The sequence below is a fragment of the Martes martes genome (genome assembly GCF_963455335.1).
Source record: "Martes martes genome assembly, chromosome: 6".
NCBI lineage: Eukaryota > Metazoa > Chordata > Mammalia > Carnivora > Mustelidae > Martes > Martes martes.
In genome coordinates, this window is record NC_137893.1 from 62,105,447 (window position 1) to 62,177,535 (window position 72,089).

Below are 72,089 nucleotides of genomic sequence, written 5' to 3' on the forward strand. Positions count from 1 at the left end.
TTTCAATTTAGTATTTGACAAATTACATAAGATATTCAACACTTGATTATATAATAGGCTTTGTGTTTGATGATTTTACACAATTGTAGTCTAAAGTAAGTAGTCTGAGCATGTTTAAAGCAGGCTAGGCTGAGCTACCATGTTCCATAGGTTAGCTGTATTCAATACATTTTCAACTCATGGATTTATCCGGACATAATCCTTCTGTGAGTCAAGGAAGATTCATATTAGGACTCATGAGATCTGAGTTCTAATCCTGGTTCTGCCTCCTCACAGATTGAACAAACCACTTAATATCTAGAAATCACTGTGAGATTCCCATCACACACACACACACACACACACACACATAGCCATAATGCTGGACTTTTTACACTTTATAAAAGAAAATAGAATAGCCTTAAAATTATTAAAGTAAGCAAGTTGAAAGTAAAGAACACATTTATTCATCATTTAAAACTGCGTGATACTATAATTTCATATTATTTTGGACAAACACACAATTCTTTGCCCCTTTGGTATTTTATATGTATATATAGATATAGATATAGATATAGATATAGATATATAAGATTGATTCAAAGAAAAAAGGCAAAAATAATTAGGAAAAAGAACCATAATACAAATCTGGAACAAAACAAAACAAAAACCAATATAAATGTGATACAAACTCAGAACAAAAACCATGTCATATCACCACTACCACTTGTATATAACTACAGAAGAATGTAAAATAGTAATTAAATAAACCAAGGACTGCCATTGTGGATGGATATATGATGATAGTTATACAAATCCAAATGATTCTGAACTGACATGAGAAACCATGGGCTCTTCAACATTTTTCTGCTTATAGAATTTCATTTATGGGGTGCCTGGGTGGTTCAGGTGGTTAAGCATCTGCTTTCCACTCAGGTCATGATCTCAGGGTCCTGTGATTGGATCCCATGTTGAGCTCCTGACTCACCAGGGAGTCTGCTTCTGTCTCTCCCTCTACCTCTCCCCTTATTCATGCTCTCTTTCTCTCTGTATCTCTCTGTCTCAAATGAATAAAATCTTTTTAAAAAATTCGGTTTAGTGATTGGAAAAACAATTATTTGGGTTGATAAAGATTTCATCGTTTGAAAATTGACTTCTCTTCCTATTGAATAAATTACATGTAAACTACTGAAATAAAAAAAAAAATTCTGAGTCTAGATGTTTAGAATTTTGATTCTGTCACAGCGTGAAATGAGCCCCAGATAGTTCAGGGTTTACCAATGAAAATGGTAATGATACAGAATTTGAACTGCTATAACCCCATCTTTACCCAAAAAGGTCTGCTAGAAGGGAACAAAAATATAGAAGTAGTCTCTGTGTTGAAGGAAAGAAAGAAAAAAATAGGCAGGAAGGGAAGGAAGGCAGGAGAGAGGGAGGGAGGAAAAGGAGAAAGGAGGAAGAGAGGAAGGAAGTAAAGTAAGGAGGAAGGAAGGGGGTAAGGAAGCAAGGACAGAAATAATAGGGCAGAGAGAGAGAATGAGGGAAAAGAAAGAAAGAGGGAGGTAAAAAGTAGGGATAAAAAAGAAAAGAAACAATATATAAAGGAAAATCTGAAAAAAATGTTGAGAGATAGACAAATCTGGGGAATATTTAAGTGACTGCCCCAAATTTCTCTCAAGGTCTTCATCAACTTCCTCACTTTTCTTCCCTACCTGGATTCTGACTGTAATAAACTCACTGTAATAAACTTACTAGCAAAATGGTAATGCATGGATGTGGAATGGTCATGGATAAAAAGAAATGACAACCCTAAGTTTAATCACAATGAAATGTTTTCCTATGAACGTCCATCAAACAAACCTACCTAATATATTCAGGAATACACTAATACACTTAAGACAAGACCACTACTACACATAAATATTTCCTTCCAATGGCTCCCCATTTTCTGCAAGATCTATGTAGGCTCTTTAAAAACCAAGGACAGCTTAATTCTGAAACCTCTTTCTCTGCTACACCTCCACTCTCACAATATTCTGTAGAAATACCAAAAAACAAAACAAAACAAAAAACCTCACACTTCCCGGGGGATGGTCATCAGAGAATAAAGGAGATGTGGTCATTTTAACCAAGGGATTCAGTGTTGACTCAGAGGTGTCGGAGAGTATAATCTGTCCTCTGTGAAGCCTTTCTTGACCTCCTGGGGGAGGCGGATACTCCCTTCCTAGAAAAACTCTGAGCTGTAGCTCTCTTCTCTTAAAGCACTTGCCTCACTCTATTGGGTTTCTCTTTTATGTTTATGCCTTCTCTACCAAACCAGAAGTTCTGAGAGAGGTGGGATATTTAATCGTTTCCGAAATCAGAAACCCTCACATGTGCCTAATACATAATAACAGCAATCATAGTTACTATGTGCATCAGGCATTCAGAAGAATTCTGCTATCAAGAAACATACTGCGCTATAATAAAAAATTCTCTCATTGCTTAAAATACTCTCACAAACATTATCATATTTTATCATTAGGTCCATGAAGACATTTTTTATCCTCAATTTCCAGTTGACAAACGTGTTTAATGTCCAGTTAACCAACCAGAGGAGCTTAGATAAGCTAGTTGTAGAATTTTAGAAAAGTTACTTCTCTAGGTCTCAGTTTCTCTACTTGTAAAATGAAAATATTTGATGTGAGTCTCTTTAAAGTCCCCTTTACCTCTCTATAGTTGCCTACTTAATTTTAGAATATAAGAATCATCTGGACAGGACAGGCGCTCAATCGTAATTCCAAAAATACTGGTAGGATGAACTCTAAGGTAGTACTTATACATGAACCTGAGGGTGCTCTAAATACTTCTGAATAGACGATTTAAAGAATTAACAAAGAACAGACGCTTCCTGTAGCAAACAGCCAAATGGAAAAAATACACACAGCCAAAATTGCATTGTATTAATAAAACAGTAGAAGGATCAGACAAACTCACAGAATGGAGCACTATTATAATTTCTTGCAGTTGCTGCTCTTTCTGTAATCCTACAGATGTTAGAAAAGAAAGGGAGGTTTTTAGGTTTGAGGGAGGATAGAGGAACCATGAAGGAGGACCAAGGAGTTGTACAGAGTAAAAACGATTTGAGGATGAATAAACTTGAAGTATCACTATCTGGAAATCTTTTCACTCAACAGAGAATGGCCATGTTTTGTTTTGTTTTGCTTTTTTCCCAGATAATCATGGACTATCCAAAAAAAAAATCCACCGAGCAATAGGTCACAAAATAGTTTCAATAACCCCCCCAAATCAATATCATATTGACCTTTTAATCCGATTGCAATGCAATAAAATAAAAAATTAGTAAGTGACAACTTTCACAATTCCATGTTACTGGAAACTATAGAATATTACCCAAAAATGCAATGTAAATGTAATATGAAGAGAAAGACACATGAAAAATTATGAACATTTACACTTAAATAACTGAAAATTACAGGTCAAATTAAGGAAGTCATACCGAGAGACAAATTTTCATTTTAAATACATTTATCAGGAACCAAGAAAGATTTAAATAAATGAGGTACATGATTACTCAAAGCAGAGTAAAAGAGTGACCAAGTAAACCACGGAAACAAGAAGGAAATAATAAAAGATAACAGCAGGGAATTCCAGTTAAAGATGGGGGATTGGATGTGTGCCTTTTATCCACCCCCTCCATAAACCTCATAAAACAATGGTGAAGGGATCTTTTGAGGCATAAATTCTATAAAGACAAAGAGAACAGAGGATGAAAGAATAGCAATAAAGCTTCAGATGATGAGAAACAGAAGAATGCATATTAAATGGCTTAGCAAACTAAAAAAGAGAATCCTAAGCTGGTAGCAGAGAAATCTGAGAAACTTTCATTCATCTCACAAAACTTCCCTTACACTCAGGTATTTTCAGCACCTGCATCTCTAAAAAGTGAGGGTGAAGGTAGAAGCAAACAAAACAAAAGATGACTGATTAACACCGTTTATGAAACAGATGTCTATAGGACCGCCTCCACTCTGTGTAAGAATCCCTACTCCACCCAACAGAAGAACTGGAAGCAGATTTTTCTAGAGATAGTAAAACAAAGATTCCCTGACTTTGGGAGCAACACATCTAATGGAAAAATGAAACAGCATGCTTCAAATAGTGGAATTAACAGAAAGTTGATACAATGAATTTGAGATCTCCATTCCTCTCTCTCTTAGTTACTTAGTGAAGGACACTAATAGCCCAGACTTACAATATTGAGGCTGGAAATTAGAAGATTTTTCTCTGGGAACACTGATAAACCAAAGAGGAGAAGCATTAAGATACTGATATTGCATGTTCCCTGACAAGATAGCCAGTAGGCTACACTAAAGTCCACAGTTGACAAGTTCCAGTCATCTTTACAAAACAGCACTCTTAAATATGACCAGGCATGAGGGATGAGAGAGATGAGGAACAAGTTGAAGGAAAAGGGACTTTGCAAGGAGAAGAAAACTGAACAAAGAAGCAAAGCTACTGTTACTTTGAATAGAGAAGATATTGTATCCGTGAATCAAGAACAAGATTTTTATCACAAAGGAACAAAGAGAAAACATAATAGAAGAGCTCTTGGCTATTAAAATTATAATAGTCAACAGAAAAATGCAACCGAAGATCTGATATGTAGTGTTGGTAAAATCTAAGGGACAGTTGAGTAGACTAAGAGATAGAGGGGAAAAAAATTAAAATATTAGAGCATAAGTCGCTAAATATTAGCTAAAATCTATTAAAAATACTATAAAGACCCATGAACATCGAAAACACTATCAGGGAATATCAGGGAAAGTCATTGTATCTCATGACAACTGTGCAGCAGTCAATACCAGTGGAAGAGAATACAGAGCCGAGGAAGAGTCCCTGGTTTATATAGGCTTGGTATTTGATACAGGTTGGCACCATTCATTTAGAATAGATACATACCTATACATAAAACATTGTACGTTTTCAATTATATATATATATACACACACACACATATATATATATAAATAACAAATATGGTTTGGAAAGACAAATTTGGTTGAATCACAGGAAATTGCTGATATTTGACAGTTTTTGACCTACATAAATATCAATTTCATAAAGTTCAATCTAATACACTGAATGATTAATGATCGCCTGTAAAAGAAAAGATATAGAGAAATGGACTAAAGAATATAACAAAAAAAAGAATGGCCTTTACTGGATATGTTAGAAGCTATGAAGTGGAAATAAGAATAACTGAGTTCTGCACACCAAGAGGTAATGATGGTGGTAGGTTTGCAAACTAACTTACAAAATACTAACAGAAGGAAAAATTATCAAGATTGAGTTCAAAGTTTTCATGTGAAAAAAAATAACAAGAGTCTAAAAGAGAGAAGATGATAAGAAATGATAAAGCTGTTTGGGCAGAGGAAGAAATATTTAAAAGGCAGATAGTCATATCTAAGAGAAAGAATAAAATTAGCTAAATATGCTTTCAGGGAACAACAACAAAAAAGCATAAAACTCAGAGGACAAAAGGAAAGTTAAACACAAGAATTTTTAATAACACTTCAGGATACTCCCTAGCCAAAACTAAAAGGCAGACTGTCACACTTTCCTCAATGAGCTAGTGGTACTAGTGAAAGCAAGGCAGATGTCCAACACTTTTTTCCACCTCCTACCACAATGGCCATCATACTCAGCATTGTGTCCAACACATGCTAAGCTCACAAAATGTGCTTGATGAAATCTAGTGGGAGGGGGGATTGCAAATGATTTCATTTTTCCCCTTGAGAGGGATTTTCCTTTGGATTGCACAATTCCTAAACTCCAGATTTAGAAAAAGACACAGGCTTCCCATATTTGTCTGAATAAGAGTGATTTTTTTCTTGCCCTCTTCAACAGACACTTACAACAGTGAGAATTAAGCCTGTAAATTACATGTATTAGACTTGATCACGACATGATACATCTTCTACTTATAATTTAGATGATCTTATATAATGTGCCAGACAGTAATGTTATCATTATTTACAGAACCTTGAATGCGGCAGTAATCATCAATCTAAATGTCCGTACATTATTTTTAACAGAGAAGCACAGTGATCTATTCCAGGTTAATGCAGAGTGAGTAGGATGAGGGATTAAACCAGGAGACAGAGACTTCTCTGTAGCTACAATAATGATCTTCTGAGTACTCTCCTACTCCCCACACCTCCCTGGACCACTCTTTCCTTACTTTGGTGATCCACTAAGTCGACTTCTTCAAATATCCATTTACAGTTAATCCTTTACAATTTTCATGAATAAAGTAAAAGGTGTGGTAAATTACCAAGGGCATTAATTATACAGGCAACATCAAATGTTTGCACATTATACTCAATAATCTCTCAAAGGAAGATGAAATTGTTGTACTTGCACTTACCCATACTGAAATTCAAGTTTTTTTATAGTTTTAATGGGCTTTAACATTTAATTTGCTTAAATTATTACTTTGTTGATATAAATAGGATGTTTATTTACTCTAGGCTAGCAATAACTGAAGGAGGAAGCCTCTAAAGACAAAATACTCAATTACGTTCCATACTGGGAATCTATGAATCATAACATAATAATTGAGGCAAGTGTCTTCCATCAGTCTCAGAGTTTGCTGTCCATTTGCAACATGAGACCAAAATGAAAAAGCTAGGTAGCTCTTCAGTTCCTCCTTCATCATTTTCGTGTATAAAACTGAGTTATTTTGATTGAACTCCCAGAGTATCCAACTTTCCCCAATTTTGTGTTCAAAACCACTCTCCAGCCATGGTAGAAAATGCAGGTACTCATAGATGGCTGTTAATTGAATCAAATGAGTCTAACACTTTCAACTACTTACATCATTTTTACTCACTTTAACCACAGTTGCTGACCCTTCCTTAACTATAAGATAAATAATAATGCCTCCGACATAGTGTGAATTCTCTGAATATCTCCTATGAACATATTAATCAAAATACAAATGAATTTGTGTTTTCTGTTAGGCACAAATTTTCCTGTGACATTTCTTTTTACATAGGCACAGATGAACCCTTCTGTGTACAAATAATTAAGTTCTAGCTCTATGTCTGTACAAATTGCAAAAGGTGTTCTAAATTCCAGAGCCAGAGGAAAAAAAGTGGGTGATGGGAATCCAATACCTTGAAAGAAATTAAATATATATTTTTTAAAAAGTCTTCTAATTAAGGTCTCATCAAACAAAATTTAAGATGTAATTAATAGAATTTATATTTAATTTGTGGAGTTCATATTATATAAATACATTTTCAGAAAAATAATTTATATTCAAGGTCTCCTAATTACTAGTTATATCTTTGGCAGCTTACTTAATCTCTTTGAACCTTAGTTTCCTGGCCGATAAAACAGAGATAACAACAGTTAACTTTACAGGGTTGTGGTGAAGTTCAAAGGCAAGAATGAACGTAGAAGTAACTTGTTCATTTTTAAAGTCCTGTACAAATGAAATGGGTGTTTGCACCACCTGCTATGGACCCAACACTAATCTTGAAGTTTGGAGAGACTATAAGAGGAGTATAAGGTAAAGTCTCTTCCCACAGCTATCCTTATACCCACTTGGAATCAGGAAATAATTAGAAAATGAGACGAAACTATATAAAACTAAGTTGTGTGGTCCAGACTATGTGTGCAGTAACAATTCTAAGAAAGGAGAAGTTAAAATTGGCTGGAAATGATGAATATTTTCTTTCTAAATGGAACAGGCTAAGCTTTGCCTGAACAAAGAAGCAAAGATATCTGACAGCTGCTTACCACTCTCTGTTGCTTAAAATATCAGAGGAGTATGAGGTTTAGGCAGCTCTGAGGGCTGAGTCATCTTCCTCCTTACTTGGTATTTATTCAGGACGCAGCTCTAACCCTGATGACAACAGCATTCCTGACCTCTGAGCTGCTCAAAATGCTGAGATGTTTCCGAAGGTGAAATGGACGTCTCATCCAGATTCCCGAGTGGTCACCCTTCCCAGTGATGCATCTGCTGCCTCCTTGTTTGGTCGCAGGGTTTGTTCTAAGTGAGGGAGGTCTTGACAGCTGAAGAAGAGGAACAAAGGCCAAGTGAGAAATATCCAAGATTTTCTTCTCATGACAATGCTCAAGGCTCACAGCTGAGGTAATTATAGAAAGAACTGGAGTGCAAGCCTCTACCGTCTACCTCTGGAGCTTGTATATCATCTGGTTTGATCAGTTTGATTCAGTTGTCAAGTTCTGTGAGGGTCTATTTTGAACCAAGCTCTGTAAGTGCTGGATCTGTGAAATTTAGCAAGGGAGATAAAAGAAAAAAAATATTTATTGTAACAGATAATCCCGCATATATTTTAGGTCCTCATCTGACCCAGCACTACGTGCAAAAGGGGCTTTTGTCATTACTTTTTTGCAGGTGGGGAGGCTAAGGCCTACATAGCGTCTCTAACTCACCCAAGATCCCACAATTTCTAAACTACAGAGAGAAAGTTTAAACCCAGAAAATCCTGGCTCTAGCCTGTGCTCTTTATACTTAAATTGTCAGAGGGAGAAATATGAATAAATAAGGAGAAGTATGGTGGGCGGGGGGGGGGGGGAAGAAGGCAGGTTCAGGGAGCAGAATATTTCCACACTTCTAGTTGATGGGATATTTTCACAAGAGAGGAGCTGTGGAGGAGTAGGCTAAAAAGAGGTTGAGGCCATTGACAGAGAACTCTGTTAAGGGTCATCGCTTTGCACCCAATTATGTCAACCATGGGGAGTTACCAGTGGCTGACTAAATGTGTTGTTAGGAGTAGTTCCGGGTACAAGCGATAGGTGTGTGGGACAAGGACCTATGCATAGAAAATTTTGAACAATAATAATAAAACCTAGCCATTCTGATTTTAATTATCACCTCATGCCTATAATTCTAAATAAGGAAGTGATCAAATACCCTTCTTCTTCAAAAAAAAAATATATGGTGTACATTTTCATTTTAAACATTTGCTGCCATTAATGTTGTGTTTTAAGAATACACCGGAAGGTTTGAATGATCACATTTCAATCATTACCCTTTCCTAAACATTGTGTTCTACAAGTAATTTCAGCAAACTCCTACTCTACGGTGGGCCCCCACCACACCCATGCTCAGCTGCATGAATCCAAAAGTAAATTGGGAATTTTTGAGTTTGCATTGGGCAGACATAGCTGGGATTGTTGAGTCAAAAAAATCAGAACATGAGTTACTTCACCAATGTCATTCTATGGGATCACTTGGAGTTTTCTATTTTTTACTTAAATTCAAAAGACAAGTGTAATATTTTCTTCTGAAAAATGCAAATCTTAGTTCACACATAAAATATCCCATGAATTTGAGTAATCTTTAAAATTAAAATCATTCGGGGCACCTGGGTGGCTCAGTGGGTTAAAGCCTCTGCCTTCGGCTCAGGTCATGATCCCAGCGTCCTGGGATCGAGCCCCGCATGAGGCTTTCTGCTCGGCAGGGAGCCTGCTTCCCTTCCTCTCTTGCTGCCTACTTGTGATCTCTGTTTGTCAAATAAATAAATAAAATCTTAAAAAAAACCTCATTCATTTTGTGTGTTGTTTTAAAACAGAAGATGAAAAAATGATACTGATTATTATTTACCACATGAAAATTATTTCACCACACGGCGGGGCTGGGGGAAGGGTGTTATAAAAATGACCCAGTCAAGGTGTCAAATATGTTGGGAATGCCACTGGGAGTCACTGAATGTTTTTGATGGGAGGAGTCACAAAAGAATGGCCAGGATGAATCATAAAAGACACCATCATTACACCTATATGTGCTTGTTGTAACTAGACAAGGGAAAAAGCAAGGTATGCTATGGAAACAATACAAATGTTAGTTATGGAGAATATTCTGGGGTTTTGATAGGCTGCTGCATTTTCAGGATAGAGCATCAATTCTACCTCTAGCTGGTCTGTCCTTGAAAGCAGACAGTTCTTATTTTTTTAACTGCCAGCAGAGAACACTGCATTTCAAAGAGTCAGTAGAAAATAAGACAATTTGGAGGCTTTTGTCACCCAATATCTTGGGAAATGTCAGCTGAGAAAATCATTCCTTAGAGTTGTTTTGTTAAGGATGCACGGTTGTCGGAACTTGAACTGTTGTTCTCAGTATTCCAGGCACATCCTTATGGGAAGACTATACTTCCCCGTCCTATAGAGACCGGCCTGGCTCCCTGGCTGACTTGCTTCAGCTAGTAAAAAGTCAGTAGATGTAACAAGTGTTTGGGGCAGTTGTAAGAGTCAGTGTGTGGTTTGCCATGGTTTTTTCCACCGGTCTCCATGATCAGGAAAGCATGGAGTCCCTAATCACCTGGGTTCCCTAATGACTGCAATGGGCAGTACTCCTTTGTCAAACTATGATGAATAGACCGCAGAGAAAAAGTAAACCCTGGAATTTTCAGCCGCTAAGATTTCCTGGTTATTTGTCATCACAACACTTACTAGCCCAACGGAATTGACAGAGCAGTCCCTCATTTGGGCAGATACTCTGCAAGTCTCTACCCAAATTTAGCCTGACCGGGAGAAATCACAGTCGCGGAACTCGCTGTGTAGACATCAGTAGAATTGCTTTTACCGAAGAGATGTTGATGTGAGGATCATCCATATTGAAAGACACTACACACATGCCTCAAAGAACTCATCCCAGTTCACACGTAAAGATGTTGTCATGGTTTAGGGGCATTCTGCTGATGAAACTTGCTGAACGTCCTCAAAAGAAGTTCTAAGCTTCCTGGCAATCAAGCTGAAAAAGATGAACGTGATCAAGTCTACGATACTCAGTATTTAAAAGACAGAAATAGTTGATTTTGCTCACGACAACTTTAACAATCCTTAACACAAAGCCGAGGCGGAGGGGAAGTAATGTTGAGCCAGGTCTATTCATCGCTATCCCTTCAAAGCTTCTCTTATCACACACGCCTCCCCCTTCTCCCTTAAACATGAAAAAAAAAAAAAAAAAAAAAACAAAACAACAACAACAAAAACCCAGCAATTAAAATGTCTGGCCCAGGGAGACAGAGAGCTCAGCCCCAGTCCCTACCTAAAATTGGGCCTCAGGACCCCTAAGGCTTCATTCTGGTGTAGGTGCAGATCTGCCACTTGCTGACAGACCCTTTCCCAGCACCAAGTATGTTGGGGTCACTGGGAAAAAGGGAACTTATGAATAAATCTGAAAGGGGGTCTGAAAATTTAGATGAATGCCAAAGGAGTCCTTTGTGAATAAAATTAAGCAGTCATCGCTATAGAGGACAAACATTGTAGCTGGCTCTGCTTCACGGCTACCTCCCAAGGCTTCCTCCGGGAGGCAGACGCATGGGTCTGTGTTAAATGGCTTAATTTTCTTAATCAACTATTTCATTGTGAGTTTTTAATTTCACTCCCATGCTTATTTTTTTTTTCATTTTGCCATAATACAGCTCTAAGTACCGTGGCAAACATTTGACAGTTCGCTCAGCGGGTGCTGGGCTCTGCAGAGCTTAGAGAGCTCTACCTTTTATTAATTGGGTTTCAGAATGTGTTCCTGTGTGAACAGAAGCTAAGATGGGACTATTGTACCTGTCAACATGAAGCTGGGCGAAATAAAATATTTGGAATGTGTTTTAAAATAACTCATTGTGAGCTTGATTGGTTGAGAATTTAAAAGCAGAGATATTCCTTAATGTTGAAATAAATAATCATGCAATCAAAACGGCAATAAAATTAAAGAAACGATAGGGTTTGTTCAAGGTGCTTCAGTATTTGGTAACAATGAGAACATTTTCTTTATGCCCAATAGGTTATGCATTGAAAAGGTAGTTCTGGAAAATCATTTTAATAAAAACTCTAGGGGCATGGGGAGGTAGTACCTACTTTGAAAACCAATAACGAAGGCTCTCTAAATACTTCTGATGTTTCCAATTTAATTTTTGGTTCATTTGGAAGGTTTTTTTCCCCCCTACTCATCAAGCAAAACTCTCAATCCAAAATTTCAAGTTTTAGTCTAAAAGAAGCTCTTGCCAAGCATTGATGTTCTGAGGATTGTGTCTCTCTTTTTGTGAAGGAGAAGTATCTTTGGGACTCTTTTCTCCTTTTTCATGTAACCACTTCATAATTCAATGAACCTTAATGACATATATACTAAGACTTCCACTCAAGGCAGAAGATAAAAGAGAGGGGAAGAGAGACAGTAAAAGCTAACCCAAAAAAAAGCTCAGTCCCTCTCTTGTCATTAGCACTGTTATTTCCATCATTAATTTTGCTCAACTCTGACATAATGAATGTTCTCTGTATCTTCCCAAGGGCCCATCTTTAGGAAGTTCCCCTAAAAAGGGTTGTATCCTGAAGTTTAAGCATGGGAAAAATAAAGATGAAGCCACAACAATCATAAGACAAAAACCTAGAGAAGAGATAGATAGATAGATAGTCATGCTTGTTTCTGATTTAAAAAAATGTATATCATCATTGTAAAAATCTTCAAAAGTTGTGGCAATGGGCAAATTAAAAAATGAAAAACCCCTGAAATTTTGCTCCCAGAGATGGCCACTATTTGGTCTATTCCCTACTAGGACTCTTTCCATGCATTTACACACACACACACACACACACACACACACACACACTTTTTATTGAAAAACAAAAATAGAGACATGTCAAACAGTGTGTTTCAACTTGCTTTGTACACTTGTCAATATATCAAGGACAATGTTTTTGTTTGATGTATAGAACTGCCACATTCTTTTGATGTCTGTAGAGTATTTCACTAAAATCCAATACATAAATGGAAAGTAATTTTTTAGCCAATTCTTATTGACAAATATTTTAATGTTTCTGATATGTTAATATTACAGTCACTTGGTTGGATATTCCCTGGAAGATAGATTTCTAAAAACAGAGCTAAAGAGTTAAAAGTTAAAATATTGCTACATATTTCCAAGTTTCCTCCAAAAATGTTATAGCAACTTACATTCCTATCAACAATGTATGAGAAAATATGCCACTCCACCTATTTTTAAGCTCTGCTAATCTGAAAGATAAAATGTATCTCATTATTGTGTAAATTTTCATTTTTAGCTGGACTGAGGTTATTTACACATATTTACTTGGATTCTTTACAATATTGTGTCATCTTACCAAGGAATATGGGCCAGCTTTATTAAGTCTTCTTTATTCTTTCAGTAAAGCTATATTATTTTCCTGATAGATCTCTTGCAAATTTCTTATTAAATTTCTATGTATTATATTTATTTTATTGTTAATGAATGGGATTTTTTTCATGATATTTTCAAGTGATTTTACTAACATAATAAAGCCTATCTATAGCTGAATTCATGTTTACTTTCTAGCCACTTTCCTAAACTCCATTAGTTTTAGTAAAGTTTCATTTGTTTTCAGTTGTTGTTTTTTGATGTTGTTCTATGGTAAATTGTCATACTGCCACTGGTCATACGTTTTGCCTTTTATTTTCCAATAAGGATGCAATAATAACAATGGCTATTCTCATCTTATTTCAGAATTCACTGAGAAAGCCTTCAGTTTCTCATTAGACCACTTTAGAATTTGGACCACTTTAAGAATCTAATAAAAGTTATAGACCTTCTTTCTCCTTCCTTCAAATGCATGTGCTGCAAAAAAAAACAAGAAAAGTTTTCTTTTATTTTTAGTTGATTCATACACCCCTTGAGGCTGATGAATACACTCACACAAAAACACACCACAGGACAGACTCAACTGACATAACTAAAGTTGCTTCAACAGGGACCAGCCAAAGGGAAAATTTCCAAGTAGGCGAAGGGTGTCGATTTAATGCAACAAACATTTGTTGAGCTCTCATTAGGGGTTCTAGTTACCCAACAGAAGGGTTAGCTTTCCAATGCAATTAAAAACAGACACTCTGCAAGACACTGGCCATAAATCCTCCTTGAATTACTCTCTGTCTATCCAGAAAGAGAGAGAGATAAGTAAACAAAACAACACAAAAAAGGTGGTATTAAAGAAGTGTGCATTCTGGATGAGAGCATACCTGGATATCGTTTTCATCAACCATAGGAAGTGTTACAGAGAATGTGCCTTTTGGAGTGAGATTTTAAAGATGGTATTGAAGGGGCAAAGACTTTCCAAAAAGAGAAACAACTAGAGCAAAGGTAATTTGGCCTCAGATATTTGTAGAATGATGGGTAGTCCCCTATGCTTGGAACATAGAAAAAGTGCAAAGATTTTCATTGCACGGTTTGAAATGACTTTGTTTTTATGGTAGCCTCAGCCAAAATAACATAGTGTTACAAATCTTGCAAAATAAAGATTCCTCAGAAACCTCACACAAATTGCCTAACTCTTGAACTATTTTTGTTTCAGAGCAGAAACCTCATAGATACGCTCAGTCTTACCAATGGTTTACCAATTTAGTCCTTTTGTTCCTTTCTTACTTAATTGATCCAGAATATTGTGGCCTGCTGAGAATGCCTGAGGGCTTTCTTTGTCTGGTACCAATTTCAGAGACTTCGGACTGAACGCGTAGTGGAAGTTGTTAGCAGTTGTTAGAAATTTAGTGTGAAAAAGCTGGCTTTGGGGAATTTAACCTAGAAATACCAATTATCTATTTTGTATCCATACGTCAAAAAAAATATGTCTCTTAGAAATATTCACTTATATTCTATACATCTTTATTAAATTCCTTGGACATATTTGTCCACAAATGGCATGCTTTTCCCCCATTGTTTCTGTTAATCCATTGTCTTTTCTATCTTGGTCCCCTCTATATTACAATATTCCCATAGTCTTTTCCTCGCATCACTATTTCTAGGTAATCTCCAGTGCTGGTTACCAGACCAGAGTTTGCAAACTAAGAATCTGCTCTTCTGATTTTGCCCCAAGATGGCATTTTTGTTTGTCTTCCAGTCTCAACTGAATAAAAATACGCTAGAGCAAGTTTGTTGCTCGCAGGCCAGTGAGAGGGTGAGGGGGGACGTAGGTATGGTGGACATCAGTCTATTTTAAAAGCTTCTCAGAAGATTCTCATGAACAGCCAGGTTGAAGAACCACTAGAACCAAGAGCATCACTCATTAACCCCTCAATAGGGCCCTCACTACTCATCTTCCCCTACCTCTGTCACTCATCCCCAAACAGAACTTAACTAACTACACCTAGCTACTCTGGAAAACAATCAATAGTTGTGTTCTACTATGGAAATGACCCCTTAGACCTTAAATTTTCTCATAATTATGATTGTCCACTAATGTTCCACAGTTGAGATGCCAAATCTACATAGGTAAGGGAAAAACATCATTAATAAAAATATAGTTTCCTATTTTTTTTTCCTTCCTTACCTCTATCTCCCCAGTGTAAAACCACTGCATTCTCTTTATGCACTATCCATGGGTCGTTTGTCTTGTTCTTTTCATTTGTGAAGTCATGCAACTGGGAATATATTTATAGAATATGATTACAATGGCACCAATTCTCACAGCATCTTTGGTGTTCAGAGCATATTAAGGACAGAAAAAAGTAACAATAATGCTTAGAGACTCCTTAAAGAATTAATCGGTCTTTAAGAAAATGCTTTAATGTAAAATATTGTCTGAAGGATTCTATGGTAGACACAAACTGCACCTATTTGGGTGTTCTTTCTTCTATTATTTCCTTGGCTTTATCTGCACCCTTTAAATCAATGTTGCTTTGGTAAACTCTTCACTATTATTTGTCAAATTATTGTTATACTCAGCTACCTTCTGTCTTGTTATTATTATAGTCATATCCTCAAAGTGTACTTGTAATGCATTCTACACAGATGATCCTAAAACAAGCTGTTATTAAGCATATCATTATACCACAAACACCAGAAAATTTATTTGCAGAAAATGTCAAATAGCTCGAGAAGCCTCTGGAGAATTCTAAAAGACGTAATACAAAGCCATCATAAACTTGCTCTTTTCTTTTCAGAGCTTGTTACTCTTGGTTCTAGTTACATCCTGACCCCTCTTTCACCAAGCATCACGCAGGAGGTTCCCACTGGACTTGCAGTGCACATGTGACTGGAGAGTCAAACCTGGTTATGTTCACTCCATCAAACTCTATCCTACCCCCAGTCTATTACTAAATTCACTGAATGAATTCCAATTGAATGATATTGGTCTAAGGGCAGTAAGTTTCCCCCAAACCAAAATGTCATATTTATGCTTTAAAGCAATTTAAAATAATTAAAAATAATGGCAGGTCAAAAACAATTTTCCTAATCTTAATTGATGTCATGCCCACAAATAGCAATAATTTATTTCTATGCAAAAGCTCTTCAACCCTGCACTAAGAGCTAAAAGACCTGAATTTTATTTTTGGCACTAGTACTGATTTCCTGCTATAAGTCTTTCAGTTTCCACATTTATGAGACCAGCAAGCTAGAGAAAAATAAACTGTTGTGTCCTTGGGGCATAAGGAGCTCAGAAATTAATGAGTTAATAATTTACACACAGCACGTGTACTTTAGGGGGGAATAACCTTCATAACACACAACAAGTATAAAGTTGAAATAACTAAGGATGATAGACGTAGCTAACTCCATTTATTTTGTAATGTGTATGGTATTGTGATCCTAAAAATTCTGCCCTAACATGTGGTAGCATTTAGCCAATACTCCTAATAATATTTATAAGTAGATTGAGAATTAGCCTACAAATACAATTCAGGAAGTTTATTCTGGTGATTTGTTTTTCATGTTCTGTAAAATGAATTGCATTAAAGTTCAGAAAAAGTGCCTTAAAGAACACTTCTTTAATATTTAAAGTGCAGCTGATCTTGTTGAACATTATAATAAGATACACATAATTGGCTTCTCTCCCGGGAGTCAAACTCAGTAACTTTCTGCCCGATTAGCCAAACTGTTGCATAATACACAGAAAGATGGCAGAATGCAGAGCAAATAGTTTCTGTATTTACTGTTGTTCATTTTTAGCCACAGGAAAGAGGTAAAGAAACTACTGTATGTGATGACAAAGCAGGAATCAGCAGCTATCTCCGAAGCTGGCTAAATTCACTCTTCTCACAGTTCTTTGCAACATGAATGCAATTCCCACTGAGTGTATTTAATTTGATCCTGCGATCTCTTGACGTGTTAGGGAATGTTTTTAGGGGGAAAAAAAAAAAAGGAAAGAAAGAAAGGAAGGAAGGAAGAAAAAAGAGAAATAATTGTTGTCAGTCAAACTGAAGGCAATCGACTCCCAAGGTTGACATCAGCTCCCTGAACACATCATCGAAAACACACCTCCAAACCACCATTTTCTCCTTCAAGACCCACCCTCCATATTCCAACCATCCCACCCCCAACACACACACACACATATGCGTGTACAAACACACATGCACACCCCACAGAGGCAGATGGGACCATACAACTATGTCAACAGCCTTAATACAATTTAACAACTTAGAAAAAATGTAGAAAATGTTAAAGAGGAATCAATTTGACCAAATAATTTTTTTAAAGGAATATAAATTCACATATATTTCTCTTGGGCAATTTCCTTTCTTTCTTTCTTTTTTTTTTTTTTTTTTTTAGATTTTATTTATTTATTTGACAGACAGAACACAAGTAGGCAGAGAGGGAGGCAGAGAGAGAGGGGGAAACGAGCAACGGGCTCCCTGCTGAGCAGAGAGCTCAATGCGGGCTTAGATCCCAGGACCCTGGGATCATTACCTGAGCGGAAGGCAGAGGCTTTAACCCATTGAGCCACCCAGACATCCCCCTCTTGGGCAATTTTCTAAGTAATGACTTTGCAAAGTTTCTATTTGAAAAGAAAACAATGTACTTCATACATTGTTTTTCAACTTTAGTCACCACTTGAACATGCTCTTAATTTCAAATGCAATTAAAGTTCAAGTTTACTTGTGACCTACTTAAAGAAGCTTCCTGGATCAGAAATAAAAGAAAACAAATGCTTGTTAAGAAGTCTGTAATATGCCTTAGACATCAGAGTATCCTGAGATTTTTGGATGAAGTTCTCTCTTATAATGAGAAAAGCTAATATATTGAGTGTAAGTCAAAACACACATTAAACGTTTCATTTGTTCCACAAGAGGGGAAAATTTTAAATCAAGTGGGTAAACATTTTTTAATAACTCAGCAAGAGATTTCATGGAATCCTCCCATATTTATAAATATTTTGAGATTTTTGCATCCTTCTATATGGCAATAAGTTGTCCATCTCTAATTTTCATTTAATTTATTGTTTTCTCTGCCAATGAATTTTGGCTTAAAGCTCCCTTTTAGAATGTGTAAACAGAAACAACTCGACGATTGTTATTGGACCCACTCTAACTAAAAATAGCTAAGTTAATATTAAAACAAAACGTATACGCCACAATATTTATGTGTCAACCTTTTTAGGATTCACTTTCTGACACATTTTCCTCACACTGCAGCCACCTGAGAATATTTGCTAGAATGCACACTTTGCATGCCTATAAGAGACCTTAGTATTAGAAGTATATTCATTCTACACTCACCAGAATACCAAACACTTGGAACATTAGTGGTAGACTTATGCAGATATCGAAGAATTTCCCCACATGAAGAGTCTAATGTCATCTGAAAACAAATAATTTTTTGTTTTAATTTTGTCCCTCAATTACATAAGCAAATAAGCCCTCTGGGGAACTAAACTAATTTTCCTGACATCCAGGTGGTAAAGCCCATTCACTTCATAAGGCATTATTCTCCTGTTCTCAATTTTAAGAATGTTAGCTATGTATTTTCTAGACCATGGTAGATTAGTAGCTGTAAATGGAAAAGGGATAGAACTGAGTAACAGAGCAAGCACTCCAACAATGACAAGGGTAAATAGCTAACAGAAAAACTACTATAAGCCGACAAATAAAATACAGTAATTTGGGACAATAAAGAGATTTATTGAAAGGCAAAATTTTCCAAACTTTTAATGGGCCATAAGTGCATTGGTACATTTATATTTATAGTTATACCTGAGTCCTAAGACATTGTATTTAATATGCTCTTTAGTATGTTCAAGAAAGCAGAAAGTTTTCAAATATAATTATAAATGTTTCCAACAAAAATAATAAAATATTTTTAAAGCTTCAAAGTTAAAAAGTGTAACTTTTAGATATTGAGGAAATTTATTTTTGCAGAACACCTCCTTTTCAGGCAACCACAGAACTACGTAAGATAGCTGGCATGGGTATAATTTTATAGTTCAAATGATTACTTTGTTGAAGTAAAAAGTTATCAGAAGTTCATGTAAAAGACTAAAAGTTTTATCTAGAAGTGAATAATCCCGCTGTCACATTGAGAATGTTTTGCTGGTCACGAGACAAAGTCAATGAGTAAGGCAGAGTTTTGTTGACTATCCTGGTTTTATTGTTTTTTTAACCAATTAGCAATGTTTACAGAGAGAGGACAATAGCTAAGTGAGTCAAAAAGATATGAGGGTTAAGTCAGAACAGGGTGCCTTGCTGCTGACTTCATTTCCAGGTTTGGCTAGACCCTGCATTTTTCTAGTCTCAGGAGTTTCTTTATTTTCAGAACCTATTGGTTCTTTTCACGCGATTCACTGATACGTAAATACATGCATGCCAAAATGGAAGTATAAACCATTCTTGGTCTTATGTTTTTGCAAGGGGCAGGGAAGGGAAAATTTGAGCAGGATGGTAGTTTTTAGGTTAGGCACTTTAGAAAGCATGCAAAACTGGTTAAATGTGAGTTTTATTGAGCATAGTGATCAGAAAATAATTTAGTTAGCTGATGAACCCAGTCCATGGTAAACATTCACCAGCTAACTTTTTGATTTGGCCATGTTCTCTCGGATGAGACATCTTGTTTGCTAGTCACCATTATTCCATGCTGTTATGGTGGACGTGCTTTATCCCATCATACTCTACAGCACAGTGGCAAACTGATATCACAAAATTTCAGCAACACGATAACACTTAAAGTCTACTGCTCAGATGGGGCCTGAAGAGTCAGTGCAGGTTGGATCTCACTGGCCAAGATGATGGCTTACATCTGATCCAGATGTCTGAAGTCATTTATAACCAATTCTCTAGTCTCGCCAATTAGTCTTAACATTGAAGCAATTGACTTACCTGCTGACAGCCTGAATCAACAGATAATTTATGACCTGAACTTCTATAATTATTTTAATAGCCTTTTCATACCCTTTCCATTCTATTTATCATAATAAGAGCATTTAAAATGAGAACTCCTCACTAAAGGGAAGAGATGTGAAGGTCTTAAAGAAACATTTTATGAAAGAAATCAGAGACCTGCCTTTTTAAGAGGGTCCATATTGGAAAAATTCCCCTCTTCCTCCTTTCAATCCATCTGTGGAGAAATATACTGGACTCTTGTCCACCATTTTAAGTCATGACTATCTCTTAAATTCTAACTTGTTTATTGCTTGTGCTAAGACCATCAAACATCTCAAAGATCAACCTGCTCTGCATTATCTTGCTATTATTAACAATGGTAGCTGAAAGAGAAGGCATTCCTTGAAAGTCTGCTCCTCACTAATCAGGCCAAGGGCTCTTAACTTCAAGAGGGCAGTTTTTTGCCAAGATAGCACCCGCCTGTCTTCATTCTGTGTTCATTCACTTTCTGCTGCTTACCGCACCCTGCAGAAGGGTACTCCCATCATCGCTAACATTGATGACAGACAAATGTCATGGCCGCCAGAGTTGGGCTAACGAACAACACAGAACAAGGCAAGTTTTGTGAAGAAACATGAACAAATAGTTTTAGTCTACTTAGCTAAGGAGAGAAACTATGGCTCAATATTGAACTGCTATACTTTACAACATACCATAGAGAATACCAAAGAAAATATTGCCTGGGGAGATGCATGCTCAAACCTTCCCATCTGCAGCTGCTATCAATTATTCTGCCCTGATGTGACCAGAAATCTCAGTTTTCAATAGAGAAATATGAGTTGTAAAAGAATCCTTATTGGCCACCCTTACATTCCCCTCCCCACCCCCACCTCCTGATTCTGTTTTGCTTTTCAAACATTTGAAATGTCCACATACTTTGTATCCTCGCCCACTGGGAAGTTAGAAAAGCAAACTTAGCTAGTTTCAGGGCAGAGGAGAGATTTTGTGGCTTTCAGAGAATCTCCATTGGATTACAAAGGCTCATAAAAGGGTACCTTCACCCTAAATGTTATATAAACAGAGTTCTGTCTGTGTGTGTGATTTACACTCTTATTGAAGATCTTGACTCTTCTATCGCTTCATGCTAGAAGATAAGTGAAGGACAAAAAGACTGTTTAGAACAGTTAACCTGATCACCTTTTAAAAGATGTGTGCAAATCACTGGGGCTGGAATCCTGTTTGTCAACCAAATTGTCAGGAAATAATTTATTACCGACAAGAACAAAGCATGCAGCTGGATATCCCAAACAACGGCATGCTAAATGAGCCAGAGACTTGTTATAAATATCTTCCCCAGGACTGCATTTCCTATAGTCTAAAATTATTCTAGAAGCAGTGTGGTATTCATGGAAAAAATAGTTGTACTGGGCATCAGGATGTCAGAGTTTCTTTTGCCTATTCTAGTAACTAGCTGTGCTGTTCAAGGTAGGCCTCTTCCAGGTTTTTGTGAAAAAAAAAATAAAAATAAAATAAAGTAAAAAGGAGAAAGAAAGAGAGAGAGAGAAAGAAAGAAAGAGAAAAGAGAGAAAGAAAGAGGGAGTTTATACTGCATGACCTCTGAATTTCTTCTGAGTTCTAAAATTCTACACTGACATCACTGATATCCTATACAGGGAACCCAAATGTTATACAAATTAGTCTAGGCTTATTCAAAAGATGAGAAAAGTGCATTTAGAAAAAGAGAAACAAAGGACTGTTGTAAAACAGGCCTTTGATTTCTGTGTGAACTATATCATCAAGAAATTGTTCTTCAGGCACAATTAGTAGAGTTAACTTTGAGAGGTGAAAAAAGCTAATAACAAATCAAAAAAGACAAAGTAATTGGAAATGAGACTTCACTTTAAAAAATAAAATTTTAAAAAGAAATGGTAATAAATGAAATCCCTCTTCTTTAGAACTTCCAGTCTTTTTATTTTTGTTTTATTCCACCCTGTGTCAAAAGTTCCTATGTGTCTGTCTTCTCTGTTAGACTATAAGTTTCTAGATGTAGGGGGCCATATTTTATTCATGCTTATATCTGTCATGTTGATTTGCCCAGAAAGACACTCCACAAATGTTTGTTGAATTCTATTTTCAATATATTTGATAAAAATGGTAAATACTGAGGTGGAATAATTAATCAAACTCAGCTGGTAAATCTAAATCTTAGATGAATCTCCAAACTTCCTTCTTTTACAAATGACTTGGGAGGCAATGATGTCACATAGACTCTGTGAGATATCTAACAAACTAGAGAAGACTCTTCCTATCTTGAAAGAAAGAAAAATATCAAATTGTAAGCAGGTAATTATTTTCTTATCTATCAGTATTTCTCTATGGCTCATTCATTTATTTATCCATTCTTCCCATATTTAATGGGTAACAAATAATCTGGTCGTACAACGATGATTAAGATACGGTCCTTGCTTTTAATACAGTGTTTCTAGTTTATGGAGAGAGGTCAGTTACAATACAGTGGGGTAATTGTGGTGATAGTGATAAGTATACAACACACTGAGAGCACATAAAAGGGATGCCTGAACGAATGTTTAGGATCCTTTAAAGCTTCTCAGAAGAGAAGATGCATGGCTTAGCTGAATAACAAAGGGTAATTCTGAGTCAGTCAGGCAAAGATCAAGACCTGTAGACAAAGAGGGTGGTATTTTATAATCGGTTAGGAAATTTTAGGTAGTACTTATTGTATGTCAGGCATTTTTTCCAATCACTTTAAAAATAGTAATTCCTTTAATACAACAACTATGTGCAGGAACTATTATCATAGCCATTACAAATGAGGAAACCAGGACACAGAGAGGATAAGTAACTTTACAAGGTCAACCAGCTAGTAGGTGACAGAGCTGAGATTTGAACCCAGGCACTGTGGGGTCAGAAGTTATGCTTTTAATCCTCTTGATTATATGTTGTTGCTATATGGTTGGGAGGCAGAGAGCCTGGCTCCTTCCCACTCACTTCTTCCCTCTTTGTTCTCTGCCTCAGCATTCTACCCTCTTTGTTCTCTGCCTCGGCATTCTATACATCTGATTTTGTAATGACTTGCACGTTCACTTGTGCGCTTCTGTCTTCCTCATCATACTGCAGCACTGCAGGGGTTCTCATTGAGGGGTTCAAAGCAGGAGATCATATATGTACTCTAAAAAGAGCACTCTGATTGAAGCAGAGGGAAAAGATGTCATTTTGGTTAGAATATCTATAATATACCTGGATATTAAAATAGAGTTTCAGCCCAGGCACATTTCAAAACAGGGAAATAGACCAAGAAGTAAAAATACTCCAAAGTAAGAGGCTAACATCTACTTTAGTTGACTCTTAGATGTCTCAACCACATTAAAGTGTACAAGGATCTAGTTGGAGATTAGAAGAGAATTTTTGGAGAGGAGAAGATTTATTTGAAGACGCCTTGGCTATGAGTCACAACCACCCATCTCTGGTCCAGGAGAGCAGGAGACAACCCTAACTTCAAACTTAGAGACCTTTGAAGTAATAACTCAAGGAAGAATTTTCTGGAAAGAACAGTGGAGAGACTGATCCCTAACTCATACTGAAGAAAAGCAACTTCACTGGGACTACTCCAAGAACTCAATGTTTGTCCTCTGCAGTTTAGGTGCTGTCTGATTCCCACCCAAAACCCTAAGGACAAAGATGGGCTGGTCCTCCACAGGGGCGTGAAGGAGTCTGCTGTACTGAGATGGGACAGCAGGCCTACTATCCTGGCCAGGAATATATGAGTGTGAACCAAAGACTGGAGGGAGCATGCAGGAGAAGCCTGAACAGAGCTGAGCCAGCAAAGGGCTATCATAGGTCCCTGCAGAAGGAGTGTCCAGCTGTTCACTCATATGTTGGCAGAAGCTGGAGCTTATGCTGGATGCATCATGACTAAAGGATGAGTATGTAATCAGGCTAAGCCTTCTCAAGAGGAAGTATAAGTGAGAGACCCTTATTGATTTGGGTGTGAGTTGGAGAAGAGGCTCTTCTATGAATGTACAAAAGTGTTTATGATAGAATGAGCTCCTTTCACCCACCTCCCAAGTTCAGAGAGAGGGTAATACCCAAACATCAAGAGAAGATCAGGTGACGAAGGACTTTTTCTCTCCCCTTTCCCTCATCCCCAGTATAGGAAGGATTCAGAATCTGAAGTTAGCCAAAGGGGGAAGAGAAGTTGAAATCACCACACGATAAAAGAATGAAGAAGCCAATCTTACTCTACTTACCTAATAGCAAATTTTACATGGGACATCTTGATGATTCCAATGTGATAGTGTTTGATGACTTAAAGTAAAAATAAGTCTCTTTATTATCTAAATGTGACCACAGGATTTTATGGAGACTGCCAATCACTGTAAAGGGAAGAGCTTCCTGCATTCAATCAATTTAAAGAGATAATGAGGTGTAAAAATGAAGGTGCTTGGCGATTATACGACCACCACAACTAGTATTCAACAGAAAAGATAGATCTACCCACAGTATGCTTCCCTAACCCAACAGGAGCCAGATCTGGGATTTACAGAGTTTCCGGAACACCAGTCACCACCCAACTGTCTGGGAAATCCCAGGTCCCACTCTAGGTCACCCACAAAGCACATTTAAGTCCATTGTTTTCTTGTGGCAAATTACCCCATTTTGCAACCTGTAGTCTCATAGACTACATGTTCTTTCTCAGTCCCAGCCTCAGGGCCTGACAAAGCAGGTTTCTCCTGATGTTCGCACTGAAGGCTGAGGGTGCTCACACTGCTATCTGGCCCAAGCACAAGAAATATCTGCTGGGTTCCTTGCCATGACGGTATCTTCAGCCTCATCTTCTGCTATGCTTCCTACTTTGCTCCTACAATACAAGCACTGATACTACTCATAGTTCTGTCAACAGAAGGAGAACTTCAGTTCCTCTACATGTCATGTTCCTTCACCCCTGGGGGACGTTACAATGCTGTTCCCACATCTAGAACCCTCTCTGATCATTTCCTGCCCTTTATACGGGAAGCCAATCATGTGATTAAGAACATGACTCTGGAATAAAACACACCGACTCTTAAGCTGACTTTCTACTGAGTAACTTTTTGACCTCAGATGACGTACTTAGTTGTTCTAACCTCAACTTCCTCATCTGTAAAATGAGGGTAATGATATTATTTACCTCATAAAGTTGTGATGAAGATTACATGACATAATGAACAAAAAGTATTCAGCCTATGGTCTGGAACATAGAGTACTAAAAAATAAACATTTGCTGAAAAAATTGAATAAGTGGTTTCTGACACATCCAGTTTCCCCATATTGGAAAGTCACTCCCTCCACCATCTGCCTGGCAAACTCCTACTGACCCTGCAAAACCTAGGGTGATTGATGAGGGTTATTACAGAGAATGAGTAACTAGATGTCTAGATCACCAGTATACACTCTTAGGTGAGAAAAGCAAATTGCTTGCTTTTGTGAAAGAAAGTTATGTTAGCTTTTGTGTAGAAAGAAGGGGAAATAGCACATAACAAGGGATTTGTGTGAATTTCTGCTAAGTAGAAGCACTGAAAAAATCACCCAGAAACTACAAGTAGTGATATTTGAATTGAGCCTCTACAAACAAGGTCCTCTTTGGCCGTGCACATAAGTAATGCAGATTTTCATGCACTGATAGCAATCATTATTTAAAATTCTAATTCTGTGTAAACCAAACCACTAGCTGACTCAGTTAAATTCATTCTAGAAATCTATATTCCAAGCAAGAGGGGAGGAGAAAGAGAAGGGAAAAAGACGTTGACTTGCGCCAGCCGCAAGTTCAGCACTTTATGTACATTAACTCATGTAATCTTTACAGCCCTACCACTACCAAGTGGTTACCTTACAAAGGAGGACACTGGAGGTCAAGGACCAGACAACTTAAGATAGAAATGGAGCTGGAATTCAAATTGAATTCAAAATCCAACTCTGAGTCCCAAGCCCTATACCCCTTCAGCCACATAGTGTAGACTTTATATATTGCCCAATTTGGTGAATGACACAGAATTGATAAGCATGACTTACCCCTAATTCTTCATTGAACTTGTTAATAAAGATATCCAACAGTGCCAACCAAGTTCAGACTCTTGTTGCACAACCATAGGGACCCCCCCCACACAGAGCACAGATGATTTTATGACACTTTGCATGCAGCTCTTCAAACAGTTACGAATTCACATGAACACGCTCTCCCCTGACTTGAGTTCCACTTCTTTCTACATGTATAACCTAATATTCCATTAAATTTCACACTGAGGGCTGAAGACTATAAAAATGCAATGAGTTTATTTTGGCACGAATTATTTTAATAAGTCAGTGCTGATTTCTAATTATTAACGTTTTCTACTCCCAATACTTCTAAGTCATGAAAACAAGCTGATAAGCTTAGTATAACTTTCTAGAAAGTCTTCAGAAAATTATATTAAGATCACCATCTTCTCTTTATGTTCTGGAGTTGCCAGGAAGCAGGGAGGTATTTCCTATAGTTTTCCATATTAGACACATTTTGTGAGGCAATATTAAAAATTTCTGTGTTCCAAAAATGTACTTTTCTGAGTTTAGATACTTAACATGATTTTTAAAATTTATCTCCTTACCATCACTTTACCAGTTTAAGACTTCAGTTCAGTCATAATGGTGATGTGTATTCATGAGTTTCCAATGTGAAGATCCTTGATGGAGAAGATGTCAATAGACCCAATTAGCTAGTTCTGCTTTCTCTGTGACATTCATTAAAATTGCACTATTTGTGCTATGATTGGGTCTCCATTACTATTCTTTTTTTCAATATTGCATTTGAAGTCATTTTTGTGCTAATTAGAAGTTTTTTTACAAGCCTCAGCTCATTCTCAACTTAGACTTGTTAACAGTTTTGAGCTACTCCTGCAGTTGGTGGGGTGGTCAGTGATACAATGTCACTCCTCCCACCTTATTTACACACACTTTTGAACTCTGGCATCAAGAATGGGTGAAATCACACAAATGAAAATATTTCTGTAAGCCAATGTTATTGCAGTCTTAAATTTAAATGACATCGTCTGATTGGTAGAAAAATTTAGGGTTTGAAAATATTATCAAAACATCATGACATTAGCACATCCTTCACTGCTTTCCTTCCTCTTGTTTTTCATTCCCTGTAATTCATGAATGATGACATTGAGAATTAATCTTCCAAACAGAGCCTATCAACACAAACATCGCAGTGGGAAGAGGGTATCTCTGTTTCCATAACCTAGACACTCACTCATCAGACACGTGCAGACTAGGGCATTTTTGTAATTGCCAATTGGAAAGTTGGTATTCCTTTTTCAGGGATAGACTCATTTATTTTGGAAATCAGGTTTTGGGAGAGTCAGACAATAGGATAGAAAGAAATCATTTGCTGGGCTGGAGAGATTATTCACTCCCCTGGGACAATTTTTATTTGTCTGTCCTGTGTCTTCCTGTGTCAAATGGGACTCAGTTAATCTTTCCTCACTTATGCAGTATATGGGAATTTTAATGTAAATGGAGATCAGTGGAAAGTCAGTAGATTTAAAAACAGAAAGCCATCACTTTGCTCACTTAATTTGGGGTGGGGGGTCACTTTGTTTTCAGAAAAAAAAAAGTTCCAAGTGGCATGTTTCCTAGACCAGACCTAAACAAAAATTTCTTTTTTAGTATTATTAAGAGACAGTTCTCTTTGTTATACTTTACCCAAGTGACCACAAGACTCTTCTTTGACTTCTCGTACGACCAAGCAAGCATTTGCAAAAGGATTAAGAGCCTTCAAGACATTACAAGAAGCATAGGGAGCCCTTGATGACACAAACATTGACTTTGACACCTAGTTTTCTGGACTGTGCTATAAACCTTATTCCATATACATGCACAGATGGAGAGGGAAGTAGAGTCTACTCTCATTTCTATCCCTTCCTCCCTATGAAGCCACTCTCTCTATCCTTTAGTCCCAGATGTGAACAGAAGGCTTTCAAGGAGTAAAAACTCCTTAACAGAGAAAATATCTATTATTAAGACAGAATCTGTTTATTTCATAAAAGAAAAAATTGACAGTAATTAATGTCCCATGGAGGAAACTATTCTTTGGGCAGTGCAACATTAAGGCTTTTGTAGGAATGAGTCATGAATCAAACTCCTCATTTTTATTTTATATATATGTATATCTTTACATGTGTTGTCTTTTCCTAAGAAGCTTGCTAAACATCAACAATGTGAAGGAATGAAAAAGAAATCTCTTTAAGGGCAGCAAGTACCTTGTAGCAAGATTGTAAAACCAATGCCCAACAATGGAAAGCTCCTGGCTGGCATTAAGTCTATGAAACTAATTCCTTTCTAGATTCATTTTGTTTCTACTGAATGAAATGAAAGGGCATTAAGAAGGCCATCTAAAACTAAGACATTCAGAAAATAAAATCATCTTCTGTCACTTAAACTAAAAAATAAGCAAAATAGGTCAGAACAGAGAGACGAATCCCCCACTGGCTCACAGCCTTGTAAATCTGGCTCTAACCCTCTCATAAATGATATTTGAAGAATTATCATGAATTATATAATTTTGAAGAATTTGAATTTGAAGAATTCTCATAAATTATATAATTTTGAAGAATTCTGTAAGACTTACTTTCCCATCTATAAAATTAAGAGGTTAGTTTAAAATATCTGTAAGCTCCCTCCCAATTCAAACGTACCCTGTATCCTACTAAACAACTCCCATAAATGCCTCTACTAGCATTGTCCCACACCAGCTTTTATGGGAATTCTATCCTTTTGAAGGGGAATAGAGGTGGGAAGCCAGGAATTTCAGGATGCCATGCATTTCAGACTGCTGTACTTCCTATCCATTGGCTCAGTAATTTCTGCTGTTTCTATTAGATACCTCCCCCCTTTTGTTGGCATTTGGTTCTTTTCATAAATTGATTAAAGACCTGAAAGTGGTAATATGACTTATCCAAAGTCACACAAAGTACCTAGAAATGAAGTCTAGATTTTTCCTTCATTTTTCTTTCTCAGGTTTCTCTTCGTGTTAAATGTGGTTTTATTTTATGGTACCATGTTTATTACCATCATAAGACTTTTTTGGGGTTCCTGCTGGGTGCACAGCAAGTTACCAGACCCCATGGGATTTATGTGGCTCACAAAAGGCAGGACTCCTACACATGCACTTTCAATCTAAAATAATCCCATCTGTTTGACCTTTAGAGTGTAGTACATAAACATCTCTTTGTCCTTCAGTAAGCAAATAATACCGCTATAGCTCAGTTTGAATGGTATTTGCAGATGAAGAAACAGAGATTCAAAAGAAGTGAATTAATTGGTTCAAGACCATATGGCTAGAAATTGGTAGAACTAGAGTGAGAATTCAGGGTCTTCTTTCTTCTTGTTCCATTTACTTTAATCTAAACCATTTTACTTCTGAGCTGTGTGCTATACAAAGTAAAATTCAAAATTCTGCACAACTCAAAATTCTTATTCTCACACATTAAAAATGACCATCCCGGCTCTCAGAGATCATAGCAGAGACATTTTAGATCAAGCACAGTGAGTGTTACAACCTGTCTTGGATGAAACAGTGGATTTCAATCATTAACTGAGCATCTTCTGAAGCTGAGCAAAAAACTAGAATCCCTGAGAGTCACAAGTAAGAAAAGGTTAGTCATGAACCTTGCCCTCCATTTGAAAAGGTAAGGCAAATGAACTCTTAACAAGATACCTTGTCATGTAAGGTAGTAAAGGAATGGAAAGTGGCAATCTTCCAGGTTAACTTATTCACATATTTAGTTCCTTCTATATTTAAGTTATTGGGTGTACTAAAGGCTGCTGAACATCTTTTAACTGGGTTAAATAATCCCTAAGAGAAAACTAAAGAAATAACCAAACCAGTTCTTGACAAAAGAGCATTATATAGGGGTTCCATGAGCCTGTGTATGCACCTGTGTACATTTGTTCAATCTTCTCACTCTTGCTGCTTGTAGATATCTTACTTACCCTGTAAGGAGTATTAACATAGTGGCAGAACTGCCCAGAGACCCATAAACATTATAGATGAGAAGGACCTTATTGGAGACTTAGCCTACACTTCTGCACTTCCTTCATATAGAATTATTTCCTTCACATCCCTCACATGGGTGTTGAGCCTCTGTGTGCATGTTTCCTTTGGAAAGAAGTTATTCTTTCTTGAGCTACGTCATTCCCCTTGAGATTAACTCTAATTATTAAAACATTTTCTTTATGTGGCAGGAGTCTTAAATTGAGCACTGAGCTATAGCAACCCTAGACTTCAGATGTGCTTTTCAAGCCAGTAAAAGTAGTGGGGTCAGACTAACCAATAGAAGAGTGATTCAAGAAACATAAATTTGACCTAAAGGCAATAGTGGGTGTCAGACATAAGGCCATTTTGAATAGAACATATTGTCAGTCTTCCATGCTTCCCTCTATCCCAGTAGGTTCTGAAAGATTCAATAGACAGACTGAGTCCTTTGAAGCAGTGAGTGCACTGAAGAAAAGGAAAAAATAAAAATAAAACAGATCTCTGTGTAAGACATTAAGATCACAGGGTAACATTGACTGAATTCAGCTTGCACTACAGGTAAAATACAAGTTGAAATTCTGCGCAGCATACAAGAGCTGAAATTCCTTCTTGAGAGAGAACAAGACCAGACCACAGCTGGGGTGGAAAAGAAGTGACATAAAATCATCAAGTTCCTCTATGTGCCTGACCAACCTTTGGCCTCAACAGTAGATATTGCCATCATGAATCAGAGCTAGACAGGATTTGGAAATAGGTCTGACTTTTCACTACATCATGCTGTGTCCTAAAGTAGCATTCAAAGCATAACTTACACAAATATTAAATCAAAATCTGCCTCCTTAATGTTCCACCCACCCTCCTGAGTTCTGTCTTTTGCAACAAATACTGTTTGTGGGCTCTTCCTTCTGCCATGTGGCAGCTACTCAGGGGTTGAAAAATTCTTATCAGGGACCGCTCTGAAACTTTATCTTGGCCTTAGGTAGCCCACACTCCAATTTCCTCATCAACTTTGTCTTCCTCCATTGGGAAGTCTAGTTTGTCAATGCTAGGGGCATTGACTCTAGATGTTCTCAGATTTCTACTATAAATAATTTTCTCATTATACCATGGTGCTCCCCTGAGCTCTCAGGACTTCTGCATGCTGCAATAGTCCCCCATTTTCCCAAATTTGACATGAGGTACCATCTAAGCATCACCCTCAAGAGCCACTGAGGTGGTGGACAAAGAATGCCCAGCACAGTGGATTCCTGGAGCCCAGCTTACTGCCATCCTAATGCACATGCTATGATAAAAGCTTAAACTTTATGTATAATTGATGATTACTTTATGGTAATTCAATGTCCTGCTTGTTTGTATGAAATTCATTTTTTGCAATTTTCTACTATACTGGAAACAAGTTCTTTTTGTTGATATCTCTCTGTAACTTCTTGACCATAGACACATTTTCCTAGGCAGCATTGAAATGTTTGTATTCTTCTTAGTTTACAGTTAGCACCAAAAATTTTGATAGATGGTGTTTGTTTTAAATATCCTTTATGCATAATGAAAAATGTCTACATCTATATTACTCAGAGATATTTACAGACTGATAGAGTCAACTCACACCATGCCCTAATCATCTTAGTAGGAAGTTCATGGTACAGAATCCACATAGCTGAACTCTACTACCAGCTGTTCAGGGCTCTGAAAGGCTGTGGCCTATGTTTATAGACTAAAGAATGTGTAAAAAGGAAAACATTTTTCATAAATAGAAAAATTAACATAATTTGAATTTTTTACATTATTTACATTGAGGAACAATAGAAAGGTTGGAAAGTTCTACCCTTAGCATGCCTACCAGTATGTTGAAAGAGAAAGGAAGGTAAATTATATCTATAAACATAATATAGAAAACTTGCCAAGTCACCCACTTGGTGAAGAGAACAGTGCATAAGAGGATCTCCTTTCTTCACTGCTGCAGTAATACATAACCCCTCTCATGGAGAAGACAACAGTGAGAAGCCCATTTCTGCCCACCCAGGAGAACATGTAATTTCGAGATATTCATGCTTACTAAGGTGAATAAAGTTCTTTCCTACCAGTCCTAAGCCTTCTGAAGAGCTGGCCTTGTCAACTTACATGGCAGATACTCAACAACTAATAAAGACTAACAACCACACAACTTTATCAAAAAGAAACATATATTTTAAAGAAGACATTACATTTTCTGACACTTGTTCAGCTACAAATGAACTGCTAAATTAGTCATGACAAAAAACTATAAAAGGTTTCCTGATAATTTCTTAAATCTATGTATGCAGAAGATACCATTATTAATAGTCTGTTGTTTTACTGATTAAAAAAAATCATAAAACAAAACCACATAGTTTAATCATGAAAAAGTATATCTGAGCCATTTGGTATCTTACTTTCCCAGTATCTTTTGATTTCCAATGAAAGAAACAACCCTTAAAGCATTAATTGCATGCTACCCTTTATTTAACAAGCGCATTGAGCCATCTGACATCAATTGCTGTCTTTTTTAGTTTTTAAATATGCACTGTTAATTAGCTTTTTACATTACAATTATTCATAAAATCTTTGAGGGCAAATACCATTTCTCATCCTGCTTTCCGTCTTTCCAGAGCACCTAGATAGTGCCTTCGGTAGTTACTCATTCACTTATTCATTCAACAGTCTACGTGTTCACTGTGTGCCAGCAGCTAGCGATACAAATCCTGCCCTCAGAAAGCTCTCAATTCTGAAACATACAGAAGATGCCCAAGCTCAGATCACCTGGAGCAGAGAAGGGGGAAGACTGAAGAAAGCTGAAGACATGGATATAAGGGAGATGATGCTTGACTCTTCTCTAGGATGAATGAATGGGAATTTGCCTGTGGAAAGCAGATAGGCAATTAATGTAAAAGGGGTTTAACACATAGTAGGCACTCAATAATTGTCTTCTTCTTCTGGAAAAAGTGGTATTGACTTGAAATTAGTGACCTCTCAACCCTAGGATTCTATGGGTCTCTGACTTTCTTAAACCATGAGAAGCCTATTTATTAAGTCAATGCTTCAGGCTTTCTTTTCACTCAGGACAACAGACAAGAAAACAGGACAGCTTTTTCAGAAAAGTTTAAAAAAAAAAAAAAACCCTCCTCAGGCTTGATGTCCATATGTCCATTCTAAAAGTAATATACACTAATTTTGGTATTTGGAAAATGAAGAAAAATGAAAAGAAAGAATCACACATCACACATCCCACCACTGAGAGTCAACCATTGTTAACAAAATGGTGGATTTCTTTCCAGTATTTTTTGATTTTGTGAAATTTGAGGCTTATTATTTTGTTTGACATAGTTACGATCGTATTAATTAACAGTGCATATTTAAAAACTAAAACCCACAGTACTAGATGTTACATGGCACAATGTGCTGAATTGTTAAATAAACGCTAGCACGTTATAAATGCATTAGGAGTTGCTTCTTTCACAGGAAACCAAACGTAAGCTTTTCTCTTAACATTACAACGAAGCATTATAACTATCAGTTTTATTGGTCCCACATCTCATGGAGATGCACATAATTCAATCAATGATTCTGTTGTTAGACAGTAGGTTATTTCCATAATTTCAGTGTTCTAAGTAATTTTGTGATGTGCATATTTGTATAAAATTATCTTTTTCCGATATTTTGATTCTTTTTTTAGGATCAAGTCTTAGAATTAGAACAGTGGATCAAAGGCTATGGAGTTTTTTAAGGTTCTTGATACATAGTACCAAATCACCTTTAAAAAAGATTGTACCGGGGGCACCTGGGTGGCTCAGTGGGTTAAGCCTCTGCCTTCGGCCCAGGTCATAATCCCAGGGTCTTGGGATCAAGCCCCGCATCGGGCTCTCTGCTCAGCGGGGAGCCTGCTTCCCCCTCTCTCTCTGCCTGCTTCTCTGCCTATTTGTGATCTCTGTCAAATTAATTAATTAATTAATTAATTAAAAGATTGTACCAATTTTTGCTCCTGCCAGCCACGAGATAGTTTTTTGACTGCTATCAGTGCTGAATGTGATCATTTAAATCTTTAATTTAATAGTTTCAAGAAAGAGTTGTTCACTTGTTGATTACTAGTGAAGCTGACTGTTTTCCCCTTTGTCATTTGGCTTTATTTATTGGGGCGGGGGGATCTAAGGCTGAACTGACATTAAGTTCAAATCAATAGCTCAGGTCCTCTACATGCAGAACAGTAGGAAGAGTTCTGGTAATTGCTATACCACCACCCCATGTGAAAACTAAAATAATCTCTTTGACCACAATTTTATAAGAAGATACTTCTTGGAGCTCACTCCATGTTTCAAAAGCACTCCGGGCCAGGTACCATTTGCACCAGAGCCTGTCCTAATTTCCTAGACTTCCACTTGCACAAAAGTCATCTCTTGGTGCTTATTTTTAAAGAACTGTATTTCCTGCTAGACTCCATGCTTCACAACGCCCAGTACTTGGCAGTCTTGTTCACTGCTGTGTCCCCAGTGCACCATGTACAGCCTGGGAGACAGCACCGGCTTCCTCTATTTGTCAGACTTGATGTCATGTGGGAGAAGTCAGTCTGGAATAAGACAGAGAAGAATCCTGAGAGAGGCTAACATCCTGAATTTCACCTCCCCCCCGACATACCCTACAATAACTTCTATTAATCGTTCACTATTTGGGAGCACTTTTGTCCTTCCTTGAAGAGGTATTTTGGCACATTGAATGCTCCCTCTATTTATCTGTAAATTTAACTTGACCTTCTTAATCATTAGGCACAAAGCAATCATCTCTGTGCTGCTGCTGCTCAGGACATGAGATAATTAGCAAAGAGAAATTCCTCCTGTCAGTGTGTGCTATGAATAGAAAACTTTTATTTGACTTCCTGAGTTCTAGCCAATTGCGATCCATCTGAGTTTGTATCCTAACTTCATGAAAATTCATATACAATTCATGATCTTAACCTCAGATTTATGTAGGATATACTCTTTGGCAAAAATGCATTGGTTATAGCAAAAGAATCTATTTCCAGTTTCAATAAATACTGTCTCACTCTGTGATTTTCTGGTGGGCTGTGCATGAAATTACTTCTTGAGAAGATCTATTCTATCAAACTATTCATATGTCTCAATGATTCAACTAACATTTGCTAAGCTTTTGTGCATGCCTTTCACTGTGCTAGTTGCTCTCACAGACTATTCCATTCAATTTTTAAAAATAAACCATATTAAGTAAATACAATTTTTCCCATTTATTTCAGATGTGGTTAAATGAACTCCCCAACCTCATCCAACCAGATAGTATCCAAGAAAGAATGTAAACTTAGATCTCCCAATCCTCAGTCCAGAATTTTTTTTCTGAAATTAGGCATGATTTGTCCCCATGAACCTTTGTATGGTGATACCTCTCCACTGTTTGCAATAAAATGCCATGTATGCTGTGGAATATTAATAGTAGCATTCACACATTGAAGTTACTGAATTTCTTGCCCATCTCCTTGTGGGCGATAAGTTCATTAGGGCAGAAATCATGTTCTATTTGATGTTGTAGCCCCTGAACCCAGCAAACTACCTAGAATTAGTGTGTTTCATATTTTTAACTAATGCATACATAAGTCAACAGACCACTAGATAAATGATGGAGATGGTAATATTTGGGTTATGTGTTGCTATGTTTTACACATAGAAAAATTTAAGAACAACTAATAGTCCCCTTCTGTTCATCTATATAATATTTATTTTACATTGAGTGTCTATTATCTGAAGCAAGTTATCCTACTTGGCCTTTGCTAATTCTAACCTCCAACAAGTTGTAGAAAATTGCTTACAAGTACCCCACTGTTGTTTTTACTTTTTCTTTCTTTTTTTTTTTTTTTATAACTGCTTCATGTGAACTATCACCAAAATCAACTGATTCATCTATATATAGAACAGAGTATAGGCAACAGAATTATTCAACATTCCTCCCTCTTTCTTTTCCTCTACCTCCATTCTTAAATTGGAAAGGAATTCTGGAACTTCACTGACACTTCAAATACTCAACTAGATTTCCCTGGATAATATCCCATCCAAGTAACTTTCCAGCACCTACTAAAATGCCTTCAGGAACATGGAACTCACTTCCTCCTAATGGAGCTTGCTCCATATTTAGTTTTCTCAGACAAGAAACTGGGAAGCAATGAAACATGTTAATTGGTAGATATGTGACATTGGTATAAACTTTCACAATATGAATCATGAGCCTTAAAGTGTGTATACTTTTTAAATCAGGTAATCCTAAAAATCTATCCAAAAGAAATTACCAAAGATATACACCATGATGCTTATTCCAGGTTGTCCTTTGCAATGTTACTTATAATAACAAGAAAGAAAGAAAACCGAAAAACCACTTGATTCCTCAACTATACAAAATGGTTATAACAATGATGGTGCATATTTATAAGAGTACTATGCAGTTCTTTAAAAATTATGCATAATATCCCATGGTAGACTGGTAAGTGAAAAGTTAAGTTACAGATCAGTATAATAATATCTGCAAGACACAAAATATTTTTTAATTCATATTCACATATACAGAAAAAAGTCTGGAAACTTACAGAAAATGTTAATAGTTATTTTTGAGCAGTGGGATTATGAGTAGTATATTTTATTTATACTTTACTCTTTTCTTACACACTTCCTAAAAAAATTGTTACTTCTGTAGTCAGAGAAAAAATAAATTTAGAGTAGGTCCTTCTTTGAATTGAACTAAAATTTCTTTTTTTAAAAAATAACTTCAGCATATTTTATTTGAGGATATAGAAAAGAAAAAAAATCCTTCCTACTCATGGAAGTACTTTAAACATTTGAAACAACTGCAATGTTCCTCTCCCTACCCTTCACCTTCCTTTACCAGTTGAACATCTATGGTGTCTTCAAGTCCTCCTACCATATCTTCTTTGCACAGTAGCTAGAGTGGTCTGGTGAAATAAATCAGTCATTTTCCTGCTGGTAACCTTCCAACACCTTCCTATCAGGCTTAGAACAAAAGCAGTGCTCCTCTCAAGCCCCACAAGTTTCTCTCTCCAATCTCACTTCTTACCACTGTTAATTTCCTGTTCTGCTTTAGTCTCAAAGTTTTCTTATTCCAATGTTCCCACCTATCTTAGCCCATTTGGACTGCTATAACAAAATAGCACAGAATGGGTGACTTATAAATAACAGAAACTTATTTCTCACAGTTCTGGAGGCTGGGAAATCCAAGATCAGGTCACCAACAGATTCGGGGTCTGGTGAGAGTCTATTTTCTGGTTCAGAGACAGCTTTTTTTTCACTGTTGTCTTCACATAATGGAAGGATGGGGGAGCTTTCTGGGGTCTCTTTTATAAGGGCTTTAATCTCATTCATAAGGGCTCCCCCTCATGACCTAATCACCTCCCAAAGGCCACCTCCAAATGCCACCACATTGAGGATTAGGTTTCAACACAGGAGTTTTGGGAGACACACTCCATCTGAGGACCTTTTGATATGCTGTTTTCTTTCCTGGAATACTCTGTCTTCAGGTAACCCACAGCATCTGCCCTCACTGCATTCAGGTATCTATTCAGTGTCACCTCATCAGAATGGCCTTCCCTGACCACTCTATATAGCACCCCCATTATTCTCAGTCCCTTTACTCAACTTATTTCTCTTCCTAGTGGATATTACTATGTAATAGCTTCCTGTTGATTTGTCTGACTGTTTACGGTCTGTCCCCCAACCAGCATGTAAGTTCCATAAAGACCTGTTTGTTTGTTTATTTCCCACTGCTATAATCCCCATTGCCTAGAAAAGTCTTAGGAATTCAATACATATGATTAAATTAATGATGGGAGCACTTTCAGGTTTCCTCACCCAACTCCTGGAATTCCAAGCCCCCAATGCTGAAGTCTGGGTGATGCCTGGGTAAGCCCACCATGTTCCAGGTATGGTCTCCCCTGTGGTTCTCCCATGCGACATCTAAAGTCCAGTGGCATCCCTAGCAGCCACATCACACTTCTCACTCACACCAAGCACCTATGGAGCACACTGCTGCAAAGCAGGTATGAACCATAGATCCCAATATTTATTTGCTCTAGCAACAAATAAAGAGAACTGAAAATACATATTTTATTTTCGTGGGACATTTACACACAGAGATCTTTCCTTTTAGAAAATTGTGTGGAAGACATTCTCTCTGAAGTCAAAAACATTTAAAAAGGAAAGACAAGAAAGAGAGAGTAGCATTGAATACCTGAAGCTTGTAGAAGCTTTAAGCCCCGGCCCCACTGACAGATTAAACAATGAACAACTTGTTTGTGCACCGTCTTGGCAAAAACACACTGTTGGGGAAGGGATGACTCAGAGAACAAGGAACAGGACATGCAACAGTTATTCAGGCAGATCCACCCCAGGCAGGCCCACGAGCACCCAAGTTGCTAGTATTTCGTCAATAATATGGAACAAGCAGGTATATGGGGATGAGGACACTATCTAAAAGAAAATAAGCACTAATTAGATGACAAGCTTAAGTAAGTTTTCTTTTCCTTTAGTGGTGCTCCTGGGTCCCTGAGTGGGCTGTCACAGTAGGGGAAAACCCCAGGGATGGTTTCTGTGACTCTTTCATATGATCTTAAAATGTCTCCATTGAATAAAAATGAATCAGTAACCAAAGTAATGTGAACAGAAAAATGTATTCATTTGGCAATAACTTATGAGATGATGTCATTTAAAAAAATGAAGCTGTTAGCCACTATTACTAATGGGATTCTTTGTGAAATTTTGTTTTGATCAAAATGGGGCTGCCTTGCTCCCAAAGTCTGTAACTGCATTCAAGGTTACAGGGCTACGAAAGACTTTGTGAAAGACCAACCAGGGTTGGGAAGGAAAATAGGATTGAGGCATAGATTAAAAGGATACTTTCATTCTTATTCCATTAACTTTAAAAAAATTTTTGAACAATTTTTTAATAAAATACATGTAAAAAAAATCTACCATCTTAACTATTTTTAAGTATAGAGTTGAGTAATGTTAAACACAGTCACAGTATTGCACAACCAATCTCCAGAATTCTTTTCTTCTTGGAAAACTGAAACACGATACCCATCAAACAACAACTATTCCATTACCTTTGTATGGCTAGAATTTTTAAAAAATTAGAATATGTTTTTATCATAAGAAGTAGAAAAGGGAAATCTTGTATTCCCAAGGAGAAAGAAGATTAACATTTAATTCATATTTGCATAGTAAATTGAATCCTGAGATAAAAAGTCAGTCAAAAGTCTCGAAAGACAACAAATTAACATTTTTTTTAAAGTTGGTTTCATAAATATATTTACCAAGGAAAAGTTATCTGGCTCACGAACAAATATTTGAACTACAGGTTTAGAGGCAGAATAAATACTAAGCAGTTGTTCCAGTCTTCAGAATGCAATGCCAAATCCATCCCCCTGTTACTCACTAGCAATTTCCATTGACTGCAAGTACTCACAGACAGATATTTGAATAAAAGCCTATTACTAGTAGTAACATGAGCTCTCCAGCCAAAGGCAGCAGAAGCATAGTCAAAATCTCCTCTTGGCCATGCACATACTGCCTTTGAAAGGACATCTGAGTATCAGAGGACACTTTTGACTTATCCTTCCAAGGAACTTGGCTTGGGAGCCTAAGGACCAGCAATGGGCCTGGATTCAAATACCTATCTATGGGTTTTCCCTTAATATCCAATTTGCCTGGAATTTCCCCAAACACTGAACAGTCATTTTCCTACTGTTCATCTCTGCCAAACTCTCTATTCATAGTGACATTACTTTCTTAAGGTGGGGGAGGGAGTAGAATGTCTAAATATATCCCTAGAATTCAGCCATTTTATTATCTGCTCATGTATCATTTTTGTACTTAAAGCCATGGTCAGATCCATGCTATTGAGGAAAATTTATTTTTCACTGCCCCCTTTCCTACCACCTGAAAAGAGCAGTTGGATAATAAAACTGCGTTTCCTCTGTGACAGATTGGAAGAAGGGGAAATAGTGGGGAGGGGCAATTATAATTTATTAACAGCTGCCTAAGTTCTATACCTAAGACATAATCATATACAGCATTCCAATCTAATTAATAAGTACTCTTTGCCAAATTCAAAAGATAAAGAAAATGTTTAAACTTCATGCAAACCTCACACTCAATCTCAGGAACTCTTAGTTTTATTTACAATTAGCAAAGATAAAAAAAATAGCTCCTCATACTCACATAGGGTTTTAGAGGTTTTGCAGGGTTTTCATGAACATTGTCTCATTTTGATCTTCAGAACAATTCAGGGTGGTACATATTGTTATTTCCATTTTACAAATAAAACAATTAAGATGCAAACTATTCAAGTAAATTGCCCCTGACTTATACAGTAAACATGTGTAAAGCCAGGACTTAAACCAAGGTCTTCCGGAAGCAATTCTATCTTTTATCCCAATATGAGTCTTTCTTGCAGGTCCGTGCAGTAAATGTTCATTTTTGGCACATTCCAACACTGTTTTTGATCAGTAGGAAAAAAATATATAGACTTTTTTCCCTTGGGCTAAATCACCCCATTCATATGCAAACATTAGATTTATAAAATAATTGGTGTAGATCCCATTAATACTTCCTTTTTCCCTTTCTTTAGTATAGGTTGTCCAGACAGCTAATGTATGCAGATGTTATGATTTTATCATCTCTGTACATTTGAAATTATTTTGAAATGTCAAAGAGTTTTGATATTTTAGGTTTTACACTTCATGTATTTCTCCCTGTGTATTATGGTTTCTGCCAAGCACCAAATTTAGCAGCTTTTCAGAGCTTTTTCTAGCCTGCCCCAAACAAGAAGCACTAGAAATTACTGAAGACAAGTTGGCCTTGTAAGATTTCCAAACTAGTTTCTAAACCAAAGAAATTGAGTGAGATAAATTTAGAACTCTTGGGAGCTTTGAAAGTCTATTTGGATAAATTTCAGTCACTGCCAATGAACAAGCATGTCCTAGAAACAGAAAAGGTGATCAAAGTCTCACTTCCCAGTAACATTCATCCCTCACGAAATGCACAGGGAAAACTTTGCTTTATTAGAAAATAACACATTGTTTATTCAGAAACCAAACACATTTAGATGGTTGAAAGAGGGATTTGGAGTTGATTTTACCATCATTATTACAACTTTTGTTACTTAGAGTTTTTTTTGTTTGTTTGTTTTTCAACAATTTATATTTTCCTGGGGTTTTACCTACACCTACAATCACATCAACTTTTTAAATTATTTTTATTCTAGCCAGTGACTGTTTTACAAATTGCAGGTTGAATAAAGAATGTACTGCACTTGAGTCATTTATGATAGTGAATTCATTATAAGGTGATCAATAATGCACTGTATATGTGGCCCATTAATCAAGATAGGGAGTATTTTCATTAAAGTAAACTGTTTATAGAATACCAGAAATGCCATGGATTTTTCTGGAAAGCAAAATGTCAATATGCTGAGAGTTCATTCCTTTTGACCCAATAATGAGTTCTAGGAATCTGTTGTAATACATCAGCCCTAAATACAAGAAATAACATAGACTCCAAAGATGTTCATTACTGGCATTATTTATAACAGTGACAAGTTGCAAACAGCCAAATTATCCAATAATAGAGAAATATTTAAAATACAGTATATTCATAACAATGAAATATCATAATGTAGCAATTAAATACCATTATGAATGTTTTAAAAGCCATAAGGATGTGCTTTGGAGCCAGACAGATTGGAGTTTGAATCCTGATTCTAATACTTTATTTAGTTCTATGAAAAAGCTCAGCTTTCTAACTTGTCATGACATTTATAAAGGCATAGTCATTTAGAAATAATATACATAAAAAGTAGTACAAAGTTTGACACATTGCAAACACTCAGCAATGTGTATTTACTATAGAATATTAAGGGAAAAGAAGGAATTCAAAACCATTTACATATTATAATCTATTTATATAAAAATGCACGCGGATATAGGAAAAAGACTAGAAAGCAATATTAAAATATCAAAAAATAGAGATTAACTCTAGAAAGGACACCTATAAATTATACATATTTATAACACTTGTGTTACACACATATATACCTACACACATATATACATACCTACTTTCTATATTTTTTCAGATTTTCCCTGAAAAGTATTCATTTCTTTCATAGCAAGAATAAAGAGAAGCTATAACAATTTAAAGAAATATGTTCATTCAACATTTTGGGTCTTAAAATTAGCATAAAGTATATATTTTTTTAAATTTCCAACTTCAGATAATTTCCCATCCCACTCAAACAAATTTATCTTAGAATATTTTCTGAACATGCTCATTTAGTCTCCTGTGCCTTCTGTCCATACCCTCCATGACAATCCCTGCTCATCCTTAAAGGCCAGCTGAAATGTTACCTCCTCTGCGAAGCAATTTTTAACTTTCTGAAGCAGTATTAGGTCCTTCTACCTCTGTGTTCCAGAGTATTCCACTTGGTATACAGCTAATGCAGGGTATCATCATCATTATCGTCACACATTAAACATTTATTAAGGTTTTACTTTCTAATATGTATTCCATATTATTAAATTCTCACAGAAGCCCTGTGAGTGAGATACTGTCTTTGTTGAAATGATTCTCAAAGAGAGATGCAATATTTTGATTCCAAATCCCATACTTTTAACCATAGTGCTATAGGCTCTTAATTCTTCTTATACCCTTAAGCTTGATATTTTGGCAACTAGAAGAGATTAGTGGCATCTCCAAAACTGGACATGGACTATTTCAGGTAAATATTGCTCATTTATGTTAATAGGATTTGCCTTGTATATCCTCTATCATCTCTGTCCCTTAAAACCTTTATACCTACTTTTTTTTTTCTTTTCCTTAGTTACTTCTCTGTGATCTCCTTCCTTGGAGAAATGTTCCTTTGAGGAAGTAAACATGAAACTGAGATTTAGCAGGGTGAAGAGTAGGAACCACTGAGAACTGAGTTTTAAACATATAAATGTGAGCTTATTGCTTATCATTGAGAAGGCCAATGGATATATAAATCTTTAATTCAGCAAAAATTATCTGGTCCAGAGACAGAAATTGATGAATGGTCAACATGTAAAAACATTTACAGCATTAGACTAGATGAGACCTCCACAGAAGCTAGTGTAGGTAAGAGAAAGGGGATATCCAAGATCATAAGCCTGTAGCAGTTTGACATGTAAATATCAGGGAGATGAGGTGGAACCAGCAAGAGAAATTCAGGAGAGACCCATGAAGACAAGTGAATGCAGAAGACTGAATTCTACTGGTAATTAAGTGAAACAAACTTTTCAAAAATGAGTGAGTGAGTAGGGAGAAGAGGAAGGGTATCAAACACCACTGATAGTTCAAATGAGATGGGGACTAAATATTGACCACTTTATTTCACAACATGACTGAAACAGAGTTCAAGAGTGAATGAAAGGAGATGAATTAGTGTTTTGAATGTAGAAAACACTTTTGAGTAATTCGGCTATGAAAGGGAGAAGAGAAATGAAGTAGTGGCCTGGGGGACAAACAGGAAGGGAAGAAAAGTTTTTTTTTTCTAAGGATGGAAGAAATAATAGCATGTTTTTATGCTGAGCAGAATAATCCAATAGATTGCCTAATAGTGACAATGTGAGACAGAGAAGGGAGAGATGCTGGAGCAACGTCTTTGGCTAAGCCAAGAGGTGATGGGATTGATCATGTACAGAAGTAAAAGGAAGTGACCTTTGGAGCACAGATGGATCATCCATAGCAACAGAAGAAAAGGAAGAGGAAATAGACACAAATATACTAAGTGGGTGGAATGGAATGGCAGAGCTGGTGGAAGTTTTCTTCTGATTGCTACTATTGTCTTCCTAAAATCACCAAAGGAGAGTGAAAGTTTGAGGATAAAAGAAAATGCATAAAACAGTCATCCAGGAGAGAGACAATGGATGTACAGGGAGAATGTAGCCTGACTGCCTGACAAAACTAAGGGGCCATCTGAAGTCAGTAGACTTAAATTTAAAATGAGAAGATTGGGTGTTTTTTTCAAGCCTGTATTGGAGCCAGGGCAGAGCTGACAAGAGAATTGGATGGCAACATGTTTGGTTTTGCCAGAAGAGTTATTAGGAAGAAAGAGGGAGGCAAAGGGAGTTGATGAAAGGTAAGAAGTGAGAATACAAGGGAATAATGGACAGTTGGAAAAGGTGGATTAGAGTTCCTACAGTACTGTTGAAGTAAAACGATTAGAGAAAATGAGAAGGAAGATAGGCAGTAGTAGCCAGAGAAGAGAATGCTTGAAATGGTAGTTAGGAAAGGGTTAAAGGTATTAGTATGACAAAGTCTCCTGGGTGACCATGGTAGTCAATTATTTAAATTCAGAGTAAATAAGAAACTGAAAGGCCAGGAATGGAAGGATCATCTGAGTAGTACAGGAGCTGTAAGGATTTATGACGAGAGCAGTGCTACAGAGAATATAGGAATGAGTTAAAACCTCTCACATCAAGGAGCACCAGAGAAAATGTGAAAGTAAACAGGGCTTCTGTGGATGAGGCAGCAAGGAAAGGCAGTATGGTCAGAGAGAGTATGGTCAAACAACTTGAGATTCAAAGCTGTGATTTTAGGGAGGAGAAGGAGAAATAATGGCTTGCAAGTTGAGGTGAGGAGCAAAGAGAACACCTATCCTACCTCTGCAACCTATTGAAGCAAGGGTGTGGGAAAGAAAAGCGCTACCTCCTGAGAAAGTTTCAAGGGAATCACTATTCTCAAGAATCGTGGTCCTTTCAAGCTGGACTTTGAAGTACTAGTTCAGTTGTGTTTCTCAAGTTGAACTGGAGACTGATAATCAACTGAGCTAAAAAGGCAGCCTCTCCTCAATTTTGAAAAAGGAGAAAGAAACCGCAACAGAACGGTAGTTGAAAAGCACTCTAAAAGTGTGAGTGAATGTCCTGGTGTGCTGCTAAGCCACAGTATATCACAGATGGAAAACATAATAAAAAGCCAAAGGATGTTAACAATTATCCATTAAATAAGTCAGAGACTGTAAGCAAAGTCTTTTCAGGAAAGAACTCAAGAAGTGAAATGGGGAACAAAAATGAATACCTCCATTATTAATAAAATAATGACAGTGGAAGCCGGATTAATGGTTAAGGGTCTGACTGCCAGAATCCTTGCCTTCCAAAAAGCCAAGATAATGCTCTGAATATAGCCAATAGTTTGGCTTTATTATTTCTTTTATTTTTCCCAATTCTCATCACTTGTTTCCATGCCAAACAGAAGGAGTTACGGGATACTAGAGAGCAGGGTAATACAATAGGACTGTCAGGGATGACGGAAATGTTTTGTACCCACATTGTCAACACGGTAGCCACTAGTCGCATGGGGATATAGAGTCCTTGAAATGTGGTTAATATGACAGCAGAATTGAATTTTAAATTTTATTTAATTTTAATTAAATTTAAATACCCAGGTAACTTTCAGTTTCTTGTCCTAAGAAGCTTGAAAAATCACCACTTTATCTTAACAAAAAGTAAAAAGTTGAACAAATAAAAATTAACAAGTCATCTTAGATCCATAAGAGAAGTGACATTGCCCCGCAAACTGCTTCCCGCTAAATTGGAAAGACTGACAGAAGGACACACAGAATCACAACTTACATAGCAGAAACCAAGGAGCTACAACCTCTGTGGAAACCAGTACTCAAGTAGGAAGATGTAAACTATAATTGAAAAATTGCTGGACACTCAATGTGAACAAGTCTGAAAGATTAAAAACTCTAGGGGGACCTGGTCACTGGGAGTGAGGGGGAACCCAGGCGTTGGAGGGAAGGGAGGCAGACTTGTGAGTTTTTACCCCCAGGGGCTCTATTAGGTTCTCACAGTGATAATCAGAGGAACATCCCCTCCTGCTTCCAGCAGGGGGAGGAGAAAAGAAATCATTTTGAATTCTGCCAGAGTATTCTGTTCTTGACAAGGTCTGCCCTCAGGAAAAACTATTTAACCAGAGCCTAACCTGCCTGGGCTCTATCAGAGCCTAATGATCTGGAGTAAAGCAAATACCCAACTGCAGCTGACTCCAGTCTTCCCTATGGAGGAAGGGAAATATCCCAATTCCAACCCACCCTAGAGATCCTGCTGAGAAACAATGACAGTTCACGGTTCATGGTGGAGAGGCACAGATTCACTAAAAGACCAAGACCTAATCCTAATACTATAGAATACCTCCCTTCCCCCCACACCTTACCACCATATTACTAAAAAAATTATTTAGAACCGTTCTTTTTACCCAGTACACCATGTCCAACCATCAAGAAAAAGCTACAATGCATAATAAAAAGCAAAAAGCACAATTTGAAGAGATATAGAAACATCAAAACCAGAACTCAGAAATGGTAGAGATGTTGGAATTATCACACCAGGAATTCAAAACAATTGTGATTAATATTTTAAGGGCTCTAATAGATATAGTAAATAACATGCAAGAACAGATGGGCAATGTAAGCATAGAGATGGAAATTCTAAGAACAAAGCCAAAAAAAAAATTGCTAGAGACTAAAAATACTGTAACAGAAATGAAGAATACCTTTGATGGGCTTATTAGTAAACTGGATGTGGCTAAGGAAAAAACCTCATAGTTTGAGGATATCTCAATAGAAAAAAAAAAAAAGGAAAAGAAAAGAAAGGAAAAAGTACAACAGAATAGACTGTTTAAGGACCATGGTACAACTATTAAAGGGATTACATAGGCATATCAAAAGGAGAATATCACAATACCTTTTGGTAGATATTTTCTACAAAATACCTTTTAGGAATACCAAAAGGAGAAAAAAGAGAGAAAGAAACAGAAGATCTATTCAAAACAATAGTGACTGAGCATTTCCTCAAATTAATAATGTCAGACACCAATTGCAGATCTAGGAAATATATTCAATTGTGTATGCTTATGTATAAGTGTATATATGTTTATATTGCATTACAGCAACGATACAAGAAACAGGAGGGAAGAATTAGGCTTATATTGTCATTAGAAGGTACTTGCCTTACCCATGAAGTGGTTTAGTGTTATTTGCAAGTGGACTTGATTAGTTATAAATTTTGCAAAATTTAGAGGAATCACTAAAAACAAACAAAAAAAAAAAGAAGGAAAAACCGATATGCTAAGAAAGAGAAAATGAAATCACATAAAATGCTCAGTTAGAATCACAAACAGTAGCAAAATGTTGGAAGAAGAAAATAAGAACAAAAAAATAACAGCAACAGATAGAATACAGTAACAAATACAGGAGATTTTAATCCAAATATATCAATAATCACTTTGAACATCAATGGTCTTTATGCACCAATTAAAAGACAGAAATGGTTAGAGTGGATCACTAAAGACCCAACTATTGGTTGTCTACAAGAAATCCATTGTCGATATAAAGACACATACAGATTTAAGGGATTAAATGGATGGAGGGTTCTCACACTAATCAAAAATAAATAGGAGTAGCTGTATTACTTTCAGATGAAGCAGATTTCATAACAAAGAAAGTTTTCAGGGTTAAAGGGGGCACTACAAAATGATTAAGGGATCAATTTTCCAAGAAGATATAACAATCCTTAACATGGGTGCACCTAACAGAAGAGTGACACAATATCTGAGGCAAAAACTGGTAGAAATGCAAGGAGAAATAGATAAATCCACTATTATGGTTGAAGACTTCAACATACTGTATCAGAAATGGACAGATCCATAAGGCAAAAACGCAGTAAGGACATAGTCGAACTCAACAGCAAAACACACATTCTTCTGAGGTACCTCTGAATATACACCAGAAGAGACCACATTCTAGACCATAAAACATGCCTTAACAAACTTAAAAGAATAGAAATCATAACACGTCTGCTCTGAGACTACAAATTAAACTAGAAATTAAACTAGAAATCAATAATAGAAAGATAGCTAGAGAACCCCAAAATACTTGGAAGATAAATAACATACTTCTAAATAACACATGGATTAAAGAAGAAATCCCAAGAGAAATTTTTAAATATTTTTAATTAAATAAAAACAAAAACAAAATTTGGAGGCTTCAGTGAAAGCAGTGCATAGAAGAAAATTTATAACATTGAACACATATATTAGAAATGAAGAAAGATCAGGGGCGCCTGGGTGGCTCAGTGGGTTAAAGCCTCTGCCTTCGGCTCAGGTCATGATCCCAGGGTCCTGGGATCGAGCCCCGCATCGGGCTCTCTGCTCAGCGGGGAGCCTGCTTCCTCCTCCCTCTCTCTCTTCCTGCCTCTCTACCTACTTGTGATCTCTGTCTGTCAAATAAATAAATAAAATATTAAAAAAAAAAAAGAAAGAAATGAAGAAAGATCTAAAATCAATCATGGAAGCTTCCACCTTAGGAAACTAGAGAAACAAAGAACAAATTAAGTCCAAAGTAAGGAAAATAAAAGAAATAATAAAAATTAGAGCAGAAATCAATGAAGTTGAAAAGAGGAAATCAATAAAAAAAATCAATGAAACCAAAAACTGCTTCTTTGAAAAGATTAATAAAATTGATAAGCCTCTAGGCAGGCTAAGGAAAAAAGAGAGTATACAAATTACTAATATCAGCAATGGAAGAGGGGATAACACCACAGATCCCATGGACATTAAAAACAAAACAAACAAATAATATAAATAACTCTATGATTACAAATTTTATAACCTAGATGAAAAGGTCTGATTCCTTAAAAGGTACAATCTGCCAAAATTCACACAAGAAAAAAACAGACAATCTGAATAAGATTATATCCATTCAAGTAATTGAACCATTAATTGATCATCTTTCAAAACAGAAAACACCAGGCTCAGATGAGTTCACTGGTGAATGCTACTAAACATTTAAGAAAGAAATTATATCAATTGTCTAAAAAACTCTTTTAGAAGATAGAAGCTGAAGGGATACTTTGCAACTCATTCTATAAGTCCGGCATTACCCTAAAACCAAATCAGACAAAGACATTATAAGAAAAGGAAAAGACAGATCAATATATCTGATTAAAAAAAAAAAAAAGATGCAAAAATCCTCAACAATATATTAGCAAATCGAATCAAATAACATAAGAAAAGAATTACATGCCACGACCAGGTGGAATTTATCCCAGGTATATAAGACTAGCCCAACATTTGAAAATCTATGTATGTAATTTATCATATCAACAATTAAGGAATAAAAATCATGTGGTCATATAAATAGATGCAGAAAAACATTAGACAAAATCCAACACCAGTCATGATAAAAATTCTTGGCAAACTAGGAATTAAGGGGAACTTCCTCAACTTGATAAAGAATATCTACCAAAAATCTACAACTAACATCACACTTGAAGAGAAATTTAAACCTTCAGGAAGAACAAGGCAAGTATGCCTCTTCTCACTACCGATTTTCAATATTGTACTAGAAGTCTTAGCTAATGCAATATGAAGAAAAGAAGAAATAAAAGATATATAGATAGGGAAGGAAGAAATAAAACTGCCTTTTTTCACAGGTGACATGATCATGTATGAAGAAAATCCAAAAGAACTGACAAAACCTGGGGTGCCTTGGTGATCTGGGCATCTGACTCTTGGTTTCAGTTCAGGTCATGATCTCTTGGGTCATGGAATCTAGCCCTGAGTGGGGAACCCTCACTCAGTGAGGAGTCTAAAGATTCTCTCCCTCTGCCCTCTCCCTCTGTGCGTGTGTACATATGCACACACTCTCTCTTTCTTTCTCTCCAGTAAATAAATCTTAAAAAAAAAAAAAATTGACAAAACAAAAAACAGAAAACAATTCCTTTAATAAACAGTTATAGCGAGGTTGGAAGATACAAGATTAGTATACAAAAAGCAATAGCTTCCCTGTATGCCAGCAATATACAAATGGAATTTGACATTTAAAACACAATATCATTTATATTAGCATCCTGAAAATGAATTATTTAAGTATAAACCTAGGAAAATATGTATAAGATCTTTATGAGGAAAACTACAGAACTCTGATGAAAGAAATTAAAGAATTAAATAAATTGAAAAATATTCCATATTCATAGATAAGAAGACTAAATATTGTCAAGAATTCAGTACCTCCCCACTTGATCTATAGAGTCACTCAATTTCTGTAAAAATTCTCTATTTAGTGGTATTGACAAACTGATTCCAAAGGAAAAGCAAAAGATCCAGAATACACAGCACAATATTGAAGAAGAACAAAGTTGGAAGACTAGCACTACCCAACTTCAAGACTTACTCTAAAGCTATAGTAATCAAAACCGTGTGGTATCTGTGAAGGAATAGACAAATAGATCAATGGAACAGAATAGAGAGTGCAGAAATAGACCCACATAAGTATAGTAACTGATTTTTGACAAAAGAGCAAAAGCAATCGAATAGACAAAAGATAGTCCAACTGGACATTTGCATGAAAAGGATTGACAAGTATTTCATTAAAATTAGAAATTTCTGCTCTATGAAAGAAAGACACTTTCAAGAGAATAAAAAGACAAACCACAGAATAGAGGAAAAGCATTTGCAAAAGACACATCTGATGAAGGACTGTTATCAAAAATATACAAAGAATACTTAAAATTCAACAATAAGAAAACGAACAACCCAATTAAATATGGGCCTATGACCTGAATGGACCACACACCAAAAAAGATATACAGATGACAAGTAAGTATGTGAAAAAAATGTTCTATCATGTGTCATCAGGGAAATGCAAATAAAAACAATAAGATCCCATTACACACCTATTAGAATGGCCAAAATCCAGAACATGAGCACAAAATGCCAAGGAACTGGAACTCTCCTTCATTAGAAGTAGGAGTGCAAAGTGATGCAGCCACTTGGGAAGACAATTTTGCAGTTTCTTACAAAAGTAAATACACTTTTATCATACAACCCAATAATTGTGCTTCCTGGTGCAAAACTGCCAAAATTTGGAAGTAACAAGTCCTTCAGTAGGTGAATGGATAAATGAAAAGTGATTCATCCAGACAATGGGATATTATTCAGCACTAAAAAAGAAATGTCATATCAAGCCATGAAAAGACATGGAGAAAACCTAAAAGCATATTACTAAGTGGAAGAAGCCAATCTGAAAAGGCTACATACAATTTGATTCCAATGATATAACACTCTGGAAAAGGCAAACTATGAAAACAGTAAAAAGAACAGGGCTTGCCAAGGGTTAGCGGTGAAGGAGAGTTGAATCGTCATGTGCAGAGGATTTTTAGAACAGTGAAAGAGTTTTGTATGATAGCATAATTGCTTTGTACATGACATGATACATTTGTCCAAACCTATAGCTGGCACAACACCAAGAATAAATTGTAATGTAAACTACAGACTTTGGGTGATAAAGATGTACACTCAATGTAGGTCCATCAGTTGTGACAAACACACCACTCTGATGAGTCATTGGATATTGGGAGGCTGAGCATGTAGGGAGCAGGGGAATGTGAGAACTCTCTGGACCATCCTTTCAATTTTGCTGTGAACCTAAAACTGCTCTAAATATGAACTGTGTTAAAAACAATAGCCACAGATTGTCTACTCTAGTGGACAGTACGTTTTTAGAGCTTTTTAGCAAAGCAGGATAGAAAGCAGTTTGGGGGTAGGTCAGAAAAGTCTAGACAGATAAGTAGGACTACCCTTGCAACTTCCCCCTTCTTGAGGTTTATGTGTTGGTCAATTTAGCTGTAGAGCTTCCGGGTTCCAGAGCACTCAGCTCTCAGGAAACTGTTTTTATCCTCATTCATTATCCTACAAGATAGCTACCAAGTATATCTTTATTAAATAGATATACTTAAAACCTCAACCTATGTTAACAAAGCTACAGTATGATCTTATTTTAAACTAGGTGACTCTGAAAGTAAAAGAAGCTCAAAATGAATGGAGAGACTAAACAGTTAAGCAATTTCGTAGGAAGATTACTTATTTTACAAACTGATAGATTATTCATATGAGTTATTAGGAAAATACTCTAATTTGACTGGTAGTGGTGGAAAGTCATTTTTTAATGATGGAAATGGATAAAACGGTACAGATTTTTTAATGAGAGTTTATTTGATTTTCCTTTTGCATAAATGGATTTTATGTACTGAAAAAGTAGCTAATTTTGATAGATATGACTGGAATTGGTTTTGCAACCGATGGCTATTGGAGCCAGCTTTCTCATTCTAATTTCTTTTCTGAAACTTTCAATTGAAGATGACATCAATATTTATGTGAACTGGGAAAAAGAACCAAGGCACAAGGTACATAAAACCAATTAATGTAAATGGGAGAGGAAAACCCTAAAACCAAATCTAATGATCCATCAAACAACAGTCAGTCTTCTTCTTAACATGGTGAATGCTGCCAATTTAAAGTAACAACTTAAATTACATAAGATACCAGAGGATAGCAAATATGTTACTCTCAAGAAATAAAGTATAAAACCTTATTAAAATAAAAAAGCCAAAGAATAAGAGTGTACTCTTAGAACAAAACTGGCATCATTCTCCAATTAACTGAATACCTTAGAGAGGATTGTGTGCCTGTGTGCTATATTTAAATTAGCTTTACTTGTAAAATCGCTACATGCCACAATTCAAAATGCAGCTGAGAAATCACCCTGTTTGACGTACAGATGATAACCTAATTCCAACTATTTTTATCTACTTTGTAATTCAAGTGATGCATGCTGTATATTATTTCCCTAAGAGTCAAAATTATATTTAGAATTAAAATTGGTTTTATGTAGTTCAAGTTATTGCACCCGAAAGCAATGAGTCATGCACCAGAAGTACACAGATTCAGGAGGCAAATATGGAACCATTAACTGCTCAGCGAGAGCTTGCTCAGCCCCTTAGCTCTAAGAATAAGCTTTAAAAATACTGTATAGTTAATGTGGGTTGTAACAAGGTCACCTCTGTTCCTTTGCAAAGGTGCCATGGGCTTCTATGTCTTCTACCATAAAGCCACGGGACAGAATTAGGCTTGAAGAAAGTTTCAAACAGCTTTGTGTTATGTCCTATACTGCACCTCGTATGTGAAGATGATGGTCCTGACCTCCCTTCCAGGCACAGTTTTAAGTCATTTCTCCTTGCAGTAGAGGTGGGTATTCATGGTCCTTGCACACATTTTTTCCTCTATTACCTCATAACCACAATGTAAAGGCCACTGTATTTAATTTTTTAATTTTTTAATTTAAGTTCAATTTAGTTAACATTGAGTGTATTATTTGTTTAAGGGGTAGAATTTAGTGATTCATCAGTTGCATATAATACCCAGTGCTCAATACATCCAGGGTGCAGAGCCCATTTTAAAAGATAATGAGGGAGAGAGGGTGGAGGAGAGAGAGAGAGAGTGAGAGAGAGAGAATAAAAAATGAGAAAGAGGTTGGTTGGCACGCACAGATTCTTAATCCATGACCCAGGCCTCATTGTCCCATAGTTCTAACCAACTGAACTGGACTTCTAGCCATCAGACAGCTGGCAGTGATATGTGTACCTTTCCCAAGAGTCACTTTCCACTGTCAACTGTGACACTGTGGAATGGAAGGCCCGGGAGAATTCACGTTCATTGGGCACCTACTCTGTGCTACATGTTGTGTTCATTTCCTTTTATGTCTTTCATTTAATCTTCACAAAAGTCTTATGAGAGAAGGCCACTTCACAAATGTGAAAATAGAACCCTGAGCAACTAAATGTCTTTTCCAAGAAGATATTTAATTAGGAAACTGTTAGGAAAGGGGGCCAGGATTGGAAGACTATGAAAGACTATGACCACGAAGCCACTGTTTTGTTAGCTAGAGCTCATAGCATACCTCCTAATCACTCCCACTTGTTTTGTTCTCCACGGTGCTTTCAAAGAAGGAGGGAAAAATTATTACCAAGAGTGAGATCTCTGGTGCTCCTTTTTAGACAGAAGTTCTTATGAAAACTGTATCAGAAGTTTTGAAAACTAAAGAGTTTCATAAAATCACATATTATTTGGGGAATTTAAAAAAAAAGCTAATTTCTTACCCTGCTTTCAAAATACCTTTACTTTCCACAACCCTCGATAAGATGCCCCAATATTTGATCATTAAAACCAGATCACGTAAGGATATGCATAATTATTTCCAATTGATGAGAACTAAGAAAAAAGTAGGAAAGCACACTCAAGCTAAGTCATACTCCAAATCAAGAAAAAAAGAGTCAAATAATAGAGATTTATCTCTGAAAAGCAGTACTCAAAGTGCTCAATATGGAAAACACTACTTCCAACTGTGAAAGAGCTCCTTGCCAGAATAATTTTCCTATCCAAAACAGACCAATTCTATTAAAAAAAAAAAAAAAAGGTAACATTACAAACAAAAGTGTTTGAAGCTAGCAGAGATTCACCAAAACATCAGGACTTGAGAGGCCAATATTCTGGAGACAAAGCAAAGCACAGAGGTGAACATGATCTTCTCTGCCACATTTCTTCTTAAAATATTTGCCTATTAGTGAGTGGTATGGGGCTAAGAAACTGAGCAGAAAATGGAAGCCTAGAGGTTTAAGCAAATCCACAAATCTGTAGAGACTAAAATGAATTACAAGGCTGCCAAAATGGTCAAAAATAAGGGACCAAGATTTTGGAGAAAAGGGAATCACATGGAAGAAAATTCAATATTTTGGCATTTTCACCACATTTTTCTCTCTTTAGCATTTAAAAAAATACTAAACTATATAAGGTGAGAGCCACAGAAATCTATAGCTAAAAAGCTGAAAAACTATTTGAAGATTTCTATAATAGTATCATGCTGGAGAGATAAAAATTAAAGAATACTACATATTGAAGACAAGAGACTATAAAAAATTCCCCAAACTTTCAGCTGGGACCTGTGAAAGTATAGATTCAGGAGAAAAGGCAAACCATAAGTACATCAGTACAAGAGGACACAAACAGGAGCTGGTATCATCTTAACCTGTGATTGAATTGAAATGATCTTCCATGCCTCTAACTACTGGGCAGAAGTACACCCAAATCTCTCTGGAAGAAAATAAAATAATGCAGTCACAGAATATCTGACCTTCAATCCAAATTTACCAGGCATACCAGAAGACAGGTCCAAACAGCCAAAATCTAAAATAGAAACACAGACAGTAGAAACAATCACACTACCAATAAACATGAATTTGGAGTTAATCAGACACTGATTTTAAAAATCATTGTGGTTACTATATTTAAGAAAATAGGTAAGAAGATAAAAAATGCACCAAGGAATTAGAATCTATAGAAATGAGACAATAAAATTTCAGAAGTAAACAATAAAATAACTGGAAATAATAATTCATTAAATAGATTCCATAACATATTACATACACAAGGTATGAAGACTAGTAAAGATCAGTACAATATATCCAGTAAGAAAAAGGATGGAAAATATGAAAGAGAGTATATGCACATGAGAACAGAGTTTAACATGTCCTTAATTGGAATCCCAGAGGAGACTACAGAGAGAATAGAGCAGAAGCAATATTTGAAGAAGGGGTTACCAAAATTACATAATATCATCAAGTCACATATTCATGAAGCCCAAAGCAAGACATACATAAAAGACAACAGCAACAAGACACATAATTAGACACTGAATATTTGAACTACCAAACAATGCAGATAAAGAATATTTTAAAAGGAGCCAGGAAAAAAAGGTACATTACTTGAAAGGAGAAATAATAAAACTGACAGTTAACTTTTCAATAGAAACTAAATGAACTAGGGGGGAAAAATAATTAACAACCTTCAAATGTTGAAAGAAGATAACTGTCAACCTAGAATTCTATACCAACAAAAATAAAAGCCATATTTTCAGACCAAAAAAAAAAAAAAAACTGAAAAAATTTATCTCCAGGAGATCCACATAAAAAGTACATTTTCCTGGCAAAAGGAAAGTAATCACAGAGGCAGAAAAATACAGGTAGAAATGAAAACCAAGGAAAAAGCAAGTAAGTGGGTAAGTATAAATGAATATTGATTGTTTAAAACAATATTAGTACTTTACAAAGTTTAAAACATATAGAGTTCATACTTGAAGAAAGCATAAAGGTAGGAGGAAGTAAGTGACATGAAAATGATTAAAGGACCTCATATCTTCCATAAAGTGGCAAAAGTACTAAATCATAATAGGCTATAATAGAGAAAGAATGTTGTACTCCCAGCCACTACACCTCTAAAGTAATTATTTAAAATGTACAAATAAAATATAGCTAACTAATAGAGACAGAAGTGTAATCACAAAAAAATTTTTATTAACAAAAGGAAGACATGAAAAGTTTAAAAATGCAAATAGGAAAATGGATATAAAATAGTAACATGGTCAGTTTAAACCCACATGTATCAAATTACATAAAGTATAAATAAACTAAAAGTTCCAATTAAAATACAAAGATTATCAGACTAGATTTTCTTTAAAAACCCAACTTTATGCTATTTAGAAGAGACACCTTTAAATACAAGGACACAAAATATTGACTACAAAAAGATGAAAATTATCTGCCATGAACACATAGGCCAAGACAAAATCAACTTAACTTTGCTATTATCAACCAAAGCAAACTTAAAGGCAAGAATTGCTAGAGATAGAGGATCATGTTATGAAAAGATTAAATCCATCAAAAAGATGTAACAATTCTACAAATGTATACATATAAGTTAAAAATTTATAAAACAAATATTAATAGCACTGAGAAAAACCAGAAAAAATCACAAAATTAATTGAACCATTTTATGTATTTCTTTTAATACATGATAGAATAAGAAAACCCCAAAAGCAATTGATAGAGATATAGAAGATTTGAATAACAAACAGCCTAACTGACCTATAACACTATTCCCCACTATTCTAGAGTCCACTTTTCTTTTTCCCCCAAATCCACATGAAACATTAGCCAAAGTGGACCATATGCTCAGAAAAAAAAAAATTCTCAAACATTTCAGAAGATATAAATTATGCCAACTATAGTTACTGCCAGAAATCAATAGGAAAAAGAATTAAAACATTCTGAAATGTTTGGAAATTCACCAATACTATTCTAAAATAACTTAAAATAAAGAAATTAGAAAATATTTTGAATTGAATAACATCAAAAAAGTGACATCAAAACGGACGATGCAGCTAAACACTGCTTTGAGGGAGATTTCTGGTAATAAGTGCATATATTAAAAAAGAAGAAAGGCAAAACAACAATGACAACAACAACAAAAAAACAAACAAACAAAAAACAGTGATCCAGATGTCTACTTCAAGAAGTAGGAAAAGAACAGTTAAATATAAAGAACAGGAAAAAATACATAGAACAGGAAAAAAGAAAGAAAAAGAACAATTAAATATAAAGAAAATACAAGCAAAGAAATGATAAAGAGCTTAGGGCGCCTGGCTGGCTCAGTCTGTTAAGCGTCTGCCTTCAGCTCAGGTTATGATCTCAGGGTCCTGGGATTGAGCTCAGCATCAGGCTCCCTGCTCCATGGGGAGCCTACCTCTCCCTCTGCCTCTGCCCTGGACTCATGCTCTCACGTTTTCTCAAATAAACAAATAAAATCTTGAAAAAAGAAGAAATGAGAAAGAGCACAAATTAATAACATAGAAAACAAAGGTACAACAGATAAAACCAATAAAATTAAAAGTTACTTTCCTGAAATGATACCCTCTAGGAGGAGAGAAAGAAAGAAAAAAAAAAAAAAGAGAGAGAGAGAGAGAGTGAAAGAGAAAGAAAGAAATGATACAAATTGCCAAATTGCAGGAATAAGAAGGAAAACATCTCTACATATCTTAAAATCATTAAAGATAATGAGAAGAATATTATGAGCTATTTAATGCCAATACATTTGAATAAATAGCTGAAATAAACCAAAAAAATTTTTAGAGAACACAACTCACCCAATCTGACACAGGAAAGAGAGAGTGAATCTGAATAGCCCATTAAATAAAATATATCCGTAATAAAGAAACCTCTGGCAATGAAAATTCAAGGTGCAGGTATCTTCACTATTGCATTATTTCCAACATTTCAGAAGGGAAGAAAAAGAACAAACAAACAGCAATCTAACACAAACTAATGAAGACAACTAAAAAAAAAAGGAAGAACGTTTTCCAAGTTGCTTTATGAGGCTGGTATGATCTTGACATGAACACCTGGCAAAGACATTTAAGGAAAGGAAAATTATAGTCCAATTTTTCTCATGAATATGGGTAACAAGTCTTGAACAAAATATTGGCAAATTAAATCCAGCTATGTATAAAAGGGATTATAAATCACAACTTTTTTATTACAGAATGTATTATTTTAATATTCAAAAGTTAATGTTTCTCACATGTTAACAGAATAAAGGAGAAAAATATAACCATCTGAAATGATACAATTCAGTTGGTAAAATTCAACATGTTCATGTCAAAAATGTATAACAAGTTAGGAATAGAAGGAAAACCTAAACTAGATTGAATATATCTCTAAAACTCTTACTGCAAAAATCATACTTAGCTAAATATTAAAAGCTTTATTCTTTTCCATTCAGATACAAAAATAAGGTTGCCCACCTCCAACTTCTGCAATCATGTTATTGTTATTCCTAATCAATGACATAAGGTAAGGAAAAGGCATAAAATGTTTAAGATGAAAAAGGAAGAAACAACTATCACTATTCATGGTGCTGTGATTGTGGATTTAGAAAACCCAAAACCATCTACAGTAAGCTATTACATTTCCTACATGAATTTGACAAGGTTGCTAGATGTTAAAAACATGTAAAAATAACATTTGTATATATAAATAATATATACAAAAATAATAAAAGTGAAATGTTAAATTGATACTATCTACAATTCATTAGACATATCAAATGTTTAGAAATCAAATACTTACTGAAATAAAGGAAGGTCTTTACATTAAAAATAACAAAATATTACTGAGGGAAACTCTGAAGTGTTAAATAAATGTGCTTGGGATACCATTTAATTTGTAATAATGTCAGTTTTCCCCGAGTTAACTTACACGTTTAAGAAAAATTCAGTCAAATCCTAGTAGGATATTGTGTGTGTGGAAATCAACAAGCTAATTCTAAAACTTACATGAAAATATGAAGAACCAAGAATGACCAAGACAATCCTGAATAAGAAAAAACTGGGAGAATTTAAGCTACTAGGTATCAAGACTTACCCTAAAGCTCTTATAATTAAGACAGTAAACTGTATGATATTGGGACATAGACAGATATTAGACCCATTAATCAGAATAGAGTCTAAAACTGGACTGGCTGAATTAGAGTATAGAGAACAGATAATCTTTCCAAAAATTGGTGCTGAGTTAATTTTCTATCCGTATGGGACAAAAGTAATGACATCTACAATATTCTACAGACAAAAATCAATGCCAGGTGACTGCAGACCTAAATTTCACCTTTCAGGCAAAATGAAACATAGAGGACTATTTCCATAATCTTAGGCTAGACAAAGATTTCTTAGACATGACACAAATAGCAATAACTATAAAGGACAAGATTGAAAAACTGGTCTTTATTAAAACTAAAAACTTCATTCATCTGCAGCTATCATTAGATTAATAAAAAAGCAAGGCACTGAGAGGGGAAAGATATTTTTAATATATGCATTCAACAGCAGATTCTTGTCGAAATATATACATATTTACATACATATTCAGATATGTGTATATGTGCACACTTCAGAACAGCAAGGTAAAACAGAAAATTGTCTTCACTCCATAACTTAGAAATTCCTCTACTACATATAGGCCCAGTAAATGAATACATATGTGTACAAAAAGGTAAATACAAGAACATCCATGGCGCATTATTCATAGTAGCCAAAAACTTTAAAAATTGATCAAAGTGGGATCTATAAATAATAATAGAATGCTATACAATGATTAAAATGAAGGAATTACTGTTGTATGCAACAACATGGGTGAATCTCACTCATGTAATATGGAACAAAAAAAAGCAGGCATCAAATATTATGTAGTATATGACTTCATGTACATAAAATTTAAAAGTGGGCAAAAAATATGTGGTGGTAGAAGTCATAAAAATACACTGACAAAGAACAAGATGAAGTATGACTGGTAGAAGGACAAGGGAAGCTTCTGGGGGGCATAAACTTCTTTTTCTCGATCTTAATGGTGTTTCGTATGTATGTTCACTGTAAAACTTCATTGAGTTGCTCACTTATGATTTCTGTAGTTTGCTGAATATAGACTATGCTAAAAAGTATACTTTTATGAAACTACTGATACGTCAACACATATGTACACATTTATATACACAAACAAAGCTTATGAGGCTGTCTCACAATAATTTAGCTGTTTATCCACATTAATAGTTGATTAACACTAACAGTCAATGGCTAGAGTAAGAATACTAATATCTTTATAATGAGAGGGCTGTCTGTTCAATCCCATTACATCTCATTACTAAAGAACTTTATTTCATTTGATCATTACACCAAACCTCTGTTTGTTTTTTCCATATCAAGGATGAGTAACAGTAAACAAAGTAGTGAGAATTTAAGGAATTTGTCCACGATCACACAGTCATGAAGTGGTAGAAGTGAGATTCAAGTAGCAATGAAAAATCAATCAGCCAACTTTTATGAGGCAAGTCCCTTGTCTTGTACAAAGAACTTCTTGCTGAAAAAGTGTCTCTGGATCAATACCCCATAATGCCCAGTAATTGAAGGGTTATAGTTGTTGACCTTTAGATAGGTTAAAAGCAACAAGTATTTACTGGGTTTATATTAAGTACCAAGCCTTGTCTGAGGTCCCAAGACCTCACAATTAAATAAGACACCATCTTTATCCTCAAATAGCTTACAGATCCACTGGAGAATATATATAAAAAGAAAGTTCCAATCAGTGTGGCAGTTTTAAAACATGGCCTCCAATGTTTTTGATACCTCTCCCATTGAGTGGTGGGGTCTCCATCCACATACCTCGAATGTGAATGGACTTGCAATTGTCCCAGTCATGCAAAAACAAGGGAAATGAAGTTAAAGGCCTTATAGCTTTTGCTTAATTCTTTTGAATGCTTGCTCACCTTGAAGTCCCCATCAGAAACCAGATGCCATGCTGTGAGAGGTCCAAGCCACATGTAGGTTCTCTTGTTGACAGTCTCAGACAAATCCAAACTTTGAGTCATCTTGGCCAAGGAGCCAGACATGTGAGTGAGAAAACCACAATGAAAGAGATCCTGTGGACTATCTATTCCAGCCCTGAGCCATTCAAGTCACCCTAGACATCTGGGTCTTCCTCGCTGAGACCCCAGATATCAAGAAACAAACCAACTCATCCATCCCGTGTCTTATACAAATTCTTGACCTTCAGAATCCATGGGCATAATAAAACAGTTGTTTTTTTTCTAATGCCTCTAAGGAGTTTGTTTATGTTACCAAAGGGAGCTGGTCATACAGAAATAAATAACGGCAACACATTTTCCTCAAAGTTTGTTCCTCATACATCTGCATCAGAATTATCTGGAGTACTTACAGAAAGGGCAGTTTTCTGGTTTCCTTCCTCAGTATTTTTGAATCAGAGATTTGATTTACTTTGGGGTTCCAGTAATTGAGTATTTTCCACTCCTGGGCAATCCTGACCTTCAGTAAGTTTGAGCACCACTGCCCTAAACTAAGCTAGTGATCAGCCATAATAAGAGCAGGACAGACACTTATCGATCTCCTGTCAGACATCAGTATACATAAAAAGAAAAAGACACTTGATTCACATATTAAATACGAAGAGTTAAATCTGTAGAGAGACTAGTGGACCTATAAACAATTTGTACCATAATATTTTACAGGACACATAAAAGACTTGTGCACAGGGAGCCAAAAGGAGAGAGTGGTTTTGTCTTCCCATGGGATCAGGAAAATCTTGAGAGGAAAGTCTTAGGATTATACTGAATCCTAAAAGATGTGTTTTCATGTATTCTTTAAGAGAATAAGGCCAGAAAGTTTCTAAGTGGAGGAAGCAGATTCAGTAGAAGAAAAGTGGGAAATCACCTGATGCTACCTGAGCATCTCTACCACCAGACCAAGAGATGAGGCTACAAAAGTGACATCGTGAAAGATCATCTTCACCAGGGAATTTGTGCTCATGCCTAAAGGCAGTAAGAACCCTCAGAGGATTTTTAATTGGGGGAAACTGTGATCAAATTTGCTCTTTTTAAAGCTTTGTGGTGATTATTTGAAAAAAGGAATTAGGCAAAACAATCAGAATGCTATTATAATAGCTCAGGCAAGAAAAAACTACACTATTTGTCAAAGTGGAGAGGAAATAGTGAAATGATATGCCTCAAAAAGGAAACCCCACGGGTCTCCACTTGTCACTGATTGAATGAGGAACACCAGGCTAGGGTCTATGATGATTTCAAGGTTTGTCATGAAATTTAAAAAGAGAGAGAGAGAAGTTATCACTCTCCATCTTGAGACCATAATCCCATAAGAAAAGGAACCAGATTACCTCTTGCCTCTTCCAAAAATATGAAGATGAGGGAATTATTTATTAACATCAAGTGTCATTGTTATTCTACAAGCTCCCCTTAGATGCTTTTTTTGGAGAATTTTCAACATAACTGAAAAAGAAATTTTTCAGGCTTTTTGCAGATTCCTGACCACTATGTCTAACAGAGCTCATTTCCTCTGCAGCACAATTTGGAATTAGAAAGAGAAGTAAATATTCTAACTTTGGATCACTCCATTTAACTGTTCATCCAGCTGCTGCCTTCCTGGTGTGAAAAGTGGGATGCTCCTGGAGCCCTTGTTGAAATTGCACAACAACAAGGAAGAGATGATGAAATACATATCGTTCTTGATTGGGCTGTCCACTCAGATAACTAAAGACAGGATATGTGTGATAATAAAATCTTATATCTGTGAAATTAATTGCTTCTGACATCTCCAACTAGGCTGCAGGCTGCTCAGACAGTGCTGTTCAGTCACAAATTCTAAGCGTAATGAAGTGAGAAGACCACAGTATAGATACAAATTAAAATCTACCTACCACAAACAATCAGGGTTTTTGCTTTTTTTTTTTTTTTTTTTTTGCTTTTTTGTATACTTCCTTGTTTCATGGAGAAGGAGGAAATATCTTAGGATATTTCCTATCACCCTCTTATATTTTAAGTCAACACAGCAGACCTGCTATTAGCCACAAGAAATAGCCATCCAATAATTCTAATCTATTATTGAAATCTTTGGCTCCTCTAGAACTACTTTAAGATTTTTAAATGATTATTGTTAAGCAGGTGAAATACAGTTGTGTGACAGGGAAAAAAAAGAAAAAGACCTGCTTAAAATAATAGCCAACCATTTATTCTGTTGCGTTGATATTTTTGACCCTTTTCTCCAGCATATTTGAAATTTTTGAAGGCACAATTTTCCTATCAAGCACATTGCAACTGATACTGTACATCTGAGAGGAGCTGGAACTTTAGGATGGGGATTTCATGTAACTGAGTTGCAATGAAGTCTGATGTAAATAACTAAAGATTGTGAACAGTCTCGTGAATCCCCTTTCCAATAATCATGTGTTCTGTTTCTGATGTGAATTGTGAGTATCTTTGTTGTTAGCTTAGAAAAAAAATGGAAAGCCTCCTACAATATATGACTCAACCTAAAACCTTGCTCACATTCTTTTATGTCACCTCTGAGTAAAATAAAAGTTGAGATGCCTCTTCTGTGACATGGAACCTTCAATAAGGAAACAAGGCATCATTAAACACAGCAATAAATCATCTATCATTCAAAGACCAAATGTATGTTAACAGCTCTAACTTGGACTTTTGTGGCCCAAATAAGTCTCTCTGGTTTTGAGAAATTGGATGAAAATTCACACAAAAAATTCTACTTCTGTTAGTGCAAGGAGGGGAGTTCTGTTTTAACCATTTTCTAAACTGTGGATACAACAGTATACATGCAGTACATTTTTCAAATATAAAAGTGATTATTGCACTGCAAGTAAAAAAGATAGCATGATCTGAGAAAGAAAAAAATGGGATTGAGACCAGATGGCTCGGGTTTGAGTCACTGCTTCACTACTGTCTTAGTTACTCTAAGAAAGTCAATTACACTCTGATATCAGCTGTCTTATTCTTAAAATAAGAAAACCGGGCTTCCCTATACACTCTGTATCAGACTTAAATGAAATGATGACATGAGTGCATCTGGTACGGAATTGGCTCTTTAAAAAATCTTAGTATCAATGTAACAGCCTGGATGGGATCCTGGAACAGAAAAAGGAAATTGGGTCAAATATAAGGAATTTAAATAAAGTATGGACTTGAGTTAATAATAATGTATCAATATCGGTTCATTAATGATGACACATGTATGTGTTAATGTAAGATGGCAATAATGGAGGAAACTGGGTGAAGGGTTTAATGGGATCCTCTATCTATCTTTGCAATTTTTCTGTAAACCTAAATCTATTCTAAAATTAAAAGTATTTAATATGTTAAAAAAAGAAACCTACCCAATATTCATCTTTTCTTCCCTTTTCAATATTAACCCCTTAAAGTCTAGATTTTCTTCACTGGCAGTGTTTTATATATATATATACATTTAGTTCAATTCTACAGAAAAAAAACATGTCACATATTTGTCTCTCCATCAAGACTGAGGGGTGTTTTCCATTTCTCCTAATATGGTAAGGAACTCAGGGGAACTGAAAAACTAACCAGTCGTGACCATCCTTCCTTAACTAAGGAAACTTCTTTTGTCCCTTCAAACAGTCAAAAATTGGACCTAAAATCTCACACAGTCTTTCCCATCTAAAGTAATGACAAACAGAAACACTTGCTTCCCGGCATTAACAGAGCTGCTGTGGATCGTTTGTCCTGGAGATTACCTTTCTTCAACCCCCTTCCTTGCTTCTACTCCCCATCATGAAGACTGCTGCCACAATTGCATAAACACGTGTCTCAGTTCCAGTCAGGATTTTATCAATAACTACAAAGTTGCAAAGATAGAGGTAGCCTAGACGTGCCCCTCAGACAGATTATTAAAATACATGAAGTGCTCATTTTAACTGGGAAGACTCAAAGAACACCAGTTAGAAGACTCTGTCTAAATGCATTTGAGTACTTTTTTTTTTAATGACTGTTGCCAGAAGTTCTTATTATGATAATAAAAATCCAATTTTTAAGAGAACCTACCAGATGCTGACATTTAAAAATAAAATACTTCTAGTATTTCTCTATATTCTATGACTTACCACCAAATGTAAAGAAAAAGGAGGGCCAGAGAGCACGATAATCTCAAAAGAAAAAGCAAAATTATCAAGTATTTATTGACTAACTGCTAGGTCTTTGGCATTCTTGTTGACATGAGAAATGTAAAACAAAATGAGGTATGATTTCTACTTTTAGTAAATTTGCAATCCCATTCACAGACAGGGTGAACAATACCATAGAATAGTTCTTGAGTTCTTCCTACTGTTTAGTATCTCAAGGGCATAGCATACATGATGTCTTTCAATATAACATTCAACAGTCCGGAAAGGTAAGTATTATTCTACCCATCTTCTATATTAGAAGGCTAAGGCTCAAAAAGACAAAGGTATGACTCCAAATCCACACAGCTAGTAAGAGCCAGGCTTGGATTAAAACCAGGGCTATGATACCAAAGCCGGTATCCTTAACCATGATGATATAGCACTCCATTTTGAAAAGTTAAATCCAACCACTTCTTTGCAAACAACTTGCAATAGCTTCCCTGAAACGAAAATAAAACATAAGCACCTTCTGTGGCATATCTCAGTAGCAATGAGAGAATATACACAAAGAGGAAAGTATCAGCTGCCCAGGGCCTTGTTAGCCAACACCTTGAACTGCCCTTGAGACTGACTTGGTCATGAACATCAGTTCTCCTGCACCATAGGTGGTAAAACAGTCATCTAACGATTGACACAGTGAGCTGGTTTCAAGAGCCCAGCAAACTTGAAACTGCTGTGGCATTCAAGTTCCTTAGCCATTCTACACATTCCTAAAGTGTTACCATGATAAAGTGTTCACTGATGCACAGATAACGCCAAAGCCAGCAAGGGGGAAGCATGACTTTTACAACAACATTTCAAGGTCAGATGTTACCCAACTGTGCAAGACCATGTTCAACTCTTAGATTATAAAAATGCAGATCTAGTTTCTCAAGGTCTCTAGGATAGAGTTCAAATTAGGTTGTTTAAGAGAGGGGCCCTTTTCAGTTGTATGAGCAGCTTTGTCCAGAATTTAGCTAATTCATTAGATAACTTTGGACAAGGGGATTTTTCCAGGAATAGACCCAGTAACCAAACAGTGACAAACTAAGAGCTATATTCTGTTCTGATGCAGAGGTAACATTTATTTATCCTAGGAAGCTCTTCTCTGAGGAGATTAGAGTATACAATTGCCTCTTGGGACTCACTCCAAACCCACTGGGGAATCCCCTGACGTGTCACCATCCTTCATTCTCCCTTACTCTTAATATAAAAATGGCACTGGTTCATCCTCCCTAAAGGAATTTTGCCCAGAGTAAGGAAGATGGCCAAATAGTATTTATGAAGAATTTATAGCTACGATTTAACAAGTGAACTTTCCCTATTCTGGAACCAATCTGAGTATGGCCAGGGAGTGGCTACTTATCTGGTACCCCTTTGCCAGGAATCTCTGCCCTTATCGTAAGGCAGGTTAGTATGTTGAGATATTAATTTGGGTTTTGTTTATTTCCGAATTTTTTCTTCACCCTTCCCTTATTCCAAAAAGGCAGCCAGACTTTTGTTCTTCTTACCTCAAAGACTTTTGTTGTAGAAGGCTCCTGAAAACATTTCTGCCCACTTTCTGACTTTTCCACTCAGAAAGCTTGGATTCCTTAAAGAGGTTAAACTAAGGGTCATGGAAGGGTAGAGAGAGGTGAGTGCTTTTGATAGGTAAGGTGCGGAAACAGCCATGGGAAACTGGACATTACCCTGGAAAGGGAATGGAGTGGAGGGTCTCATTGGTAGTGAGGCTATATACCTCATTTTCTGGCAGTACTTTGAAAGATAGCAAAACTTTTTAAAGAAATGGCTGCCTTGGAGATCTAGAAGTCTGGGTCCTAGAAAGTGTGTCACAGCTGAAGCAAACGCCGTCATAGCCTACTTGGCATTAAGACAGCAGAGCCATCCACATCCAAGGACCAGTAAGGTACAGAAAATGAGGACCCTAGTAGCTGGGAGGCTCTTTCACAATTTTTTTAAGCACCATTTTGCTTTTTGATGACCCTAAAGTATCAAAATGACTGAGATACAATCTCCTGCCCAATTGGATAGAGATTTAATTTGATTCAGAGGCATGCGACTCCTCTTCTCTGCCTAAATTCCAGCTGTAACAATAATTTGAGCTTCAATACTCTTCTGGCTCTATTCTGTGCCCCTTCCCTTCCTGGCCCCATCCCCACCCCTACACCTCCCCACCCTCCTTACAGGTCATCAGAGATACATCTACACCATTTTTGCTTGTGGATGATAGAGGTATTTTTAATTTCCAATAAAAGGAAGTAGTCACCCATAACTTCTCAATATGAAAACCGTAAAGATTTATCTTCACTTAAATATGCAACTAGAAATGGCAAATAATTTGCCAATTCATTACCTCCTGAAGAATATCCTGGAAAATTTGAGCTGAAATTAAGTGAAACTTTGGCCAACAGGAACATTTGAATTTTGCTTTATTGAGCTATTAAGCTAATATATTCTCTTCTTTAAAGTTTCTGCTGTGGTATGTTTGATTCAAAGCAATCTTCCAATTGTTTTACCATTAGCTTGAAGCAAAGGAAAATGAAAAGCATGACAAGGCATAAAATTGGCCTTAGCAATATCTAAGCTTGGTTCAGCCGTGACCATTATCCTCAGTGCTCTTACAGTCTGAGCAAAACAGCCATAAAATCGGGTTATTGTTTTTAATTTTACAACCCATGATTTATTTTGTTTAACTTTAGTGACAGCCTGTGATCTCAGTAAGTGTCTTCAGTTAGGAAATGCAAGCAGGAAATCAAGGCCCAGAAGTCATTAGTCGTAGCATGTAGTCATGTCATTTATCTTCCTGTATCACCACCAGAGTGTGATCCATGTGATTTCCATTATATAAACTAACACTAGAAATTCTGAAATCAGAATAGCTCATAGAATGAAAGAGTTCATGTGGTCAGCTTCAACTTCCCCGGCACTCTGACTCTAGACCCTGGGCAGCTAGAACCTATGTTCTGTATTTTACTTTCAAACCTCTCTATCCCCCAAGCAAAATGTTCACATAAGGAGGTTATAAGCTTACTGGGTAGGAGATAACTGAGCTTACAAATTTGGTCATTAGGAAGACCTGACCTTTAACAGCTGTATGCCCTTGGGGCACTATATTTAACTCTTCGAATCTCATTTTCCTCATCCAAAAAAAGTAGGGATCATAACATTATCTGCATCATAGGGTTGTTATGAGAAATAAATGCCATAATACTTGCAAAGTATTTATCAAAGTAAAGGTTTGCCATTATTATCATTAATTTTTTGTGAGGATAACAATAAATGAATGAATTTCTAATCCTTTATAAATGTCAAATTAACCATTTCTTTAGTAGAAAGAACATTGATTGCCTTTTCCCATGACAATGGTAGTGTTTGTTGGTACCATATGGGACTGTGACCCAAATTTGTCTGGCATATTATTCTGAATCCATTTTAAGTAACTGAGAAAACTTATTCATCTTTATACCTCCATGTAACTTATCTACCAGTATACAACAAATCACATCAATGTTTCATGGCTTAAAATAACAATATACACATACTCAAGGTTTCTCTGGGTCAGGCATTCAGGAGTGGCTCAGTCAGGTAGTTACAGATCAAAGTTTCCCATGAGTTTGCAATCACAGGTCACCAGGAGCTGCAGTCCCCCAAAAGAAATGGAGGAACCATTTTCAGTGTAGCTCAGTCACATGATTGGTAAGCTGGTGTTGGCAAGGTAAGTCCTCTCGAGGAGGGCCTCTCCACAGGGCTGCTTGAGTGCCCTTACATAATGCCAGCTGGCTTCCCACAGAGCTGCAAGTCCTCTTAAGATCCAACCTCAGAAGATATATGCCATCATCTCTGCCATAATTTTTTGGCCATTCAGGCCAACCTTGATTCAGTGTGGAAAGGTGCTATGAACTGAATGTTTGTGTGCTCCACCTCCAAACTTCAAATGTTGAAACCCAATCCCCAGTGTGATTGTATTTTGAGGTAAGAACTTTAGGAAGTAATTAGTCATGAGGTAGAGCCCAAATGAATTGGCATTCTTTTTTTTTTTTTTTAATTTATTTTTTACAGACAGAGATCACAAGGAGGCAGAGAGGCAGGCAGAGAGAGAGGAAGGGAAGCAGGCTCCCTGCCAAGCAGAGAGCCCGATGTGGGGCTCGATCCCAGGACCCTGAGACCATGACCTGAGCCGAAGGCAGAGGCCTTAACCCACTGAGCCACCCAGGTGCCCCCAAATGAATTGGCATTCTTATAAAAGAGACCTCAGAGTGTTCCTTTTCCCCTTCCAACATGTGAGCATGGTGTAAAAGATGTCTATCCATGAACCAGGAAGCAGGCCTTCGCCGGACATCAAATCTACCAACACCTTGGTCTTAGACTTTACACAATCTGGAACTGAGCAAAATAAATTTCTATTATTTAGAAGCCACTCAGTCTGTGGTCTTCTTTGATAGAAGCACAGACAGACTGATACAGAGAGGACTGCAAATGGGTGTGAATAGCAGGAAATGAGGATCATGAGACACCCACTTGGATGCAAGCTACCACAGCCCAAAACCTGACTCTCAGTGATCCACACACTCACTCGCCTCACCCCAAGGCCACTAAAATTCTCATCCTACTACAGCATTAGCTCAGGCTTAAGGCCCAGGATCTTATTCTCTAGCACATATGCCAACTCCTTGACTGCAGCTTAATCCTCCTTCTGTCTGGAAAGGTTTTTCCATGGTTGTTGGCACCTCTCTCTGGGCTCTCAGTTCTGGGATTTTGTGCTTTGTTTTTTGTGTGTTTTGTTTGTGTTTTTGTTTGTGGTTTTTATAACATCATCCTACTTTAGGGTACCGAATTCTGTATTAGTTATTTGCTGCTGCATAATAAATCACTTCAAATCTTAGTGGCTTAAAACAATAATAATCGCTTATACTCTCCTATGGTTTTCTTATGTCATGAAGTCCAAAGCAGCTTGATTAGGCATTTTTAACTCAGAGCTGTTCATAAGGTTAGAAAGTCTTATGTTGGCTGGGGATACAGGTGCCTGAAAGCTTGACCGAACTAAAGGACCTATTTCTAAAATGGCTCCATCACACGGCTGTCAAGTTAATTCTTCTCTTTGTGGGCCTCTCTGCACTTGGGTGTCCTCATGATATGGTGGCCGGCTTTCTCCAGACTGGGTTATCTGAGAGAGTAAGATGGAAACCACAGTGTGTTTTATGAATCAGTCTTAAAAATCACACAGGTTTGTTTCCACTGTATTTTATTTGTCACACAGACCAGCCCTCATCCACCTGAAAGGGACTACAGAACACTGATGCTCACTGGAAGTTGGCTACCGCATATCCCTTCCCAAAAGAAAAAAATGAGAAGACTTTTCCCTAAATTGAACTATAACTACACATTTATATTTCATAAATGGGCTTACTAACAAATCAAATTTCTATATACAACCACTAGGAATTGTATTTCTGGAAAGGAACTTTCTATCCATAACCATATTGAAGCAGTTTGAAGAAAGGTAGGCCGTGAGGTCACATGTCATGGGGTAAATTGGCCACTCAGTGAGGAGTCACAAGGCTGGCATCAAATTGGGGAATTCATCAGAGTCTAGGGTCTGACCATTCGGCCTTATGGTATGGAAATTAAATTTTCCAGCCCGTTAAGAAATCATTCACCTTTCTAAGGCAGCTATAGACTGAATTTCCACACCTTCCCCCTCAAATTCATGTGTTGAAAGGTAATCTCCAATGTGCTGGTATTTGGAGGTGAGGCCTTTGGGAGGTGCTTGGATCATGAGGGAAGAGCCCTTATAAATGGGATTAGTAGCCTCATAGAAAAGGATCCCAGAGAGCTCACTTCCCCCTTCCACCATGTGAGGGCATAGACATCTGTCTATGAACCAGGAAGTGGGCCCTTACCAGACATGTAATATGTCAGTGCCTTGCTCTTGGATTTCCCAGCATGCAGAGCTATAAGGAATAAATTTCTGTTACCCAGTCTATGGCATTTTGTTCTAGTTGGCCAAATGGACTAACACAAAGGTAGATTAGCATTAACAAAGCTCCCAAAGACTAATGCATAGAAAACCACAATAGCCAATTTGTATATATCAGTTTAGGCCCTAAACCGTAACAGACTATGTATGCTCAATAGAGTTCACTCCATAGACATATCTACATGGAAAGATAAAGTATTTCTAGAAAATATGTTATTATTTGTTGAGCATGGAACTACATACAGCAAGGGGATTTAGTTGGACTGTCATCAAACTCTCAGAGCTGTAGGCTATGCTTTTATCTCCACTTAAGGAGACAGACTTATAACACTGGCAAGCCGTTCAGTCCTAGGTCAGGTTGCCCTGAACCACACTTCGATGAAGACCATTGGTGCTTACCTCTGTCCCTTAACCTTTTCAATGTTTCCATAGCTGACCAATTTCCGTTACTTTCTGTCCTCACATCCATTATCTTTCTTCATATCATGGACAATTCTGCAATCATTCAGTCACTTGAAGACAAAGAGATTCACATTTTTTCCATGCTAGCATACTTGAGAGGAATGATGTGTTTTCACCAAGAACTGAAGCTAAATGACAATACTGAATTTAGGAGAGGGGGAGATAGAGGTGATTTTAAAAATAAGATCATTCTATT